This window comes from Castor canadensis, chromosome 6 (assembly GCF_047511655.1).
Source record: "Castor canadensis chromosome 6, mCasCan1.hap1v2, whole genome shotgun sequence".
Lineage (NCBI taxonomy): Eukaryota > Metazoa > Chordata > Mammalia > Rodentia > Castoridae > Castor > Castor canadensis.
The window spans coordinates 5609103-5681191 of record NC_133391.1 but is presented as its reverse complement, the minus strand read 5'-3'; the positions used below and the strand labels follow the sequence as shown (position 1 = coordinate 5681191).

At 39.5% G+C, this 72089-nt stretch overlaps 1 protein-coding gene across 2 annotated transcripts; it reads left to right on the top strand.

Moving 5' to 3' along the window:
- The first annotated feature begins 21700 nt into the window (after nt 1-21700).
- On the top strand, nt 21701-52774 carry LOC109677923 (cytochrome P450 3A41-like). 2 transcript variants are annotated; one of them, XM_020153660.2, is made up of 13 exons: nt 21701-21930; nt 24966-25059; nt 26076-26128; nt 29337-29436; nt 33296-33409; nt 34076-34164; nt 35462-35610; nt 38954-39081; nt 40142-40208; nt 42823-42983; nt 44448-44674; nt 46278-46440; nt 52239-52774. In XM_020153660.2, the coding sequence occupies exons 1-13, from the start codon at nt 21860-21862 to the stop codon at nt 52332-52334; spliced, it is 1512 nt and encodes a 503-aa protein (XP_020009249.2). In that variant the 5' UTR covers nt 21701-21859; the 3' UTR covers nt 52335-52774. The 2 variants fall into 2 exon arrangements, with proteins under 2 accessions (XP_020009249.2, XP_073931684.1); XM_074075583.1 differs by lacking the exons at nt 21701-21930; nt 24966-25059; nt 29337-29436 and having other exon boundaries at nt 26106-26128.
- Nucleotides 52775-72089: the final 19315 nt, after the last annotated feature.

Here is a 72089-nt window from a genome sequence, read left to right as displayed (position 1 = left end):
GGCAAGGGATGACAAAGACCTTTGTAGGTTCTTAATGGCAAGGCCTACCTGGTCTGAGGTGCCCTCTTCTACTTTGGTTAGGTTTTTTGCAGTTACATGATTGACAATCACCCCATAGCTGATTCCAGCTAGAGCTGCAATTAAGCTGTTATCCTTAAAACTATTAGAGTAATCTCCCCTTTATCTCTATGGGAAGTTGTTTTTGTTGTAGTTACCATTTCTCTTTTCTTCCATATGGCTGCATGAGTATGCAGGATCAGGAAGGCATACTTAGAATCTGTATAGATGTTGACTGTCTCTTCTTTTGACAGTTTTAGGGCTTCTGTAAGGGCCACTAATTCTGCCAATTGAGCACTTGCATTAGGAGAAACAGGACCTGATTTGAGGATTCCAAATTCTGCTACAACTGCAAACCCTGCACGTCTGACACAATTTTTGACAAAGGAACAGCCATCAGTGTATAATTCTATATCTGGGCTTTTAAAGAGCCAATCAGTTAAGTCAGGTCAGGCAGCATAATTTTCCATAAGTACCTTCTCACATGAGTGTTCAGAATTTCTCTCTGGCTCTGTTAGAAGGGATGCAGCATTTAGCTCTGATAGTTCCTTAAAGTTATTTCTGTCCATCCCAGTAGCTGGATCTGGTATTTAAGTAGATGGTTGTCAGATAGCCAAAGTTCTCCTTGACTTTAAAATTCCCCCTTGGTCTTGTGGGATATAAACTGTTAGGGGCCAGTTTAGGATAAGTTCCTGAAGTTCAGGTACTAATAGACTAACTGCAGCAACTGCCCAAAGACATCCTAGCCATCCTTTGGCTACCTGATCTTTTAAGTAGCCTACTGGCTGGGGAGTGATGCCCTGGATCTGAGTCACCACTCCCAAGGCCAGTCCTCCTTTTTCATAGACATATAATTCAAACTTGTCTTGTACTGGGAGATCCAGGGCCGGAGCTGTCATAAGGGCCTTTTTAAACTGACAGAATGCACTTTCTGACTTGTCATCCCATTAAATAAAAGGCTAGGCATCTTTCTGGCTTCTTTAAGGATTTGATATAAGGGTCTGGATAGGGTGCATATCCCAGGATCCAAATTCTACACTATCCTGTCACCCTCCAAAAGGCCCTCAATTGTTTCAGAGTTTTAGGTAGTGGAAACAACTGGATTGGATGGATTCTATCTTCTCCTAGAACCCTCATTTCCTTCTCCAGGACAAGACCTAAATGTGTAACCTTAGACTGACACAATTGGGCTTTTTCTTTAGAGATTTTATATCCTCTATTTGCTAGGAAGTTTAGTAAGGATTCAGCGGCTCATGAAATGACAGGCTCAGTAAGTCCACAGACCAGGTGGTCATCTACATATTGTAACAGAGTAGCTTGTGGATATTGCCACTCTGCCAAGTCTTGGGTTAGAGTCAACCCAAAGAGAAGGGAACTGTCCCTGAACCCTTGTGGCAAAACTGTCCAAGTTATTTGTTGTGAAGTGTTAGTGGAGACTTCAAAAGCAAACAGAGACTGTCTGTCAGGATGCAGAAGAACACAAAAGAAAGTGTCCTTTAGATCTAATACAGAGTTATATTAGGCTTTTGAGGGTATTTGAGCCAATAGAGTATAGGAATTGGGAACAAATGGGTGGAGGGGAATAACTGCTTCATTAATGAGCCAGAGGTCTTGAACTAATCTCCATTTGTTTGGCCCCTTGTAAATGGGAGTATTGTAGGGGCTGGACCAACTATTAGTAGCCCTTGTTTTTTAAAGGAATTTATGATAGGTAAGAGGCCTCTTCATCCAGGGGATACTATATTTGATGTGGAAACTCTGAGGAATCTTTGAGTTTTGTTTGAATTGGAGGTGCTGTTCTGGCTCACCCTACAGTCATTCCATCAGTCCACACTGTAGGATCTACTTTTTCCTGAAGAAGAGGGCAGCAGAGCTAGTCACCTGGGTGGGAGTAGAATTTGATCCTTTAGTTCAGATAGTAAATCCCTTCCCAGCAGGAGCACTGGAGTTTCAGGGACTATGAGGAAAGAGTGACAGATGTGGAGGTCTCCTCAAGAGCAGGACAGAGGCTGGGCAATATAGCACTCTAGGGGTTGGCCAGATATGCCTTGAATGATATCCTTGTTATTGGACCAGGGACCAGGAGAGAATGGTAAGACAGAGAAACAGACTCCACTCTCTAGTGGGGAAAATGACATTTTGCTTCTCTACCATTATGACTATCTGAGGCTCCTCAACATTGATGCTGAGAAGTGGAGCCTGGACCAGAGGCCCCTGGGCCCATTAATCCATAGGAGGTGGCTCCCTGCCTTCCATCTGGAGATGGGGGCACTTAGACCTCCAGTGGTTATCTTTGCAGAGAGGGCAGGGTCCCAGTGGAGGCCAGGGCTGTCTCCTGGACTGTCCCCTTTTTGGGCATTCTCTGCAGAAGTGCCCCTACTTGTCCACAATGGTGGCAGGCATGCCCCACCCAACTCATCACCTGAGAGCTGTGATGAGGTCATGGTGTCTTACCCTTTTCTTTCTTTTTAGTAATGCCCCAGTTATAGTATACAGACATGGCTAGCTGCATTAGTTGGTCCATTGATTTTCTCCTTCAGCCACAGACTTTTGGAGTTTTCTATGGATATCTGGGGTTGATTGAGTTAGAAATTTATCTTTGAGGAGAAACTCTTTCACCTGTGACTCTAGGTAAACAGTGGTATGCTTTCTGATAGCATCCTTAAGATGCTGTAGAATGGTAAGGGGGTTTTCTTCTGGGCTTTGTTGTACTACAGTCACCTGGGAATAGTTTAGAGCTTTGACTTTGGCCCTCTTTAGCCCTTCCACTATAAGATGGATGAAGTGGTGTTGACACCATTCCTCCTCCTCACCATTTTGATTCCAATGTAGATCTGCCAAGAGGACTGCCTGTGCCCCTTTGGGCATTGGCACACTCATCCCCTCATTTCCAAGTGCCATGGATATTGGGGTTCATTGTAGATGGACATCATCCCCAACCTTAATGGCCTGGGCCAGGACCTGTTGCTTTTCTAATGAGGAAAGATTCTGGACTAGTAGAAGCATAATATCATTCCATGCCAATTTAAAAGTTTGGATCACAGAGGTAAAGGCTTGGATGTATTGGTCAGGGGCTCAGTATAGCTACCCAGATATTTTTCTAATCTCCCTTAGATCTGACAACTGGAAGGGAACATTGAGTCGCCCTCTTTCTACCATCGCCTGTTGAAGGGGAAAGCATCCATTAGGAGGTTCTGAATATTGGGGTGGCTTAGAAGGTAGGTCAGAGAGCAGAGCACTAGGGACAGGGGTCTTGTCACTGGCAAGGGGTTTTTCTCTTCTTCCTTCCCCATGTTTATCCTGTGGCCTACAAAGAATGGCCAGTGTTTGAGTATCTAGATAGCAATTTTGGAGCCATTCTGGGTGGTCCTGAAGATAAAAGAGAAGCTGTATATAGGGAACCACAGTCTACTTTTCCTCCCTTTCACAGAAAAGGTCTAATTGGAGTATTGTATTTTAATTTAAGGAAGCCTGTGAAGGCCACTTCTCTTGGTCACCCAAGAGATACTGAGGTCAGGTGTCAGTACAAAGAAAGATGAGGTTTTTTTTTTCTTTAGACTCAGAGTCCTTCCAACCTTTCAATAGACAGGCGAGCAGAGATTGCTTGGGTTCTGAGGCCAGAATACTGGAAGGGGCATGTGCCATCTACATGAGCTTGTCAGATTCCCCTTTTATCAGCATCCTGCCTGGGTCTCAGACCTAACTCATGAGAGCAAGCATCCCTGTCTCGTGACTTCCTTCTTACCATCTGTGACTAGGGCCAAAGGAAGTGACCAGTTGGATTAGGTCCCCTGACTGATGCAGTGAGAGAAAAAAAGTACTCTATGATCCTGCTTTTTAGCTAACAGCAGGCAGCCTCTTTAACAAAGGGATACATAGCCTGTAAGGTTACAGAAGGGCATTCAGAGGGGGTCTAGGGCAATCACAGTGCCACAAGGGATGACCAGTGTTAATATTTGGAGGAAAAAATTTTTATGCTGAGGCCAAAAGTATAGGAAATTTTAAACAACAAGTTTAGAGACCACAATAACACCCATTTTTCTGTTCCCAGAAGGTTACATTGGTGCTTTTTGGGACCATACCTTAAGATAAGAATTGGCTTAGAAGAACTGGGTCAGCCAGGCCCCAGGCATGAGGTGGGGCTGTGAATGGGGCCTGCACAAAGTGCAGTCGCCCTCCATGTGCCCAGGATGAGTGATCCTTTTGCCCAGTCCTGACCATGCTGCCCATTGCCCCTTCCCCTGTGTACATGTGCCTGTGTGCATGTATTTTTCCTTTCATCCCTTTTTTGGGAGTGCTGATGGGTTGCAATCACCACCATATATGACTGGCAGCTTGCCAGGCTCTCTGTATGGATTGTCTTAGTTATGGCAAGTGTTACCACTGCGTCCAGGTGCTGTCATCCCTGTGCAGGAGTGTGCCTGTTTGTATTCCCTCCTCCCCTTGTAGGGGCAGAGTTAGGGCATGTGTGGCACTGCTGCAGTTTTCGGTAAGTTCCTAGCAGCTGATTTAAAGCTGCTTTGAATCAAAGGGGCTGACAAACTAGGTGTGGGAATAGCTTAGGAAAGTTATAAGGTACCATGGTAGAAGTTTTCCATGGGATGCCAGGGTCCCAGTAAGCCCAGGGAGGGGAGGGCAGACAGAGATGAAGGACAAGGCATGGGACAGGGAAGGGAGAAGAATGGGTGTCCTGACATCTTAGGTAAGGGAGGGGAAGGCCGATCCTGGAGGCAGGATGCAAAACTGGGGATTAATGATTAAGAGTGCTTCTGAGTCACTCCCACTAAGTGGTACTGGAACACTGTCAGCCACATGAAATCTCCACTCTCAGGTCACTGTCTCAAGCAGAAGGGGTATTTGACAGATGGGAAAAAGAAAAAAATTGTTGGGTGCCACAACCAATCAGGTCTCCTCCAATGTAGCATAAGGCATACCTGAATAAATCCCAGGTTCAGTCTTGGCCAGCAGGGAGAGAGCAAAAGCACCCCCAAGCTGGAATAACCATGAGGCCAAAGTTGTCTAGGAGGTGTTGGTTTGAAACCATGATGGGAAAGTCCCTCAGGAAGACAGGAACAGAGAGAGACACAGGGTAAGCAGCACAAGGAAGTCTAGTTTTGGCTAGTCCTCAGCAGGGGGTTTCCCCTAGCAGGAGCATCCAGCGGGGCACCAGACACTCACACTTGCACCATAGGGATGCTCCTGTTGGTTCGGCACTCAAGGCATAAGGACCATGTTCCAGTAAAAAGTCCCTTCATGGTCACCACAAATGTTATGTGCTGGTTTGAAGTGCTGCTGGCTGGTTCGAGGGTCCTTGCCTTTACAGGCCAGAGAACTGTCTTGTAAGGCATCTAACTGATGAGCCAAAGCCAGTATATAAAGTAGCATTTATTAGAGAGAAAGGAATCACTACAGCTAGAAAAGAGTAGCAGAGCCTAGAAACCAGTAGCTCTCTGCTCAGGTGAAGGCTGGGGCTTTTATGGACGTTTTAACTCTGGGTTTGGTGGGCTGTTTTCATTGGCCATGGATTCACGGGCTTTCTTAGGTGAACTGGTTTGTTTACCCCTTAGAGGGGAGGGTAAACAAACGAGAGCATTTTGCTCATCACTGTGGAAGATCTATCTCCTCTTCAAGGGGCAGGAATGCAGGTTTACAATTCTTTCTTAGAATACAGGAACCATAGTGCTCTCCATGGAGGGATGGAATACACACTCATCTGCTTTAAGTCTCCAGACCCAACAGTTCATATGGTGATTCCAACATGGTTAAAAATTCTATATTCATTCTTGTTTAGAAAGCACATCAACCACATTCACCTTCTTAACTTCCTTCTTTTACCTTCCCCTTCTGTATGTGACTTCCCTTTAGTGTGACCTGGTTTTCCTAATGTTGCTGCATTTGTAATAGGTATTTATTTCTCAGAGTAGAGAAAACATGCAGCCTCTGGCTTTCTGAGCTTGGTAACTTCACTTAGGATGATGTTCTCCAGTTCCATCCATTTACCTGCAAATGACAACGTTTCATTCTTCTTTATAGCTGAATAAAATCCACTGTACATAAATAACCACATTTTATTAATGCATTCATCAATAGAAGGGCATCTTGGCTATTTCCATAGTTTAGGTATTGTGAATAGTACATGCAATATTTTTTAAGCACCAAAACAAAAAGCAAAGACAGAAACAGGAGGAAATGAATTCTAACCACAGGGATATAAAATGTTTGCAATACAGTCCTGGCTGTGGTGTACCTGTTTTCTGTCACCACAATAATACCAGATAAGAAACATTTCCAGACCTCAGTCATTTGTTAGGTATAGGTGTGAATCACTGAATGTCTGGATAGCTAGTCCTGCTGACTTTCATAGAGGTGGTTTGGCTCTGGTGTCAGTGAGCTAGACTCTCCTTGCCTGGGCTGGACAGGGTAAGTTCGACCCCACATGTCCTCTTGTTCTAATCACAGAGGTAAATGTGAGGAAACTAGGGTAAGTGCCCTGGTATCTCCTCCTGAGCCAAACTTTCCACCTCTGTGTTACGTCCTCTCCTACGTCACACCAAGTGATGGCTACATAGGCCCATGTGGGCTTCACATCTCTGTCCTAACTGGAACTCTAATGAGAGCCTTGTAGCATCCAGGTGTAATCTTCTCTTGTCATTATTAGATAAGAATCATCTAATTTCTTCACAAATTATTCAGAGTATGAATTTATTATAGTATTTCTGTTCTACTTATACACATTACATGCACACAAACATACAGACACATGGGGTAAGCTAGAATTAAGCAGGAACTGTCAATTAAAAGGCTTGTTTTAAGCTGGGTGTGGTGATCCATGCCTGTAATCCCAGCTTCCTGGGAGGATGAGGCTAGCTGACCATGAGTTCAACCTCAGCCTGGGCAATGCAGAGAGAATCCCCTTAAAAGAAGCCTACCCTGGAATAGAAATAGGGGATTTTGTTAGTTTCTGCTGTATGAAAATTTGGCCTCAGTGTTCTAAAATGACAGCAATTTTAGCATATTTTTCTGGAGTATAATTCTCACATTAGTTTTATTTCATCACATGAGAAAGACAAACAATACATAATGCCCAGGTTAGGTCCTGAAATGTTCCAAATGTCTCCAATATTCAGACATACCCTGCACAAAACAGTGGTCTCTGAGGAAAAAATATGTGAGTTATAAAATACTTTGTAAATGCTAAGATCCTTGACGAACATGTGTTAAACCTGGAGTTCCTAACAATTTAATAGGACTACATAATCTGAGTTGGAAGTTAATTCCAAATTTCAATTTACCAAAATCTCTTTCTTCCCAGGCACCTGTCACCTACGGTGCCCTGGTGGAGTTGGAGTATCTGGAGATGGTGGTGAATGAGGCTCTCAGATTGTTCTTAATTGCTAGCAATCTCTAGAGAGTCTGTAACAAGGAGGATGAAGTCAGTGGGGTGTATATTCCCAAAGGGACAGTGGCGTTAATACCAATCTTTCCTCTTCACCTAGACCCAAAGTACTGAACAAATCCTGAGGAGTTCCACCCTGAAAGGTACTGGGAACCTGGGGAAAAGTAAGTGCCCTGAGCCAGCCTGGCCCAAGAATGTTAAGATGTCTCTTACTATAGAGGACATATGTGTGATGTTTACATTCCTCTACTTCTGCCTCCTTTCTGTTTTAGCATTACAAATGAATAATTGTTGTTGAAACCGGTACAAACATCATAAAAATGACATAAGCACATCCACCCAACTCTGAAAGAGAAGTCTCAATAATAAATTTATGTGCTTCTTTACAGACATTCCTGTGCATATCTAGATTTCCCAATAGCTAAAACTGAATCATATTTCACTTGTGTCTTGAACTTCTGCTCACTTTGCTTACCATGCACTCTATCTAGTATTTCATTAGATACACACAAACATATGCATGTTGATGACTACATGCAAATGTCCTAACTTAATTAGGCTCTCCCTTATTGTCAGTGTTTAGATTTTTTCTCCTTAATGTTTTCTGTCCTGTTTGCTTTACATGTCTGTTGTAAAACTTAATGGTGTTAGGAAGTGTTTCCACCTTCCATCTGAATAAGCATTCCTTCCTGGATCCTCCAGTGTGACTGTGAACGTGCAGGCTGTGGAACTAACAAGTCCTCCTCCTGATGGTTTCAGGCAGCCTCATTGAGGGCAAGAGTCCACAGGTCCTCCTGTTCCTGTGTCTGGTTTCTGTCCTAGGCAAGCTCCCTCACACTTCGTCTATTTGGTGACTCTCCCAAGGCTAAGCCATCTGCTCTTGAAACATCTGAGACTTTCCTTGGTGGATGTGTCTTAAACAGGTTCTTTGGGAATTTGGAGCCAAGGTCAGACATTGGGCAGGCAAGGTTTTCATTCAAAATAGTTAATGTTTTCCCATTGTTGCCTTGGCAAGCACAGTAGAGAATGACATTTTTAGAGTAGTGCCTTGTGATTCAGGTGGTCTGGGCCCCAGACTTTTTATGGCCCCTCACTGTCCCCACCTGATGGCAAGTACCTTGTCTTCTTGGCCACCGTGTCCCTTGTGCTACACTTCTATGACATTGTGAACTCCCAACATAGTATTGGCAATAGAGCTGGTAAGTGTAAGCAACAGAGAGTCGTCAGTCCACATCAAACCAACTCCCAACCTTACTCACCTTCCAATTAAAACTTAAGAACCACTTGATAAAAGAGAACACATTAAGCAATTTTAGGTTACTCTGTAACTTTTCCTCTCTATGAGACTCAACTGAACCCTTTCACCTTGATTGGCTATTTATGGAGGTACAGCCAAGAGTCAACCACTAGGCTGGCCCCTGTATCTGTAGAGAAAGGCAACACAAGCCAGGTTTGTGTGTCTAGATCCTGAGCCCTTGCAAGTCATAGGCCAGTTTTGGTGTCTCCAGCTTTGGTGGTGCACACCTTTAATTCCAGGCCTCAGAAGACTGAGGTAGGAGGATCAGGAGTTCAAGACCAGCTTGGACTACATAGTGAGATCCTGTCTCAAAAACACTAAAATTCAATGTATGTACATTTAAGTAAATGTAAAAAACGATAAAATAAAAAAAAGAAAAATAAATAAAATCCCATAAACAAAAAACACCAAAACCAAAACATTGACAACAACAAGCCAACAAACAAAAAACCACTTCAAAACCAACAAACCAAAACACCCTCGCAAATATTGCTGTGAGAATGCAAAATGGCAGAAATACCGTGGGAAACAGTTTGGCAAGTTCCCAAAAGGTTCTACATGTAAATAGGAAGGGTAAAGGAGGGTGAATATGGTTGATGCATTTTTCTACACATCTATGAGTATGGAACATTGAAACACATCAAAGTCATTTTGAGAAGGAAGAGGGCAAAGGAGAATAATGGAGAGGATGACCAAACCGGGGTTTGTGGTATGCATATATGGAAATGTCTCAATGAAACACCTCCCTGCACAACTATTATATCCTAATAAAAACATTAAAATAAGAAAGTAGTCATATTCCACACCTATGTGTGTAGCAATTCCACACCTATGTGTGTACGTGGACAACTGAGAATTATTACTTGGGCAAATACACTTACTCACATTCTAATAATGGCACAATTGACAGTAGCCAAACGACATTGGGGGAAACAAATTTCCATCAACCAATAAATGAATAGACAAACTGTGGGATAGAATATTATTCAGCCAATAAATAAAAAGAAACAATGCTACAACATAGACAAACCTTGACAGCAACATGGTAGGTTAAAATGCCAGACACAGAAGTCCACATGGTGTCTGCTCTCATTTCAAGGAAGGTTCCAGAATGAGTAAACCTCAGAGGAACATGGTGACTGCCAGTGGAAGAGATGAGGAGGAAGTGCTTATGGACACACAGGATTCTATGTTGGAGTGATGGAAATGTTGGAGTACAATGGAATTGGTGGTTGCATGGTGAGTATACTAAATTCCACTCATTTATGTCAACATGGCTAATTTAACTTTATGTCAAATTTACTTATGAGATTTTCTATAAATCTCAAAAATCTATGCTGACATTATGAGGCAGGTTACTATGGTGACTGCAAAGACCAGTGATGTATCCAGGGGCCTTGCCCAACATGGAGCCTCCTGATGACTGGTCCACAGCTGAGCCCAAATAGAGTCTAGCTATGTTAACTTTCTGTTCAGGTTGGCCTCAAACCAACATCCTCCTAATATGTGCCTCCTGAGTAGCTGGGATTATAAGAAAAATGTTTCGTTTTTGAAAAGTTATATAAGCAAATGGTTAAAACATGCATATTACATAAGATAACAGTGCTTTATGCTATCAAATGTGATTTTTTTTCCTTTAAGTTTTTGGGAAGATATTCTTATTAGATTGATGAAATCCCTACTATTAGTGGCTTAAATACCCCAGTACTTGTTGATGGACTTGCTAGCGCTCAACCTGTCAGTGCATAGGAGCAGAGCTCTGAGCTCTGGTGCTGGTCTCTTTACTAATCCAGTGTAGTCTTGGGCAAGACTGAGCCCCTGCCAAAAATTAAGTCCTTGAGGTCTAGAGCTTGATGTTCTAATTTAGAGTCCTTGTTAGTTCCAGTAACTAATGATGTAACCTTGGACTAATCAGTTACCATTTTCATGGCAGTGTTTGCTCATGTGTGATGGAGTGATCACAACAATATCTGGTAATCCAGTAGAAAACATTCTACATTTTAGATCTCAGAGCCACCATGACAGATGTCTTCCTCAGGTGCATCATTTTTTCTTCTTTGCACTCCATTCTGCCCTCAGAAGCTCTAGGTTCCTGGCTAGACTGGAGGACCTGGAAGATTCTACATGATAAACAAGATAAGGAGAAGGGTGAAGAAGAGATAGGTGTCTTAAAAACTCTTTGACGGAGACTTAGGGTAGCAAGCAGTCCTGAAAGATTCTTGTGTTTGGGATAAACACAATATGATCAATTCTTGTCATCTTCCCTCACAGACAGATGAGGAAACATGTATAGTCATGTCCAAACCCTCACACTTTCCATGCTCAAGTCCTTTTCAGTCTGTTGTCTTCATAGCTTTCAAAGGAAGAGAGAGTTAAAGAAAAGAAAGAACAATCACTTGTCTCAGATCCTTCCGGAAGATTCAGCAATGGGTTCTTTTACTTCATAGCATCTCTCTATTTGTAATCCAGTTGTTATTTGTGACTTTTGTTTAGTGTCTGTCTCCTGGCAAAGTGTAAGTTTCTTGAGGGCAAGGATTCTGACTCTCTTATAATCAGTGCTTGGCACATGTTCTGAACACAACAGTCATACAACCCATCCAACATACAATGACACTGAGGCGAGGTCCCTGAGATGGGGTAGACAGGCAGAATGGGAATAAGATAATGTGGCAACCTGGAACAGGTGCAACACCATATTCTGCTCCACTATATTCCTAGTGTTAAGATTGATCATCAGCAATCAACTTCTTGGTATAGCAACCAATGATCCCTAGCAATGGTCACCAATATAAACTTCCCCATCTCTGAAGATTAACCATTATGAAGCTAGACTTACATTATAGTTATGCCTTCATGCACCTTTCATATCACTCTCTTGGCTCTGAGGGAAGTTTATTGAGTAAACTAAACCCCGTTCATTCCCTGGATCATGGAAATGCCCTTCCATCTCTCAGAAATACCCACAATGTTGTAAATATCCTTAGCTAATCATTAAACCCTATCCATAAAAGTAGGACGGCCACCCATGAGCTCAGTGCTCTTGACCACTTGGTCAGATTGCCCTCCATCTTTGTTTTTAGAGGGTATACTCATGCCTTTTGCATTTTCTTTTTGCTTGGTTAAAACTCCTCTATTTGTCTACCCCTGAATTCTTTCTTCAGTGAGACTAAGAGCCTGACATTCATCTCTTCTGACAGCGCCCACCTTCAATGCCAATAGAGAAAGAGCCTGAAGCTGAAACTTTCTTCACCACCCTAGTCCATGAGGCTGAGAACAGTTTATTGTTCCCTTGTCCCATAAACCAAAGCTTTGAGACCACCTGGTTCCCCCAAATTTGCAAGATCAAGTTTGGTGTTATAAAGAATAGGCACTGGAGAGATGAGTTAGAAAAATAATCTTTTTTTAATGTTTAAGCAAGAATTTATTTTAGTAAAACAGGATAAAGTATAGACAAGGAGGTGGAGGGAGAGAAAAAGAGAAAGAAACACTTCCTGTTACCCACATAGGAAATGGGATCAGCAAAGATTCAAAATGGTGGCTCCCATCTCCTGCTTTTATACTGGAGAGCTGGTGGGGTTACATAGGGTCAAAGGTAATGCGTCTGGGTGGCTCAGATGGCTGTTAGAACAGGGAGGGATCATCCTGGCCCACCTAAACCACAGGGACAGTAGGTGTGCTTTAGAACTTCCCTTTGATTATTCTCCACCCATCCAAGTATTCTTGCAGTTTGATAGCATCTAAAAGAGGAAAGCAGAGCAGGTAGCTTCTCTATGTCTCCCTGTTCCTGTTAGTTGGCATCTAAAAGGAGGTGGTAAGGGCTAGCTGCTCTGGCTCTCTCTCATGTTACAATGTCATGTCTGGCTCTTTATTAAAATCATATAATTTCCTTGTCTCCTCATCTATCTCCTCTACCTCATTTCCCCCCTAAAGACTTTCATGCCTTCTACTCTTAAAAGGGGTGCAGAGAGGTGACAGTCTAAACTTATAGCTGCTTCTTACTGAGTTTGGTGGCTGGTTCTGATGCAACAGGGAGGAACAGAAGAGAAAAAGACAGGCTGTATTCTGATAATGAGGTAGGGGAAATGGATGGCAAAGCAGAGAGATAAAACTTAAAGATTTAAAACATAAAGAAGGTCACATAACACTGGAGGAATGGAATAGCCAATGAAGTCACATGCAGCCACATGTGGGTTGAGCTTTGCTTTTTGCTTCTGTAACCTGCTTGCAAGTGTATATAAGGTGAGACCCCTTTGTTCTTGGGGCTCAATCTTTGGACATGAGTCTGCTGAGTCTGTGCCAGCACAATAAAATGTTTCTTCCTGCTAAACTGCCTCAGTGTCCTGTATCTCAGCTTGAGATTCCAGCAACATTTCTTGGAATCTCTTTCAGGTTGTGGAGATGGTGATTTGTCACCTACCTTGTCCCCAGGGTGCATTCCCTGGACTGCTGGGAGAAGATACCGCCAGGCGCAACACACAGTTTAATCCACAGCAGATATTCATCCTCCCAGCAAGTCAGGGTTATAGCCTTGGATACACAACAGAAGCCGGTGAGGTGCAGGAACAAACGAGGGGAGGGAGGACTACTTGTTCTACTGGTAAGAACCCAGGTTCGAATTCAGGCCTGCCTCAGGAGGCAGAAGGGGAGATTGACCACCTCCCAGAGACTGCTAGTAACTGCCTTTTGGGGCTAAACCATGTCTCTCGGGTTCAGAGAGCAGGATGAAGTGCAGTGCTGTGTGAAAGTGTGTGACACACCTGGGAGAGTTGGGGAGGGGGTTGAGCTTTTCCCAGGAAATAGTCACAACTGAGATTAAGGGGTGGGTAACGAAAATTCAGTTCCAAAGAGGGAGACTCACAAGAGAACAGATGTATCATCCACCATGCCACCGGATAGCCTTGGGTATAATTTAAAAGTGTTTTTTTTTTCTTTTTTTGAGAGTGCACTCTAATTGTGTATATGTGTGTGTGTGTGTGTGTGTGTGTGTGTGTGTGTGCATGAATTTGTTTAAATCACTGGGCAAAATTTAATTTGCTCCTGGAATTCCAGCTTATCTTTTGTGAGCTTACATTGATATTTTTTCCTGACATACTTAATTTATAAAACTTTTATGTGTGTGTGTATATATATGTGTATGTGTAAACATCTTAAACTGCTGTTATAAGGTTAATGTGATATTCAAGGTGAAAAAATAAGGGTGTTTGTTTTAAAGATCTCTATTACAAACTGTTAATCTTTTTATATATGAATATGTGAACTTTTGAGGTTCTTATTATGCAGTCAATGTAAAAAATTATTACTCTGTTGTACTGGTACTTTTAAGAAAACAGGTTTTTAAGCTTATTTTAATCAGGCCTCACTAGGATGTAGGCATTAAGGGGTTAACACTCTGGCTTAGAGCAGAGAAAAAAAAGGGATGGGGAGCCACAGCCTGCAGCAGGAATATTAAAATTTGGGTAGTTAAAATGACCTTAGCATGTTTCATTCTGTCATAAATAACATCTGGGATTTAATTCTCTCTTATAATAAATGGGTCTATTAGCAAATGGGCTTTCTATAAATTGTTTTTATACAAAAGAATAATTTTTAGGTTGCTTTCTTTTTTTATACAAATATAAGACTCTAAGTTAAAAGGTTTTATGAGTTTCAACAAGTAACTATACCCTTATCAGGGTATAGTTTTTAAAAATAAAAGGTTAAAAAATACTTTTAAATAAAAAAGAAGCATAAAGACAAGCTCCCTCAAGGGGTACAAAATAACTTGTCATAAAGGTAGAGAGTAAGTTGTCATAAAAATCTGGAGTTTATAAATACTTATGTAAGGGTTGAGTTGACTAAAATCCAGTTACATTAAAGATTTTATAAGGTCAAAATATGATGTACTGATGGTAAACTAAAACTTAATTCCCTAAGCTCATAACAATAAGACTATCTAAAAAATATTATATTGTTCTTACAACATTTACCAAAACTGTCTTAAAATGATCTTTGTTTTTTCAAGATAACTGTCAGAAATTTTTGGCGCTACAGGTTATTCCACAAATTTGTCAAGACAAGAGTTTATTAAAACACAGAGAGGCAAGAGTCAGCTGAGCACAGGGAGCACAGCTGTACTGATATGAGGATTGAAACAGATATACTTATGTAAAGCAAAGTAAAAAGAAGACTGAAGTGCACCCTGCAGAAAGGATAAAAAATAAAAACTCAAGAAGGAACACTGCACACAAAGTCAAGACCTCCAGTTTTTATTAGCATCATCAGAGTGGAGATGTTAGTTCTACTCAATCCATATGGCAGGCATAGGGAATTTTTGACCTGGGATGGCCAGATTGGGCCTGTTATTGTAGGGGGTTCCATTGACTACAGGTTGATAGGATCCTGCTGTATGTCCTGAGCCATCTGTTAATGTCAACAATCTGGGATATGATACCTTATCAATATCTGAGCCATGGTTCTTGGCCATTAGGTTTCCTAACTCCACACTTAGTCCCCATAAATATTTACCTGTGTTTTCTGTTGGTATTAGTCAGGATTTTAACTACTAAGGTAACTGAGTCATGTTCACTTAAGAGTTGGATTATGTTGGGGTTAACAGTGAGGACAGCTATGTTGGGACCAGACCCACTTTCCTCCTTGTAGATGGATCACTAGAAACTCCTCACCCAAACCCAAAGACTGACAAAGGGACTATTGTTAACCTTTATCTCCCTGGATGGATGCCAAGGACAGTTGGGCAAACAGTGACCTAACTACAACTTATCTTTCTTGGTTGCCCAGCAACAATATCCCTTAGTGACCTTCCTGCCACTTTTCCACTAGCCCCCCATATCTAGCCCAAGCCTGTGTATGGCAGTAGGTTCTAGCTCTCTTGCTGGGGTCCCTTGCCACAGGGCTCCTGACTGAACAATAAACCCTGTACTGGTGTTTGAGCCATCTCTCTGCCTCTTCCATGCCTCTTATTTTCTAACAGTTTATATAAAATTTTCTTTATGACCTCATGGTTAACTGTTGTCTTGGGTGATTCTAATACAGTCTGTACCTTGTATTTGTATCTGATTGTGTTATTTGGGTTTACTAAAATTGTTCTCCACTCCAGCACACATTGATGAAAAAAATCTATGCTTTTACTTCAAGAACAACAACTAAACTAACATGTATGTACAGCCACTATAGAGCTATGATGCTATTGCTGATTCCTTATGCTAAATATATTTATAGTTTTCAAGTATATCAAGCCTTCTAAAGTACAACATTTAGATAAAAATGACAACAACAAGTTAATGGTACTGACATACTGGTCTGTTAGATGCTAAATTGTCCATCAAAATTTTAACCATGGCTCTTTTAAGTTTTTGTCATTGCAGTTCTGATCCTTCTGGGACATTTACAATCAAGTCCATAAAAGATGACTCTAATAAGTACTTATGTGTGTCATTTTCTTTTGTTGGATTTTGTTATGTATTACCCTTTTCTAGAAGCCCACTGCCTAAGAGCCACTCCTTCTAAGCTTCTGTGTTGCTTAAATATGGCCAAAAGGGTCTAGATGGCACCAACTCCCACCTGATCTGATCATTATTTTCCCCCACCCTGACATATGGCCAAAATCAACCAACCAAACAAAATCCAGGAAAGAGCAAATCCTCTTGAGGGGCAAAAATGATCAATCAAGAAAGATCTTCAGTCTATGGCCATATTACCCTAAACGTGCTCAATCTCTTCTGGTCTCAGAAGCTAAGGAGGGTCAGGAGTGACATTAATACTTGGGTGGGAGACAGATCTTAACAAGACACTGCTCAAAGACAAACAGTTTGGAGACAGGAGGGCAATGCCATCAATGTTCAAATTTAGTCACTCGTGCCAGACCTCTCAAAAATAACCAAGGGAGAGAGGATTGAGGAAGTTGTTCTTATACACGTATAGTCATCTGAAATTAAACCCCTTCCAGACACAAAGTCAGTTTTTGACAGGTTCTTCTACTTAAATAGAGACAAAACGACTATTTTTACTGGCTCTACACATGTATTTTGATACTTAACTTTTTTAAACAATGAGTTTTCTTAAACATATATACCGATAGTATATTGTTGCTATGGTAATTCTACTCAGTTACAAAAAAGAACACCAAAAGATATAGTATGGGTAAAAAAATATGTCCAACCATTAGAACCCCATTGAGGGGAGCCCTTTTGTTGTTGTCTTGTCTATCCACACTACAGTTAAAGTAACAAAATTGCTCCCTGGACCCACCACAGCCAGGTAAAGCCAGCCTCTCCCAAGCAGCAGTGCATCCCTGACTCAGCCTCACCATCTAAGATCATACTCCAAAACTCCTGCACCCTTCCTCAGCAGGACCCCACTTCCCAGGAGACAATAGGGGACCACAAACAACAGGATGACTAGTCACTCTGAATGCTGACTAGTCTACACACAAAAGAAGCTAGAACATGGGATTCACCCCTGCTCTTCTCTACACACCTGGACTCTTACCTTTTTGGGATGGCCATTGTAAGGTTTCCCCCATGTACTAAATGTTATAAAAGAGCCATTGTTGGGACCTCCACACAACCATGCTTTGTATCATACACCCACCAACAGGTCAGATGTTACATCGTCTCTTATACTCCCAGGTTAACGAGGTTGCTTGTAAGTGATGCTGAAAGTCCCAGGGTAAGAGGAACAATGCAGGCTACATTTGTCACAAAAAGCAGGGCAATGGGTCTTACCCTAGAAACTTGCTTAATATCACTCTGCCTGGTTCCCATGGTATTGCAGTCTATCATGACCACTATGGAGGCCACTATAAAAAGGAAAATGGCCATGCATGTAATGACGTTATGGAAATACAAACCCCTAGATCAAGATGATGCTCTTTGACCCTAGTTGGACTGGAGCATCAAAGGGGGAATGATGTAGCAGGGAGGTGAACCAGAAGAGAAACAGACAGGCTGTGTTCTGATAATGAGACAGGGGGAAGGGATGGCAATGCAAAGACATAAAACTTAAAGAATTGAAACATGAAGAAGGTCACATAGCACTAGGGGAATGAAATAGCCAATGAAGTCATATGCAGCCATAGGTGGGTTGAGATTTGCTTTTTGCTTCTGTAACCTGCTTGCAAAGGTATATAAGGTGAGACCCCCTTTGTTCTCAGGGCTCAGCCTTTGGACAGTTGTCCTCTGAGTCTGTGTCAGCACAATAAAGCATTGATTCCTGCTAAATTGCCTCAGTGTCCTGTTTCTCAGCATGAGATTCCCACAACAGTTCTATAGAAAGAAAGCCAAGAAGGCGTTTTCCTATCTTAAATTTAGTTAGTGACAAGGTAAATTTACTTGGCAGAAAATTTAGTTCACCAGCTGTCAGTATCAGGACCAGAAGACAACAAATTATTCTTTTGCTAAAAGAGAAATTAGTGAAAATCATCCTTAAGGTAGAGATATCTTTATGTGAATAATGCTAACAGGATTTTTAAGAAGAGTCATAAAATATTAAGGAAATATATAAAGTCTATAGATTTAACATACTGAAAACACCTGCCATCCATTGAAGCAGTATGACTTTTACAAAGATGGCAACTGGTATCCATTTGTTAGACAAATCATCTTGCTTTCTTTTCTTTTCCTTTTGCATAGTAAAAACTGCGAGCAGTGAAACTCGAATTTAATACTCTAAAATTTTTAGGTCAGGACAGGCTTCCCACTTGAGCTTACAATGTAAATATATGGAAATATCAAAACATGAGATTCCTTGCATCACTGGGTTCTCACACAGCTTGGCCATTTGTACTGATATCTGAGCTTCATGCCTCTCTGAATGTTATTGGCGATTCAAACTTGATCCATTGTAAAGGGCAGTAGTAAAGAAACTCAGATATTCAATGTTGATGAAGCACTTATCATACCTTTGTCTTTACTGTATCTTTACTGTACTATAGTTATTTATTTGCCTCTGTATTTAACCAGAATAATTATGTGGGTCTTAGTATCTTTGTAATCTAAGCAGAACTTTAGAAGTGAATGGTAAGTGCTTCAATAGAAAGATGAGCAGATGAGAGACTCCTGGTTTGGAGGGTTCTTCTAACACACAGTGTCTTCCAGGAGATTTTCATCATAACTCTTACAAAGGAAGTTTTTTCATGTGGGAAGATTTTTGCCCTCTATGGAATTTAGTGACACAAAGAGCATGTCTTCTATTTTTTCCTCTTGCAAAGCAAGAACGTACACTGATCAGGACACAGTGCTGGCTACATGTGAGTCCCAAGCAATGATTCACCAATGGCTGTTGGTTTTGATCCCAGGTGAATAGTGTAGGTTGAAGGTCACATTAGACCTAGTTGTAGCAGAATCTTAGCAAATAGGTGTTTTGGAGAAAGATGAAAACATGGTAGTTTGGCTTCCTAAAAGAATCAGGAAGGCATTGGGTTGAGGTGGGCTAATTATATCATTGACAGTTATGATGTGTTCCCTCTTTTTTCCTCGTCTGAATGCATTGTGTGAACCTCTATGGTTGGGAAGGTAGCCTCAGGTCCTTCAAATCAAAACCTTTAATATCTTCATGTTTTGCATCCTCCTTTCTCCCTGATGAGATGAATTGGTCTGTAGTTCTGGAAGACCCCTAGAGGGGAGTCTTCAGAAGTAACCATAGAGAGAGGAACCAGAATCCCAGCCACTCGCTGTTGCAGTCTGGAGTCTCACTGTTTCTCACCGTGACACTTGTAAGGGAAAGGCAGGTGTTGACTACTGGCAGAAGTAGTAGAGAGATTTTTAAACTCCCTTTATATTCAATACTGTTTGTGATCTACAGCGGTTGAGAAGCCACTTGAGTCTTCAAACCTCATTTTCTACTTCTGTGATAGTAGCATTACACAGCAAAGCCAACAAAGAGACTGAAATGCATTAGAATTTCCTGAGTTGTCAATCTTGGTTTTCCTGGGTATAGTGTCTAAATTTCCCATGTCTGTCTTTTATTGAATTATATCTCTGTAGGGCTCCATTATTCCAGAGATTTCATAGGTATGCTGCAGGTAAACCTCCATCCAAGCCATGTAAATTGTCTCATGCTTTACCTGAAACAACTCCTGGACAGGGAGACTATGTTCAAGTAACCCAATATCTGGTGCCATTTGTATACAGGAACTTCCCCCACTTGGTCTTGAGTCAGTGCATGGATGAATATGTGTATTTGCTTATTATTTTTTACAGGAACAACTATGGATTTTGTCTGGTGCCACCTGGAGAAAGCCTTCAGCCACAGGTGACATATCCAATGGTAGGTATTTCCAGATTCTCATCAACTCCCAAATAAAGAAAGGAGACATGTGAGATGTTGTGAATGAATACATTTTACATGGGAGATGCCCAACACTCAGGCCAGTGTCCAGCAGCTCCAAAATTTACAAGACAGAGCCATAGGAAATGTTGGTGTACAGTGATTGGTAACCTTTGGATTTTTTTTAAAGTGCCAATTGAGTTGTTTACTTATTTCCCCAGAATGTGAACTCTGAGATCAAAGTAGAGGTCAACTGCCAACGGGGGGGAGAGTCCATGACTCCTCCAACTACAGGTAATTCACAGCCTCTTAATTTCTGCAGAGGGCTGACATTGAGGAACGATAAAGAGAAAATGGTGTCAACCGGTATAGATTAAATATCTTCTGCTTTTGGTGAGTTTTAAGGTCACTGAGGGGATTTTTTCCATGTATTCCTGGAGTCACCAGGCTATGAGTAAACAGAACATGGGTCAGAGTGACCATAATGATCCTGTATGACTTCTGAACCCTCAGTCATGGGATCATTCCCATCAGAAGTGTGTTGGGGGATCACAGGTGACAGGCACAGCTCTCCCCTAGACAAGCTTTTAAAATACCTTCTTCATCTATTTGTGAAATCAGTCATTCATCAAAAGCCAGATCTTATCTGCCATACCCTATACCTCTCCAAATAAAAGACTGGGACGGTCTTTCTGGAGTCTTACATGCTGTGTGTGCTGGGTGTTGTGACATCTGTCATGTCATTTATGGACAAGATGTTTGGGGTCCACTTGGCCATGTGGCCTTTTATTTTCCTATTCTGTCATTTCATGCCCATTGATCTTAGACCTGCAGTATTCCAGAGAGACGTGACCATTTTGTGAACCACAGTTTGTCTAATTCATACTTCTTTGAGGGGCTGCCCAGAGAGCAGCATAAATTTGATATGCCTCACGTCAGCACAAATTTAGTCATTCAAGCCTAGTCTCTTATTTAGGGATCCACTGGCAAAAGAATCCTGGCAGATGAACCTGAACCTGCAGTGATGGTGATGGAGGAACAGGTGAATCTTCTTATTATAGTAACAATCCAGGAAGATGGAGTCGTCAGCAAAAACTCTCAGGGAAAGGACCTACAGAGGTCCAATAATCTCTCTCAACTCAGCCAGTCTAATGGGACATATTGAGACATAATGGTGAGAAATACACAGACTGTTCCTTTATTAATCTCACAACCTGATAAGAGAAATATGCATGGAAACCACCAATGGTGGTAGAAAGTGAAAAGGTCAATAGAAGGAGGAAGAAATTTTATTTATTGGAAGGGGTTGGTGGGGAAAACCACCACCATATTGATTCTTTGCTGAGCTGAGTTTTGAAGGATGTTAGACATCTCTAGGGGGACACAGAGATTCTAGGAGGGGAACCTGCAGAAGTAAATTTCAGTATATGTAGTTTGTTGGGAATAATACCATGGATTTTGTAATGAGAACTGCCAAGGAGATAAGGGTGAGTTAGATCAAATTTAATGCTGATGTCTTCACTTGAGTTACTGATAAGAATAACCTTTGGTTATTCCAAAAACATTAGCTGAGTTGCTCATTGATTTTTGAAAGAAAATAAACTCAAAAGTGGTCGAAGAAGGGTTGAGCACAATACTGTGCTAACTCCTCCTTGTCCTGATGCCCAAACTCTGCTATTGCTGCCCTGCCCCTGCCTCCTTTCCCAGTATGTAAACACTGCAGGCTGGACTCCCTGAATTACAGCAGCACTGGAAGAGGAGGCCAGTAGGTCCAGATTTGCAAAAGGCAGGAGAATCAGCTGGAAGAAAAACTCAAAAGAGAGAATTGCTGAAGGAGATTGGCCATGGACCTGTTCCCCAACTTTTCCATAGAGACCTGGGTCCTCCTGGCTACCACCTTTGTAGTCCTCTATCTGTGAGTAACCACCAGGCTCCTCTCCTCTGTATGCACAAAGTTGGGGTGCCAATCAGGCCCCTATTTCTCTTATCTGTTTAGAAGATCAAAAGGTACTGGGGGGCATAGTTGATATAAACACCAGTGCTCTTCTGGGTCTTTTCTGATCCCTTGAGGTCCTAAGTCCATATTCCTGTGGCAAGGAAGACTATTGACAAGGTTTGTTCCTGGTGATGAGCTGAATGACTCTCAGTTTTGTCCTAGACTAATCAACCAGATTTTAGCTGACACAGATCACAAATGTATGGCCCAGTGCAGTGGGAAACTCGTCTCCTTCCCAAGCCTTGTAAATCCTGGGGGCAGCCAGGTTGTTTGGCTTTCTGTCTCATTATTTGTTTTATCTGCTGCAGAAATATGGGGGAAGTCTTGATCCTTCTAGATGTGGTTTTTCCTGCTGCTTTTCCTTCCACACTCTTGCATGGTTTACCTAAAGTTCCAAAGTACACCACAGACTTCATGGAAGGATCAGAATGATACTCTCCAATTTTTGTGACATCCTTAAACTATGAGTCACTCCTAAAGAACAATTTCTCCATCCTTCAACATGAAGAGTTATTCACTTGTAAACAATGAGTATTTAGAGCAGAGAACAGCTGGTGTTAAGTCATGGAGAGTTACCCCAACCCCTAATAGGCCCTTTCTAGTGAAACCTTCAAGCATACTTTATTTCATTTTAATGCCATTTTACAGGATTTACATGATTTTTACAGAATGTTAAAACCAATACTACCTTAACACTCACCTATAGAGAAGAAGAAACAAGGTATTAATTTAACTATCTGAACTATATTATGTGTTTTTGGCAGTACTAGAACTCAGGAAATTGGTATGCAGGGTCTCCACCACTTGATCCACACTTCCAGTCCTTTGTGCTTTCGTTTATTTTTCAGACAGGATCTCATTCTCTTGCCCAGGTCCAGCCATGGACCTCAATCCCCTCACCTTCACCTTTGGCACAGCTGTGATGACAGTTGTGATGTAGCTGTCCAGGGCATACAAGGTTAAATGTGAAGACTGGCAGGGAAGAGAAGATCCAAACCATCCCCCAGACTGCCCCAAAATGCCCCTGTCAAGGTTAGCACTGGACTTCTTGTGGTCCCCTGCATCCTGCAAAGTGGGGAAAGGGCAATTACCAGTTCTAACCAGTTCTGAAGACCTGTGCAGTGTAGCACACCTGTCACTGTAGTAACTTTTCAGGTGTGTTTTTCCCTACTTAGGGCTTCATAGATAGTACTTGCCTCTCACACATACAACTATAGCAGAGCGAATTATGGAAAGGAACATGTGTAGTCAGAGATCAGATATATAATATCTACCTCTCAATCAAATTTGCTAATTTACCCTACCTGTAGGAATGTCCAACTTTCTCTTGCCAACCTGATTCAAGCCACATAAAAGCCAGGGAGACCCCAGACCAAGGGGCTCTTGCGTTGCAGGGCTGGAGTACACATTCTCCTTTGATGATATTACTTTCATTTTCTGCTTTCAATACATTTTGCTACTTTGCCACACACTCCTGTCTCTCGCATCTCCAGACAAGAGCCTGAGGCACTCACCCAGTCTCCAATAACAGGTGAGCACCACAGGCAGCTTGCTTTCTGAGGTTGCATCTCACCACGTTTTACCCAGGCTAGCCTTGAACCCCAGTGTCCAAATAACCACCTACTGCACTCTTGGGATTACAGGTCTGAACCACCACACCTGGCCATGGTTTCTTATATAATTTTGCATAATACATCCATTGCTAGTAATGGGAGGTTACCTGAATTTTGGGAAACTTTCTCTGTTGTAGCTGAAAGCATTCCTCAGTGATAATAACATTTATATATACCATACGCTTCAGCCATGTTTTCTCAATTTGCTGCTATAAGGTCGACCTTGTGAGACCAACAGCAGCAGCAAGTTTAAAATAGTTACTGGCAGTCTCTTTCCTCAGTCTGTCTTCTTTCCCTAGTCTGACATCTGTCAGTCACACTGAGTGGGAAAATTTTCAAGATCCAGAACCCCCAGCTGTCAGAGTCCAGATAATCTCACATCAGTGATCAGTTGTTGGCAGCCCTGCCCCAGGGAAGACCAGACCCAGTGGGCTTTTGCATAGAGATAGTTGGTGCACAGGGGCAGTAAACTGACTTCTTTGTAACTGATAGTCTTGGTCAATATTACCATGGCTGTCACTGTTCTTACCAATAGGCTATCACCAGTTGGAGGTCCAGATTTTATGAGGAGAAGAATGGTCTGAAAATTGAACTTTGGCCATTTATTCAACTGCACAGTGTCCTTCAGGAAACACATCGGATATCAGCCTTAGCTATAGCTCAAGACAACCACATTCTCTGACACCACAGGTTTAGGAGTCTCCAGAATGTGTTCAAATTTTTTGGAAGCCATGAATACAGTTGTCATTCTATAGAACTGAGAACACTGTGACTGTGTTCATGTGTTCTGGGATTTAATAAGGTCTAGGTTCTAAAATATGAATATGGCTTACAGGAAGGGAAAAATAAAAATATTTTAAAAATAAGAAAAAAATGTTACCATAGACTCTTTACAAACCTATGTTATTGAGTAGGTGTATTATGTAAAATGTTATCAGAACACAAGACAAAATTTCACCCTTTCTAGAAGAATGACAATCACCACTTCATGGAAAAAGCAATTACCTAAAATTGAACATAACCAAATAAAATGCCCTGGAAATTTTCTAACCTGAATCTCTCAGGGACCCTGAAGTTTGGGGATGTTTACCAAGTATAGATTAAAGCATAAAGACATCAGCTAGTTTTAGATAATCATTGTGAATTTAGGTGTCTCACAGTGGAGGTGGGAAAGGAAATAGTGAGTGAAGTAATTATTGCTGTTTGACTTTTTGCTGTTATTTATTGCCTGTATGTTACCTCCCTGGTTTTATTGTTTCAAATCCTATGTTGGTGAGTGGTGAATCCCCATATTCCTAAAATCAAACTCCTTGTGACCTTGCATTCTCTTTCACTTCATAGATATGGGACCCATGGATATGGACTTTTTAAGAAGCTGGGGATTCCTGGGCCAAAACCTCTCCCTCTTTTGGGAACTTCTTTGTCATACATCAAGGTGAGTGCAGTTTGAACTCACATTTTTTTTTCCAAATAAAGGCTTAGTTTTATCAGTAAAAGGGAGGAAGTTCTGGGGTTTCAGACTTTCAGAAACTGTTTGTGGGTACCACCCAAAGCATGGGCAGCTTTCCCTAGGGCTCTGTGGTCAATTTTGGAGGGACTCATATTTACCTCAGTGGAACAGCTCACATCTCTGGCACACCAGCATTTAATGTTAAGGACATGATTCTCAGTGACTATGAAAAAAGGGTTTTGTTTTTGTCTAGTGCAGATTTTGGAAAGCTATAGTGTTTAATTAGTACTAGGAGAAATGTATGAAGGGGTTCCCCAGTAGCACCTCATCCACCTGTGTGCACCAGATCCAAATTTTCCTGTTTGTACCAGAACTCATAAAGAGCTTTTTCTCCCCTTCCTGATAAATAGCTCTGAAACATCAGTTTATGAGGAAGTCGGTGCATTTTCTTTTGGGGGATTTGCATATACTTAATTTTCTCAACGACTACTGAATCTCCTGTAGTTATTTCCACTGCTCCATCCAAGCTTTTGCCACTCACGACATCTGTTTGATATTTAAGAGACAGAACAAGAGAATTCCACGAGATTCTAGAGGGATGTCATGAGTTAAGTGAAAAGCACACTGAATGAGAAGATGAGAGTGTGCACAGCCCCAGAAAACTTACTTCCCCACAGTTCAGTTTATCTCAGGATTTTAGACACAACTTATGTACAAGCAAACATCACTCTAGATAAACAGCTACATAACCTGTGCAGACAATAATTCCTTCAATATTGTTGATACACTGAGAAAATTAAAGAATGACTTTAAATAACCCATTTCAAGTATCTCCTGCCTTTTCTCTGCATTCTCCTCTGACATGGAATAAGGGCCCCCCTCTAACTGCCAGGGAGGGACAATCAACTTGATTTAATGGATTACAGTCATTTGTGCCCCAGTTAGACATGAATCGGTACATTCAGTAAAATAATGGATTCTCATTTTATTTTTCTTTCGAGGGTCTGTGGAAATTTGATACAGAGTGCTACAAAAAGTATGGAAAAATGTGGGGGTGAGTATTCTGGAAACTTGCATTGGGTAGACTTGTTAGGATGAGGATGACATTAACCCACACTCTTGGACTACAGCTCTCTACTGTAAAGCTATTGGAAGCTTTTGCTACCCAGGGTTCCACATGTCACCAGCTGTTTATGTCTGAATTAGGTTAAGAGTGTTGTCCATTAAAAGTTTTGTCCTTGCTGTGATGACTCACAGACTCCTTGCCTCACATTGTTCCAGTTGGGCTATTGCCCTCTTTTCCTTTTTCTTTACTTAGCTCTTTTTAGTTGCATAAAATGCATTATTTCAAGTACATGATCATAACTGCACGATGGTGTCTCCTTCCCATAATCATCTGTTCTTAGTTAAAAGCCCAGACTCCTGTAAGTCAACGTTGAATGCAATACATGACTTTCAAATACCAGCTGGAAAATATAGAAAGCAGATTGGGAAATAATTTATGCTCAGCCTTTTTAGCTTTCTGTACAAACATAGAGTTTTCCTTTTGTTCTGTAAGCCTAGAATTTTTTTTTTTTTTTTTTTTTTTTCATTTTTCTTTTATTATTCATATGTGCATACAAGGCTTGGTTCATTTCTCCCCCCTGCCCCCACCCCCTCCCTTACCACCCACTCCGCCCCCTCCCGCTCCCCCCCTCAATACCCAGCAGAAACTATTTTGCCCTTATCTCTAATTTTGTTGTAGAGAGAGTATAAGCAATAATAGGAAGGAACAAGGGGTTTTGCTGGTTGAGATAAGGATAGCTATACAGGGCATTGACTCACATTGATTTCCTGTGTGTGGGTGTTACCTTCTAGGTTAATTCTTTTTGATCTAACCTTTTCTCTAGTTCCTGGTCCCCTTTTCCTATTGGCCTCAGTTGCTTTAAGGTATCTGCTTTAGTTTCTCTGCGTTAAGGGCAACAAATGCTAGCTAGTTTTTTAGGTGTCTTACCTATCCTCACCCCTCCCTTGTGTGCTCTCGCTTTTATCATGTGCTCATAGTCCAATCCCCTTGTTGTGTTTGCCCTTGATCTAATGTCCACATATGAGGGAGAACATACGATTTTTGGTCTTTTGAGCCAGGCTAACCTCACTCAGAATGATGTTCTCCAATTCCATCCATTTACCAGCGAATGATAACATTTCGTTCTTCTTCATGGCTGCATAAAATTCCATTGTGTATAGATACCACATTTTCTTAATCCATTCGTCAGTGCTGGGACATCTTGGCTGTTTCCATAACTTGGCTATTGTGAATAGTGCCGCAATAAACATGGATGTGCAGGTGCCTCTGGAGTAACAGTCTTTTGGGTATATCCCCAAGAGTGGTATTGCTGGATCAAATGGTAGATCGATGTCCATCTTTTTAAGTAGCCTCCAAATTTTTTTCCAGAGTGGTTGTACTAGTCTACATTCCCACCAACAGTGTAAAAGGGTTCCTTTTTCCCCGCATCCTCGCCAACACCTGTTGTTGGTGGTGTTGCTGATGATGGCTATTCTAACAGGGGTGAGGTGGAATCTTAGTGTGGTTTTAATTTGCATTTCCTTTATTGCTAGAGATGGTGAGCATTTTTTCATGTGTTTTCTGGCCATTTGAATTTCTTCTTTTGAGAAAGTTCTGTTTAGTTCACATGCCCATTTCTTTATTGGTTCATTAGTTTTGGGAGAATTTAATTTTTTAAGTTCCCTGTATATTCTGGTTATCAGTCCTTTGTCTGATGTATAATTGGCAAATATTTTCTCCCACTCTGTGGGTGTTCTCTTCAGTTTAGAGACCATTTCTTTTGATGAACAGAAGCTTTTTAGTTTTATGAGGTCCCATTTATCTATGCTATCTCTTAGTTGCTGTGCTGCTGGGGTTTCATTGAGAAAGTTTTTACCTATACCTACTAACTCCAGAGTATTTCCTACTCTTTCTTGTATCAACTTAAGAGTTTGGGGTCTGATATTAAGATCCTTGATCCATTTTGAGTTAATCTTGGTATAGGGTGATATACATGGATCTAGTTTCAGTTTTTTGCAGACTGCTAACCAGTTTTCCCAGCAGTTTTTGTTGAAGAGGCTGCTATTTCTCCATCGTATATTTTTAGCTCCTTTGTCAAAGATAAGTTGCTCATAGTTGTGTGGCTTCATATCTGGATCCTCTATTCTGTTCCACTGGTCTTCATGTCTGTTTTTGTGCCAGTACCATGCTGTTTTTATTGTTATTGCTTTGTAATATAGTTTGAAGTCAGGTATTGTGATACCTCCTGCATTGTTCTTTTGACTGAGTATTGCCTTAAGCCTAGAATTTTTAATGGTAGCTTTATTGGCATCTCCTTGTTTAATGCATTCTACTGACTTTGAAGGACAGATGTAGGTATTTTTAAAGCAACGCATTTCCTGGAGAGCTGAAATGTTTAATGGGGTTTTTATAAAAAGTGCTCTGAGCCAATAGCAGCAGATGTTCCCTTTCAGAGCTGCTGGAGGTTTGGTGAGAGCCTTGGAAGAGGTGTAATCATTGTGCTCTTCTGCTACAAGCAGGTGGGAGGAGGCTCAGACACTTCCATCCTCTTCATCTTCTCTTTTCTATCCTTAGAAACCACAGGGCTGGCCACAGTCTCTGATGGCTGACATAATCCATAAAGACCACGTGACCCAATGACAAGAGCACTCACCACTGCACCTCTAAGGACCCAAGTGCAACTGCTCCTTGCAGCCTTAACACTTGTGCTTACTTAACAGTTTAACTTTTCACTGATCTAATATCTTTTTTTGGTATGAAATTTAATTTTTTTTCTGGTGCTTGGAATTGAACCCAGTGCTTAATGTATCTTAGGCAAGCAGTCTACCACTGAGCTACATCCCTGGCCCAGATATTGAAATATCTTAAACATAAAGAGATTATGGTGAGTGGTATAGACAATCCCCATGCATGCAACATTTCAGCTTGCCAAAGCTTGCATGTTATTTCCAATTATGCACTGTTTGAAGAGCTATTTTGCTTTTAACGATCTCTTCCATGCTTAAGCCACATCACCCTTTATTTCCTGAGAACTCCAATGACTTCTGTGAGCAGAATCCTTCATATGAGCAAGGAGTAGGTGCTTTCATCTATTGTACATCTAACTAGGGGCATGGATGATGTAATGATAGGATAAAAGTCTGATTTCTCTGTATGACTCCAGTTGCAAAATCCTGCTTACTAGGTAGGATTTGCCAGCTCTGTTTTCCCAATACAGGTTGTATGATGGTAAGAGTCCTGTGTTGGCTATCATGGATGCAGAAATGATTAAAACAGTGCTTGTGAAAGAATTTTATTCTACCTTCACAAACAGACGGGTGAGCATCCGAAATTTAAAAACATGAGATCTTTATTAAGTTTTTATTTTGAAATAATTACTGATTGACAATACCTTGCTGAAACAATGTACAGGAAGGTCTATGTACCCCTAATGTTGTTTGTCCTAATTGTATAACATTACCTAAGTTTCTTGGATCCTCATTGTGTATGTGTGTTTGTGTTTGTCCATAGCTTTTGGCAAATTTAAGAATGTACAGATTTGTACAAAGACCAGCATATTCATGAGACAGAACTCTTCCTTCATCACAAAACTCCCTCTCACCAGTCTTTTTTCTCCAGTAATTTTTATTAGGATATTTTTGTTGTACAGGGGGGATTCATTATGATAATTCCAAATAGGCTTATATTGTACATTGGTTAGATCACTCCTACTGTCTCTCCCTCTTGACCCCTTGCCAACCCTTCTTAAAACTATTGCAAGAGGTTTCTTTGTACTAGTTCATAAAAGTACAAGAAGTCCATAAACCATATTCCCTCCCCTTAATCTCCTTTGTCCACTCTCCCCCGGCCCCAAACATCCCCCCACTCTTCCTTTTTTTTATAGCACTTGCAAGCACTACAAGAAGGTGAAATACTTAGGTTTTAGCTCACAAAATATGTGATTCCTTACATATGAATCTTTCATAATATGAAAGATGTATCTTTCAAGATGTGTCTTTCATAACATGAATATGTGTCTTTTAATATTTAAGTTGATATTCAAAGGGGTTTGTAATGTGTCCAGCTATGGAGATACTTTGGTCAATTCAACTTGTTCCATTTCCCTTATCCCTTTACCTCCCACCTCCCTTCTTCAACAGCTTTCAGTACACATCCTTATATCCTCTACCTTCACAGATGGTATGTTTTATAATATTACTGATGCTCTGTTAGTCTCTTTTCCTTTTCCTCCTTCCCAGAGTTTGATAGAGTAGTTCCATTGTCACAAAGATGTTTTGCATGTGATTTTGTATATGATCTTTTTTGTTTTTGTGTATATGTTTATCTTTGTATCTATCTTCCACATGTGGGAGAAAACATGGGCCTTTTGTGTTTCTGATCCTGGCTAACTTCAATCAACATGTCCTCCAATTGCATCCTTTCACCTTCAAACCACATGGTGTCATTCTTCCTCATCTCTTGCCAATCTTTTAAAGTCACCAAGTGTAGCTTGTCTTTTTCTATCAAGATGGTCTTATCCATCTTTCTTTTCATGGATGGTGATTTTGGTGCCTTGTCTGATAATTATTAATCTAGCTCTCCTATGTGGGGTTTTTTTTGTAAAAAATGTATTTTTTGTATTTTAATTTTTTGTATTTTAATGCTTATCATTGTATCTATAGTCTAATTGTGCTGATTTTTTAAGAGGTATACGGTTTGGGTCAAGGACCATGCTTGTCCACTTGATCCCGCACCATTCTGGTGAAGGCTTGCCCTCCTTGGAATTCCGCTTGCATTACTATTAAGAGCCAGTTCTATTTGTATGGGTCTGGTTTTCATTGTCTACTTTCTTTCATTGATGACTACGTCTTGTCCTTTCCCATACTGTCTTGATTTTTGTAACAAAAATTCTAATGTCATAGAGAGTGGTTCTTCCCAAATATTTTTGAAAATGGTATGAGCTATTCATGGCCCTGTGCTTTCTCATCCTTTGCCTTACATAGAAAAAAACTTGTTTATCACTAAAAAATTCTTGGTGAGATCTAGATACAAGCTGAATTAAACTTATAAATTCATATAGGAACACTCTTTATATTTAATATATTATGGCAGCTTCCATCCCATGAAGACAATGTGCCTGTGCACTTCTTTTGGTTTCCTTTGATTACTCTCATCGACAGTGTGTAAGTCTCAGCTTAGAGACTCACACATATCTTGTGAACTTTATACCTAAGTATTTCACCTTCTTGTAGTGTTTGCATATGGTATTGTGTTCTTCATATTTTTACAGATTATTATTAGTACATACAAATGGAATTGACTTTGGTGTTCATCTTTTATCCTACAACATTACCAAACTCACTTATTAGTTGCAAATTTTTTGTGTGTTGTCTGAGATCTACCTTGATAATGATGGCACTTGAAACCAGAGAAACATCTACACTCCCTTCTGTAATCTACATAATTTGTATTTCATTTTCTTGCCGTATTGCACTAGCAAGGACACCCAAAATGATGTTGAATAAGAGGGATGAGAGCAGAGTCCTTTAATTTTTTTCCTGGTCTTAAAAGAAACATTCAGCCTCCCACCATGAAGTATGAAGTTAGCTGAAGATTTTATTTGTAAGTGCTTTTTATAAAGTTGAGGATGTTTACATCTGTTCCTACTCTGCCGAGTTTTTATCATAAAAGGGTGTTGGAAGATTCTATTTTAGAAGAAAATGTCACTATGGAGAAAGCTTTCAGCCTGAAGTAGAATTTTCTTTCTTTCTCCTGTGTCTCTGACTAAAGAATGAGTGGGAATGAAATTCTATGTGGTTGCCTTTTTCCTTTAGAATGATAAATAAATTGCTATCACTTTAAGTATTAAAGTCCTTTGCGCCTGGAAGAACAGTTTCCCCCACACAAAAGCAGTTGGCATTCAAATGCAGACAAGAATACAAAGGCTTAAAACCATATCAGGTGGTTGGGTGCTCTTTCATTCTTATAGGTAACAGGGAAACTGAAAAATGTTTACTGAGCATCTGGCATGGGACCTGCCACCTAAGAGACAATTGTTAAATATTTGGTAAACAAGTGGTATCTCTTTAACAGATTTTCTTTTTAAAAAAATTCATTTATTCACATTTATTGAAAATTTTTGAATCGATTATACAATATAATCTTATGATTTTTAATTTCTTCTGTTGTGATGATTATATTTTCCTTATCCATTCTATATTTAGCTATATGCAGTTTTACTCCCTCTTGCCCCCAGTAAGGTTAGCTAGTGGTTTGTATGTTTTCTTGATTTTTTAAAATTTTGTTATTCATTTATTTATATGCACATACATTGTTTGGGTCATCTCTCCCCGCAGCCCCTTGCTTCCAGGAAGAACCTGTTCTGCCCTCTTCTCCAATTTTGTTGAAGAGAGGACATAAGAGATAACAAGCAAGGCATAGCATTTTTGCTAGTTTGAGATAGAGCTAGATATACAGAGAAATTCCTAGCATTACTTCCATGCACATGTGTATTACAACACACATTGGTTCATCTCTACCAGATCTCTTCACTACTTCCCAGTCATCTTCTCATAGTGGCCTCTATCAGTTCAAAATTACTTTATTAGCTCCTCTGCAATGGGTACATCAAACACTTTCAGGTTTTTGGTTTCCTTCCCTTTCCCTAGTCTTCCTGTATGTATTCTCTCCTTAGCGTGTGACCCATGTCCAATAATATTAGTTCATTTGTTTTAGGTCTAAAGTCTGCATATGAGGGAGAACATATGATTTTTGGCCTTCTGAGCCGGGCTGACTTCACTTAAGAAGATTTTCTCCAGTTCCTTCCATTTACTTGAAAATGACAAAATTTCATTCTTCTTTGTGGCTGAGTAAAATTCCATTGTTTATAAATACCACATTTTCTTAATCCATTCATCAGTAGTGGAACATCTTGGCTGTTTCCATAACTTGGCTATTGTGGAAAGTGCTGCGGTTAACATGGGTGTGCAGGTGCCTCTGGAGTAACCTGAGTTGCATTCCTTAGGGTATATCCCTAGGAGAGGTATTGCTGGATCATATGGCAAATCTATGTTTAGTTTTAAAGAATTCTCCATATTGGTTTTCCAAGTGGTTGTACTAGCTTATCTTTAACAGATTTTCTATCACTGTGGAGATATCCACAATTAATATAAGCAAAATGTATTTTTTGGAGTATAGGACATTGGTCCATTTGGATTTATGGGAAAAGCTATCTCTATAGCTAAGGATGAGGAGTGGAAGAGGATACGAGCATTGCTGTCTCCAGCATTCACCAGTGGAAAACTGAAGGAGGTAAGAAAATAAAGATATTTCACTAGAGACTTACAGAACAAACCTGGAGACAGGCAGAAACTAAGGTTATTGTCCCTTTCCAAGAGGTACTTCTCAGAGTTTGAACTTCCTAAAAATGGTCTTTTTTTGTATGGGGGGAGTATTACTGGGGTTGGCACTTTCTGGACAGGTGCTCTATTAGTTAAGCCACACCTTTCTGCTGTATTATTTTGGAGATAACGTGATCTAGCACATTGTGCTATTTGTGCTTCCCGCTCTATCTGAGACGACAAGTGTGCAGCACCACAGTTTTACTGTTGATATGAGGTCTTGTGATCTTTTTGCCCAGGCTGCCTTAGCTCCAACTGTGATCCTCCGGATCCCAAGTAGGTAGGATGACAGTCATGTGCCACCACACCCAGCTATTAGTTAAGATGGGGTTCTCACAAACACTTTTTTCCTGGGCTGACATTGAATTGCAATCCTCCAGATCTATCTCAGTCTCCTACTTAGCCAGGATTGCAGGTATAAGCCACCATCCCTCAACTAGGAATGACCTTTTGTTTTTATGTCCTAGATGACCCACTATAAAATTGATTGTGAAATGTCACTTATTGCTTCATAATTGGGAATTTCTAGGACTTGAGTCTGCACATTGAACTCCAAGTGGTATTGTTTTGTGTTTAGATGTTCCCCATCATTACACAGTATGGAGATGTGTTGGTGAAAAACCTGAAGCAGGAGGCAGAGAAAGACAAACCTGTCACCATGAAAGAGTGAGTAGTGGTGGAGTTTCTGGGGTTTTGGGATCTGTCAGGAGACCTCCAACTACCTGCCAGGGAGCTGAAATTCCCACTGTTGAGTTCTCCACGGACAAGGCAAAAGCAGGAGTATGGTGTTACAGCTGCAATGGGTCACCACAAATGGGAGGTTAGCAGAAGACAGGGTTCCTGAGTATTGGAGCCAAAATTAACTTAGCTGCGTATTTGTTCCTTGAACATTCTAGACAAAATACATAATTTAGAAAGAAGAAACATAATCATACCAACATTATGAGTGCAGAGCATAGGGATATGTGAGTGTCCTCAACATGATACATATTGAAGCTGTGGGTGGGACAAGAAAATTGTAATGTGGGACTGGGAAAAACTTCAAAAAAATCTTCATTCTTTGCTGAGGATATGAACAGAATACTGATTATTAAATATTTCCTCCACTTCTATTTCCTCCAAATTCAAAAGAGAGAAGGCTCTGAAAATCGTATGGGTAGTATAACCCTATCACTTTTATTGGATAATCTGGGGCATTTGAGTTAGGCAGAAACCACTAGAGTACATTGAGACTGAAATTGGCAAGCTGGTGAGGTTGTGGTCACTTAGCTCTGGGATTCAGCCAAGTCAATTTTGGAGAGTTATTACTATATTTTATCCAGGAACATTTCTGGTTCTTACATTTTGTAGAAATATCTCTGCCTTCAGAGCAGCCTCAGATCCCCAGAGTTGAGGAAGAGAGGGTCTATCAGGAGACTGAGCAGATGGTGTGGAGAAGGAGGGTGATGTTCTAGCCTACTCAGAACAGGGTGTCACTGTTCTGTAATGAGATGAAGAGGAATCAAGTCTGGACACAGAGTTTGTGCTGAGACAAAACCAAAATCAATGTCCCCTTTCTTGAGTTCCCTAGGATGATTCAATTACTTAACCCTTGTCCTTTGAAAGCACAGTGTTGACACTGCTATCATCCACACTCTGCTCACACTGCTGTCATTTGTCTGGTTCTGGATCTCTGTCTCACTATGACTTGGTTGCCTGAGCTCAGAGGTGAGTGTAACTCACCTTCGAGTCCCTGCCAGCCCAGCACAGGAAAACTGTACCACTGGAATGTGACCATCACCTCAAGAGTGAGTCTAGTGGGAGCATGCACTAGTTAAGTGATCCTGCAGGTACTTCTGGCACCATGTGACTCTCCGTCTGTCTTGAGCTGGCATATGAATTACCTTGCACTTCTTTCTGTGTGTATAGCAGAAGAAGGTGGAAATGGCACAGGTATTAATTTTCAAGGTCTTTCTCTACTCAGCATCTTCGGAGCCTACAGCATGGATGTGATCACTGGAACTTCATTCGGAGTGAATGTAGACTCCCTCAACAACCCCCAGGACCCCTTTGTGGAAAAAACCAAGAATTTCCTAAAAGTTGATTTATTCAAGCCATTGATATTCTCTGTAGGTAGGTAGGCTATTTCATCTCTATTTCTTCTTCCTTCTCACTCTCCCTTCTAAATGACATCTTTATTGAAATTCACATGTCATACATTACTGGCTGTCATGAAAGTTGTTGAACAAACCAAGGTATATTCACAGGCAAGATACATCAGAAAACCCTTTGAACCCTTAGAAACTATAATGAAAGACAGGACTGTAATATAGGTACAGTGTGTATGCAGGGTACTTGTGGGAGGGGGAGAGGGAATGGAAATTAAGGTGAGGGAATATGGTGAATGGACTTCATATACTTTTATGAAATAGAGCAATGAAATCTCTTGCAATTACTTTTAGTGGGGAGGGAGTGGGTGGCGGGGAGAGATGGTAGGGATGATCTAACCAATGTACAATGTAAGCCTATTGGGAATTGTCACAATAAATCCCCCTCTTCCTGTACAACAAATTTATCCTAATAAAAAATGTACCTGCTTAAAATGTACAATTCACTGCTTTTCAAACATTTATAGATATATGGATCCATCATCTTTGCAGTGTTTGTCCACTGAGAAACTTTGAGACTTTTCATGATCCCCTGCAATCCCCCTCCATTCACTAAGTGACTTTTTTGTGATTTAGCCACTAATTCACTTTGTGTTTCTTAGATTTGCCTACTCTGTATACCTCACACAAATGAAATCATAGAATATGTGGTCTTTTTTTGAGTTGCTTGTTTTATTTAGTGCTATATTTTCACATGGAGACGTGTGTCATTACTTCCCTTTTATATGGACAACTAATATTCCATATCAGTTGATGGATAGTCAAGTTATTTTCACATTTTAGGGATTGTGAATTGTGTTCTTGCAAACATTTGCTTAGATAGCTCACTCGTTTTCAGCTTTTCTAATTGTATACTTAGGAGAGGCATTGTTAAGTTATGAAGTAATTCTCTGCTGAACTTATTAAAGAACTGATAAAATGTTTCCTATAACCGTTGCCAGGAATGCATGAGGGTTCCAGTTTCTCTACATCCTACCCAACATCTGGTTTTAAATTTTGATTATAGCCACTGTGTGGGTGTGAAGTGGTCTAGCACTGTGGTTTTGATTTGCTCTTCCTGAGTATTAATAATATTGAAAAATGATGGAGAGGCTAATATTTTCTTTATATAGCTGATCAATTCCTTTGCTTTTCTATCACTGGATTGTTTTATTGTTGATATTGTTGAGATGTAAGACTTCTTTATATATTTGGGATACAATTGCATTATCGATAACTATCTTGTAGGTTTTTCTCCTATTCTGTGTCTTTTCATGTTCTTTCCTTAATTTTATTTTTGACTTGGTGTACATTAACAACACAAGGGGGCATCATTGCGATAGTTCATATATACCCACTGTACTTTGAATAAGTTCACTCCATCCATTTTATCCCATCTCTCCCCCCTCTCTTCACCACTTTTTCGAATGTTGTTTGCTGAGTTTCATAAATTTCTTTGAAGTAGAAAATGTTTCATTCTCATTATGTACAATTTATGTATTTTCCTTTTATTATTGGTGTTTTTGTTTGAACTCTAAGAATCATTGCCAAATCTAGGGTCATGAAAGTTTGTTTCCTTGGCTTTCTTCTAAGAGTTTTATAGTTGTAACTCTTATGTTTAGGTCTTTGATGCATGTTCAATAAAGATTGCATATCGTGTGAGGCAAGGGTCTCCTTCATTCCTTTTTGCATGTGGTTATCCAAATATCCTTGTATCATTTCTTGAAACAGTTATTCTTGGTGGTCCCAAAATTCTCTGAGGACAATGGACATGTGGATTTATTTTTGTTCTGTAGGTAATAGAAGTTGTGGAGAGGTGTTCTTGCCTTGTTCCTCATCTTTTGAGATGATGTACTCTATCAGACTTGGAGCTAACTCTATGTTTTCATAGATGCCTTTCTTTGGGGTGAGGAATTTTCCTTCTATGCCTAGTTTCTGGAGAATTTAATCTGGAAAGGATGTTCAATTTTTTCCAAATGAGTTTTTTTTTTGCAGCTCTTGATACCTGTGTGGCAATTATTCTTCATCCTATTGATATGTTGTATTACACTTCCTGGCATCCTTGGGTAACCCTATGAGGTTATTGTGTGATTCTTTTCGTATGTTTCCTGAATCAGTTTGCCTAGTATTTCTTGAGGGTGTGTGTGGGTGTGTGTGTGTGTGTGTGTGTGTGTGTGTGTGTGTGTGTGTGTGTCTTACTTGTGAGTAGTTTTTTTTTCATATGCTCATCTGGTTTCAGTATCAGGATAGTTTTGGTCTTATGGAATGAGTTTGGGAGTTATTGCTACTCTTCTCGTGTTTGGATGTGTTTATGAGGAATTGGTACTAGGTGTTCTTCAAGTGGTAGAATGCACCATTGAAGTTATCTGTAATTGAGTGTTTCCTTGTGGATGTTTTTTAATTCCAAATTTGATCTGTTTATGTGTTACAAGTCTATTTATATTTACTATTTATTTTTTAGTCAGTTTCTATAATTTGTATCTCTCTACAAATGTGTCCAATCCAAGTTATCTACTTGGTGCAATTGTTCTAGTGATACAATTGTTAATGGAATTTCTTTGTAATAATTTTATTTTTCATTTGGGAAATCTCTCCACTTTCTTTATGAATTCTCTTTTTCTGTTGAGCCTAAATCTCTAAATCTATGCAGAGATTTACCATTTTCACGATATTTCAATATTTGCATGATATTTGGTTATATTTATTTGCTAGTGTTTATTCTACATTTCCCTAGTTCCTGTTTGTCCTTCTTACCTTTTTCTTCTTCTTGCTTGAGGCTTAATTTACTGTCCATTTCTTTGGTGATAGGTGGTGTGAAGTTTGATTATCCACTTGAGATTTTTAAAAACAGTTTACAGTTATACATTTGCCTCTAACTACTGCCTTTTCTCCACCTCACACCTTTGGTTTATTGTGTCTTCATTTTGATTCTTCTCACCAAAATTCTTAAATATCCTTTGAAGTTGCTTGCCACCTGGTAGTTGAGGAATATTGTGTAATTTCTATTCACTGCTTTTCTTGAACTGCACAATCCAAGAAAAGACTAGTCTAATACTCAAAAGGGTAAGAGACCAGAGAATGTAATACTGCTCCTTTGACCACTCCAAAGATGTGGAAGGGAACACTGATGTCACTACTGTGGTCATGGCTCTAGGTGTGATGGGCCCAGACTCAGGCAGTGACCTGCAACCCAAAAAAGGTCACAGAGCAAATGTCTTCAGGTTGACGTTCTGATGACTTCTACTCTTAGGATTGTTTCAGACAATTGTAATTGCTCCATGTATGTAAAATTTGTATTTTCATTGTTTTATTATTTCTTTTCTCTCTAGCACTTTTCCCTTTCCTTCTCCCATTATATGAGCTGTTCAATATCACCATATTTCCAAGTGATTCTATAAAGTTTTTCAAAAAATTTGTAAAAAAGACAAAAGAAAATCGCCTGGATTCAAACCAGAAGGTAAAATGTGGTGGTGGTGGTATCATGAGTAAGTTCATGTATGATAAAGTACTGGATATATTCATGGGATGTGTGTGTTTCTCTCTATATTTTGTTAAAGGTACAGAGAATGTTGGGTTCAGAGCAGGAAAATGTTTAAATTTGTGGGGCATCAAGAAGTTGGAAGTGGGGAAGGTCACCGAGAATGAGTCAGAGCCTACCACTTACAACAGGAGTGAAAATTACTGTGCCGTGACACCTGTATCATTGAGATTAAAACCTCTGCCTTTTTCCTTACCTTTAAAACGTCACCAAAGAATAAAAATTACTGTTTAAAAATTATATTTACTGCTATTATCATGTCCCCAGGCTTATACTGTCAAAGAATCGTGTCAGTTCCAAGCCTCTTATTTGATACATTCTCCCAGGCAAGGCCACATCAGAGTACCTGGCAGAGATTCATTGATATAAAACTTGAGCCTCTTCTGGTGTATAATAAGCAGTGGTGTTTCTGGCCATGGTGGCTGCAATGTCTCCTGGAACCTGATGGCAGGAAAAAGGATGTCCACAGATCGGAGAAGCAGGATGGTTATCTCCATGGTCACCAAGAATTTTGTAGTGTTCTGAAAGTATAGAGTATTTGAAGATGCTCACACAAAAGTTGGTACTGAGCTCTGTAAATGACAGTAGACTACCAAACGGGCCATTGCTGAATGATTAAGGCAGGAGAACAAAAGATTGAATTCCAGAACTTCATCCTGAGCAAGCAGGTGTGACAGGAGAAAGATCCGGCCACTATCTGGCCAGAGTCCTTGTCAAAAGGCAGTGAAACTCAGGTTCAGATTCAGCAAACACCAAAATCTGTTGGACATAACAGTTGTGTTTCTCTCAGAGAAACTTTCTGTTTCCTCAAAATTTACTGATTGGTGTTTTTGTTCATTCAGGACTCAGGCAACCCCATTCTCATTTGTGGACATAAAGGAATGATATTCTCAGAAGTGTGGTTAAATTCTGCCGTCTTGATTCACTTCTAAGCTAACAATTGACCTTCTGTCTTGGAAATTTCTCTCTCCTCTTCCAGCAACGAGTGGATTTTCTTCAGTTGATGCTGAACTCCCAGAACTCCAAAGACACAGGGTCCCTTAAAGGTAACTCAGGATGCTTCGTGGTCTATGAACCAGGGAAGCTCAGAGAGAAAAGATTTTTCTAGAACTGTGCAGGAGGATTTTCAGGCAGAGGAGTATTTCTGCCAAGTTGCAGAAAGACACACAGTGGATATTACATACAGCGGCCCGAGGGACATTCTAAAGCACATGGATAGCTTGAAGGGGAATTGTAAATACCTATTTCATGCCTGGCAGTCCTCAGTGGTCTTGGATCACCTACATCAGAACAAATGCTGATGCTTAATCTCATCCAGACCCACTGAGTCAGAACCTCTGGGTGGAAATTCGCATCCAGACCAGTCAGGAGGACCACTGTCCAAAGAGTGAGGATGCTCACTGGGAGCCCTTGGTGAAAGTGTGTGTACCAGCTTAATCTGATGTATTTTTCTTTTCATAATGAATTAGTAGGTTCTGGGGAAAACCTCTGTAATTTTGTAAATACCCTGCTCCTCTTCATTCTCTTTTCCATTGCTTTCATCATCCATAGATGTTTTTTGACTCAAATCATTATGCTTATTTTAACATATGCATTTACTTACATTAGTGTGATCTTATGTATTCCCAATTGACTCTCAAAAATGAGAATATTTGTTTTGCATTGAAAATTATCTCCAGTATTTATTTTTGAAGCCATTTCTTGTAGCCTCCTGGGCCCCATCTTCTTTTATTTACTGCCTTTTAAAATCATTATTTCTTTGTTGGTTGAGGGCAGGTGGTACTGGGGTATTGCTCACACCTATAATCCCAGCTACTTGGCAGGCAGAGTAGGAGCAGCATGGTTCCAAGGCTAGCCCATGCACTGGCCCAAGACCCTGTGTGAAAAAATAACTAAAACAAAAGGTGTGGAGACAGGACTCAACTGACAGAACACTTGCCTAGCAAGCAGAAGGCCCTGAAGTCAAACCAGAGTGTTGCCAATAAAAAAGTAAATATTCACACGTGGTTGCGGGTCACCATACTGGACAGCAAAGTGGTAAGCTTTGACTTTGTAGTCCAGTTTTTCTTCAGTGGCCTGGGATTCGAGGTAACTGGAAGAAAGAATTTAATAGTTGATTTTACTCACAGCCGCATCACAGAATTCATGATGGGTAGATCAGAAATCTGTAGACCTTTCTCACAGCCATTTGCATTGCTTTTCACTTTGAATTATGTGCATGGGTGATGAATTTGACTGATCCAGCATTCTAATACCCAAAAAGACCATTGAAGTCCTGATGCCTGAGCCCCACTTTCCTTTATTTCTTGCCCAAGGCCTTTCTATGAATGACATTCTTTCTTCTGCTACTTCAATGGCATTCATTATTCAAGGATCAGGCACTACTCTGCTAGAGTTTTGTCTTTCCCTATAGTTTCCTTACATCTGGATATCACTCTCTGTGAAGACAGGTGTCCAAGTCTCATACCTGATGTCTTTCAAAAGCATAATCCCCGATTCTCAAGAAAGGTTGTATGCACAAATCTCCACGTGTGGTGAAGGTTCAGGTTGTGACTCAGTAGGTCTGAATGGGTTTGATATTTTGCATTTCTATGAAGATGCTACCAAGTACATGGACCACACTTTGAGTAGTTTCTTTGACCCCCAACATTATTCCCTTAAATTTAGACTAAAGTCCATTAATAATGTATGCAATGAAGCTTTAGTATGACAAGCTATCTCAATCATTTGTATTTTAGCTAGAAATGTTCAGACTTTTTTCTGAGGGACAAAGTCACTCCAGTTTTAACATGTAGTTAAATTGCTCTTTTTTATTAGGATATATTTGTTACACGGGGGAACTTCACAGTGACATTTCCCCCAATTAGACTTATATTGTACCATTGTCTCTCCTCTTTAGCCCCCTCCCTGCTCCACTTAAAGCAATCGCAAGAGGTTTCTTTGTTCTCTTTCATATAGGTATATGAAGCCCATCAACCAAATTCCAGCACCTTCATCTTCTTCAGTCCCCCACTTCCCCCATCAGTTCTGTTTTTCATCATTAATATTTAAGGTGGTGTTCAAAGGGGTTTCTCAATGCATCCCCATGTCCCTTACATTGGTCTTTCAACCCCTTCCATTGCTCTCCCTTACCCTCTTTACCTCCTGCCCACTTATTTTTTAAAAGCTTTCAATACACATCCTTATATCCTCTACCTTCACAGATCTTCTGTTTCCTGATATTACCGATGCTCTGTCATTCTCTTTTCTTTTCCCTCTTTCCCCGAGTTCCATAGGGTAGTTCCACTTTTGCAAACATGTTCAACTTCTGAATTTGTATGTGGTCATATTTGTTTTTGTGTATGTGTTTATCTTGCCAAATTTCTGTTATGCTATCCTAGGTGTAGTGATCACACTGTGTGTATTAGGCAGAAAAACTATCTCTTGAAATTCCTAGCTGTGGTGGTGAGGATGGTAGAATCAGGTTCAGATGAAAACGATTTTCCTTTTTGTGGCTGTGTCAGATAGACGTTAGGGAGAAACCCAGGCTCAGTGTTTCTCTGAATTGTTTTCTGCGTTCCTTCCTAGGTATTTGTTAGCTACATTTAGAGTCCTCCTCATGGAAACCTAAATGATGGTATACATTCTCCTGCTCTTCTGAAATATTTCCTTCCTTTTTAGCTCTATCTGATCAGGAAATTGTGGCTCAATCAGCTATCTTCATTGTTGCTGGCTATGATGCGACTAGCAGTACCCTCTCTGTTCTCATGCATGTCTTGGCCACTCACTCTGATGTACAGAAGAAACTGCAGAAGGAGATTGACACAACTTTTCCCAATAAAGTGAGTGCATGGAACCTGGAGAGGGAGCGAGGATGTGAAACCTTAATAAAAATACCCCCTTAGCAATTGCAATAAAAATATTTCTAAGGAAAGTAAGCATTGATTCTTTCACTAGTGACATTTATGATGGGAATAAATAGAGATACAGAGGGAAAGACATAGGAAATATATTCTGTCCACAGAAGAATAAAATCTTTGTGATACAGGCTGGTCCTGGTGAATCTGTAACTATTACCACAGTAATACAAACTAAGAAACACCCAAAAAGCATTAGTCACATGTAAACATACCTATTAATCACTCACGTGTCTGGATTGTGCTGACATGCTAGATGTACTATGGTCTTACTGTTGGCTGATTGAGGTTGACTTTGGTTGGGCTGTGTGGGTTGACTTGGATCTGCCCCACACATCCTCACACTTTAGAGCCAGAAGTGAAGAAGCAAAGCTATGAGCCAGGGTTTGTGGGTCCTGAGCCAAACTCTTAGCCTCTACATAATGGTCTTTCTCCAATGTCACACCTAGTGATAGCCACACTTTGCTCACATGGTCTTAATATTGCTCTCCAACTGGAATGCTTTAGGATGAAAAATTAATGGAACACTGGGCTGTTGTGGCTGGCTCTGCAGTGATGTGAGCACAGATCAAGTCAAGCCCTAAAGTAACAAGCTGGAGATTGGTCCAGCAACCTTGATGGGGCTTATTGTGGATTCCTTTTCTCATTGGACCCTTTACTAGAATGAAATTATGTGACCTGGTAACAGCCAACCATAACCTTCATTTGTCATAATGGCACAGAAAAGGAGTAATTTCTCCACAAATTATTCATAGAGAATCATTTTAATATACTATTTCTTTCCTAATTATATATACATACATAATACATATACATATATACACATGTATAATCTAAGAAATTATTAAGCAATATCTGTCAATTGAAAAGCTTATATTCTGGGCATGGTAACATATGCCTATAATCCCAGCTTCCCAGGAGGTTGAGGCTGGAGGATCATGAGTTCCCACCAAGCTGGGGCAACACAGTGAGATCCTATTCTTAAAAAAACTGATGTGGATTAAGAATAGGGGATTTTGTTTCCTTCCATGTGCTATTTCTTTGGTATAGACTTGTGGCCTGTCTGTTGTAAGGTGACAGCAACTTTCCCTATTTTTCTTGAGTGTGATTGTCAAAATGTATCAGTTACATTCCCTCATGTGAGCAAGTGAAGCAACATATGGTGATGCTGAGGGTTTCTGACACTGAGCAGTGGATTTTCCAAAATGTCTCTCATATTCACAGCTATACCAAACATCTCAATGGACCATTCAGCAGGTTATGATAACACATGGTAAATGTCAAGGTCCTTGATGAATTCGAGTTCAACTTTGGAGTTTAGACTGAGTTGACCATGTTGAAAGTAAATTCCTGACCTCAATGTACCAAAATCTATGTCTTTCTTCCCAGGCACCTGTCACCTACGATGCCCTGATGGAGATGGAGTATCTGGACATGGTGGTGAATGAGACTCTCAGATTGTATCCAGTTTCTTCAAGGGTTGAGAGACTGTGTAAAAAAGATGTTGAAATCAGAGGTTTATATATTCCTAAAGGGGTAGTGATGATGGTACCAGTCTTTGTTCTTCATCGGGACCCAGAGCACTGGCCAGAGCCTGAGGAGTTCCGTCCCGAAAGGTATGAGAACCCTGAGAGAAGGAGTTGCTTACTAAGTCAAACTGGCCCAAGACCATTAGGAGAGGACATACCTGTGATTTTGCATTCATTTGCAACTATGTATTTTTTAGAAATTTTAAATTATAAATTGATAGTTTTAGAATGTGCACAAACGTTAGAACAAAAATAAAAAGCATATGCCCAGTCAGAGTTCCATCTCTTACGAAAAAACCCAGCAACAGGTTGTTGTTTGTCTTCCTGTACATATTCCTATTCATAAATAGATTTTTAAGCTAATTTGATATTTCTCTTTACTTGTGTTTTAAAGTTCAGCTTACTTACAGTAAACTATGTCCACCATTTTATTATACATATGGACATATGCATGTATGTTTCTATATACACAATTTAATACATACAAAGATATATGTATATGTATATATATATATAGTTAATTAATTAGTAATATACATCCCCATGCCCAATTTTTCCATTGAGTTGAGGTCTTGTGAACTTTTATTTCCTGGGCTGATCTGGGACCACGATCCTCCTGTGTATCTGGGATGACAGGCTTGTGCCATTATGTCCAGCTATTTCTTCAGAAGGGGTCTACCACACTTTTTTGTACAGGATAGCTTCAAACCATCATTGCTCCAATCTCAGCCTCCCAAATAGCCAGAAGAATGAGCTTGAATGTTTCAGTGTTTTTCAATGTGTCAATTATATGTCCCAACATCTATCTGACTACTTCAGGAGTCCAATACACAAACCACCACAACTCTCTCCTGATTTTGTATTGCTCTATCACTTGTGTGTAATTCTGAATGTTCTCCATTGTATGATGATTCCTATAAATATATACAATTTTGACACCCTTATCACTTCCCCAAATCAACATTTTTCCTTAATAATGAGGAATCTAATTTGAATTGAACACAGAGCTAAACTGTCAGTAACTTTAAGCCTATTGGCAGAGATAAACAAGGATTCAGTAATGATACTGCCATAGAGAAGTATCCTGTGCCCTTGTAAATTATCTGACTTTGACAATTCTTTGGAGCTTTTAGAGAAAGAGAAAGAGAGAATTAGAGACAGGAGTAGAAGGAGGAGGAGGAAGAACAAGAGGAAGAGGAGGACAAGACAGAGGATGAGGAGCATGACAAAAAGGGGAAGAAAGACAGGAGAGGGACAGAGGGAAGGAGAGAGAGAGAGAAAGAGAGAGAGGCAAGTAAACCATGACAGCTTCAACAATGACAGAGATTTTCTCCTGGTCCCCCTTCAATAACCATATGAATAACATAGGTGTAAGGCACAAAACTTCTTTTATTCTAATCAGTCTGATTCCTATGTGCCTTTCAGAAGGTGAACACACCATCACCCAAAATCAAATTGTAGTGGTAAAGATATATTTTCTTTCACATAGCAGTCACCTTGTCTCACCTCAACCATACTGGAAGGGTATTGGAAGAAGAAAGGATCTTTAGCATGCAATTCTCAGAGCCTAATCTTGGTGACAGGGATTTCAGTGACCAGCCCACAAAAGGACCATGTGGACTACAGTTTATGTGACTCTTGGGGGAGTTGTATTTCATTGACTTGTTTTTATTAACTATTGTGGAGGCAGGTTCAGCAAGGAGAACAAGGAGAGAATTGATCCTTACACATATATGCCCTTTGGAGCTGGACCCCGAAACTGTATTGGAATGAGATTTGCTCTCATGAACGTGAAACTTGCTCTTGTCAGAGTTCTGCAGAACTTCTCCTTCCAACCTTGTAAAGAAACCCAGGTGAGACAGAACACCTTCTGTATAAATAATGATTTATTAAGAGGTCATCATTTCAGCTGAGGGGTCTCTGTACCAAATTCTTTTAGTAACTCGCTCTATGACCAAAAGATGTATTTGCAGCTAGGCATTAGCCTTAAGGGTCCTTCCCTTCTGGAGCTATAAATCTGTGTCTGTGTAATACACAACTATAATGATCGTGTAGAGGATGACCTGATTATAGTGGTCTCTTTGAAATTGAGTAATATTTTTAATTTATTTTCAAGTCAACTGGAGAAAAGACATGTTGTGGGAACATGAAAAACAACTATCACCTTGTAATGTTTTTGGAGTAGTGCTCTCGTGCACTGGAAGTTACAGATGCCCTTCTGTGACAGTTTCTCAACCTCTGCCTATTCATTGAAATCATTGAGGAGCATTAAAAACTTATGAGACCTGGTCATCTCAGTGATTCTACAATAATCTTGCAGAGTGTGGCTTTAATAGTTTCTCCATGGTTATCACGCGTAGTTAAGTTTGGAGATACATGGTGTAAAGCATTACTTCTGGATATGAAGAACCATTCAGGTCCATTTTGAGTATTTGACCTCAACTTTTAGGAGTTCTTCTCCAGACAAACTGGTTCCTATTCCATTTTCATAAGGCATGTGTCTTCTTCTGTCTGCCTGATTCTATTCTCATCCTTCAAGTTCAAGTGAATCTCTACATTCCTGCAAGGAACATTCTCCTTCTGTTCCAGGACCCAATTTCTCTTCTGCTCTATTATTGGTTAATTCCCAGCCATTACCATCACCTATGTTAAGACTTTGTCATTCAGTGATTCAGTTTGGTTCTCAGTGTTTTCTCTGTATTTAATACCTTCCCCTTCCTTCTAATAACACCTCATTTCATTCTTCCATAAACTCTCAATGGTAACTTGCAGTGTGGTTTGATTGAAAGGAACTGGTAAATGTTTAAAGTTGGACTTATAGTTATAGTCAAATTCTTATATACATATCACAAAGTATTTTAAGTTATAGTAATTGAGTCAACCCTTAGTACTGCCAAAAACAATTTTGTATATGTGCACGTGTGTATCTTTCTATGTATCTGTCTCTGAAAATCTATGCCTACTCATTGATATTTTAAAAGAATAACATGGTGCAGTGAGGGAAAAGAACTGAAATCTCTCCCTTGAAGAGTCTGAACAATATTTTTCTCTGCATCCCTGGGATTAAGCTGACTTGGTCATGGTGAATGATGTGTTGTTGGATTTTGTTTGCCATTATTTTATTCACAATATTTGTGTCGATGTTCATTAAGGAGATTGGCCTATAGTTCTCCTTTTTTGATGTGTCTGTGTCTGGTTTGGGGATGACTGTAATACTGGCTTCATAAAACAGTTAGTCAGTGTTCCTTCCCTTTCTATTTCAGAGACAAGTTTAAGGAGGGTTGGTATGAGTTCTCCCTTAAAGGTCTGATAGAATTCAGCAGAGAATCCATCAGGTCTTGGACTTTTCTTTTTTGGGAGACTCTTTATTGCTGCTTCAATTTCATTTTGTGTTTAGATCTATTTAGATGATTAATGTCCTCTTGGTTCAATTTTGGATAGTCACAAGTATTTAGAAATTTGTCCATTTCTTCAAGATTTTCAAATTTATTAGAATACAGGTTCTCAAAGCATTCTCTGATTATTTCCTGGATTTCCATGGTGTTTGTCCTTATCTCCCCTTTTGCATTTCTGATTCCACTGATTTGAGCTTTTTCTCTCCTCATTTTAGTCAGATTTGCCAGGAGTCTGTTAATCTTGTTTATTTTTTTCAAAGAATCAGTTTTTTGTTTCATTGATTCTTTGTATGGTTTTTTTGTATGTATTTCATTATTTTCAGCCCTTGTTTTTATTATTTCTCTCCTTCTCCTTGTTTTGGGATTTGCTTGTTCTTGTTTTTCTAGGGATTTGAAATGTAGCTTTAAGTCATTGATTTGAGATCTTTATGCCCTTTTAATATATGCACTCAAGGCTATAAACTTTCCTCTTATGACTGCCTTTGCTGTGTCCCATAGGTTATGATAGGTCATGTTTCCATTTTCATTAACTTCCAGGAAACTTTTAATTTCCTCTTTTATTTCATCAATGACCTATTCATCATTAAGCAATGTGTTGTTCAGCTTCCAATTATTTACATATTTTCTACTATTTTTTTGGTTGTTGAGTTCTAGTTTTAATGCATTGTGATCAGATAGAATTCATGGGATTATTTCTATTTTCTTATATTTGCTGAGGCTTGCTTTGTGCCCTAAGATATGACTAATTTTAGAGAATCTTCTGTGGACTGCTGAGAGGAATATATATTGTGCAGAGGTTGGATGAAATACTCTGTAGACATCATCTAGGTCCATTTGACCTATGGTGTGATTTGGGTCTAGAATTTCTTTATTGATTTTTTGTTTGGATGATTTCTCTATTGGTGACAGGTGGTATTTAAGTCTCCCCCTACCATTGTGTTGGAGTCTATATATGGTTTTAGGTCGTTCAGTGTATGTTTGATAAAGTGGGTTGCACTGACATTGGGTGCATATCAGTTGATAAATGTTATTTCCTTTCGGTGTATTTCACCTTTTATTAGTATGGAGTGTCCTTTATCTCATTTGATCAATGTAATTTTGAAGTCTACTTTGTCTGAGGTAAGCATTGCTACTCCTGCCTGTTTTCAGGGGCCATTGGCTTGGAAAATCTTCTTCCATCCTTTTACCCTTAGCCAGTGCTTGTTTCTGTCAATGAGATGGGTCTCCTGTAAGCACAGATTATTGGTTTTTCCTTTTTAATCCAGTTGGCCAAACAGTGTCTTTTGATGGAGAGTTAAGTGTGTTAATATTCAGTGTAATATTGATAGGTATGTGGTGATTCCTGTCATTTAGTTGTCTTTGTTGTTTAAGGGTTTGATTGTGTGCAGCTGAATCAATGTTGATCTCTACTTTCTTGTCTTTTCTTCTCCTGTGGTTTGGTACTGCCTGTCCTTTCATGGTTTTGTTTGGTTTCATTTTCTTGTGCATAATTCCTTGAAGAATATTTTGTAGTGGTGGCTTGGTGGTCATATACAGTTTTAGTTTCTGCTTATCATGAAGACTTTTATTGCTGCATCTATTTTGAATGATCATTTTGCTGGGTAGAGTATCTTAGGGTTGAAGTTATTTTCAATCAGTGCCCGGAAGGCCTCACTCCATGCTCTTCTTGTTTTTAAGATTTCCATTGAGAAATTTGCTATGATTTTGATGGGTTTACCTTTATATGTTATTTGCTTTTTCTTTCTTACTGCCTTCAATATTCTTTTTCTATTCTCTGTGCTTGTTGTTTTAATGATAATATGTTGTGAGGTAGTTCTGTTTTGGTCAAGTTTGTTTGGTGTCCTGGAGGCTTCCTGTACCTGAATGTGCATAGCTTTCTCTAGATCTGGGAAATTTTCTGTTGTTATTTTGTTGAATATATTATGAATACCTTTTGCTAGTACCTCTTCTCCTTCAGTACCCATGATTTTCAGGTTTGATCTTTTGATGGAGTCAGTGAGTTCTTGCAAATTCCTTTCACAGGTCTTGAGTTGTTTGTGTAATAGCTCTTCAGTTTCTCCTTTAATTTCCATTTTATTTTCAAGTTCTAAGATTCTGTCTTCTGCTTGTTGAAGTCTGCTGGAGTGGCCTTCCATTGTGTTTTGTATTTCTGTTTCATTCTTTTTTCTGAGGTTTTCCATATCATGGGTCACTTCTTTATTATTCTCAATTATCATCTTTAGTTCATTTATCTCTGTATTTATAGTGTTCTCTGTTTCACTTTGGTGTTTATTTAGGACTCCTATGAGTTCATTTACTTGTTTCTGTGTCTTCTCATAGTCTTTATTTTTGGTGTCTTGGAATTTCTTGAGTACTTCTTATATATTTTGATTGACCATGTCTAGTAACATCTCCATGAAATTTTCAGAGATTACTTGCAGGATTTCTTCTATAAAGAAGTTATTGTGGGCATTGTGGGGTCCTTTATGTCATTTATCTTTGTTTTTTTTTGGAGTCCGGAACAGGGCATCTGTTTTCTTCATTTTCCTTTGAATCCTGTATTAAATTATTTTTGGGGAGAGAATGGCTTCCATCCCTTTTTCATCTTCCCATTGCTCCACTTGGTACTGGGTATATATGTTGTTAATAGCTTGTTGGTTTCCATCATCTGTTTTCTTTCCCTTGGTTTAATTTTGCTTTGTTTGTATTTTTCTCTTGATTTAATTTTGGTTTGTTTGTGTATTGGATTTTTAACTTAGGGTATGAATGCTTTTTCTGTCCCTGGTCTGGGTGTAATTTTGTATTACACCCAGTAATACAAAATTATTAGTTTCACAATAGTAAAACTAACAAAACACAACAGAACAACAACAAGAAACCCAAAACAAATCAATGTGGAGAGATGAACAAACAAACACAGACAAAGAAGAAACAAAACAAACAAACAAACATATAAGAAAACTCCAGGTTCAGGAACAATAGAATTTCAGTCTTAGTATTTCTGGTGTTACTCCTTCAGCATCCAGTCCTGGTGTTGGTATTTAAGCAGAAGCTCGTCCTAGTTTCAACAGGTGGTTAGGTAGTGTTTTTTATTTCTGTCTTTCAGTGGCAGCTGCTTGGTCAGCTCCTCCCTCAGTGAGGTGTGGCAGTTTAAGTTGGTATGTTATCTTCAGGTTCTGGAGATCAGCTCTGTAGCTCACCAGCTGTCCTGCCTTTTGAGTTGGGTTTTCTCAGTGTTGGTTAACTGGGAGTTTGTTTCTTTGCCTTGCCCCCTTTCTCTGGAGCAAGGTCAGTGAGCTGTCAGTTGGCCCCCTGTTGTCAGCATGTTGTGATGGTTTGCTGATTATTTTTCAATTTTTCAGTGTTGTTTGACTTTGGCTGTTGCTCACTGGCTCAGAAGATGAGCTTTGTGGGCTACTACCTGCCCTTTTTCAAGCAGTGGCTTATCATCCACCCACTGTCAGCCCTCCTGCGTTTCCAGCCATTTGTTTACTGAAGTTTGTGAGGAGCTCAGCTCCTTGCCTTTCCCCCCTTCTCCAGTGCACTTTCAGAGCTCCTGCCCTCCTTGCTGTGTGCCAGTTTTCAGTTCATTGTTTATTCAGGCTTTTTTTTGTGGGGTGGGCAGTCTTCCCAGGGGGATATGCAGGTTTATCCTAGGGGTGGATGGGGGCATACTGCCTGACACTCAGTGCTCACTTTTTGTTCTACTGAATGTCTCCTAGGCAGGTTTGGAGCTGGCATCCGGCAACTCAGGAGCCCTCCTGTTTTCTCAGTGTAATGTGTTGTGAGAAGATTTACACAGGCTAGTGGTCCAGGATGTTGAAGTTTTGATTCTTCTTGATGCTTTATTCTGCCTAGGGTGGCTCCAGCATCTCAGCAATATTTTTCATATGGACCTCATGCTGTCTGCTTTTGTGCCCTAGTCGCCATCTTAGATCCTCTCTGGTTTAAAATTTTTAAGCTCATTTTTACTGAAAATTTAAATCAATAGAAAATGTAAAGCAAACAAGACAACCTTATTTTTTCTACTCAGACGTGGTACACAGCAGGTGCTCAGTAAATATTTTACTATAAGAACATTGGGGTGAATTATTTCACTATCCATTCTTGACACAGCTTAGAGAACAAAAAAAGGGACTCAAGATCTATAGGCTTGCAAAAAGTAGTTTTTATGTGTTCGTAAAGCATTACTGTCCTAATGTATCTTTTCTACTTTCCTTCTGTGTTTGTTGATGTTTCACTGGTTGCTTCTCATTGTGCTTCCTCAACCATTGCAGATTCCCCTGAGATTGAGCCGCAATCAGATTCTTCTCCCAGAAAAGCCCATTGTTCTGAAGGTGATGTCAAGAGATGGGACCATAAGTAGAGCATAAATTTCCCTCAGGACTTCTGCTATGACCTTCAAGGAGTCTGCTTCCCAGAACACCAGAAAATTTAATTTAGTTTGTGAGTAATAACAAGATGAACATGACTTAATCTGTAGCTTGTGATAGATAATTAGGGAATTTGGGAATTCATTGAGCTTACTCACTGTGTGTGGATTGTCATCGATTTTGTAATGTGAAGGAAATGACTGAGTGCTCAATATATAGACTGATAGATTCAGGTTCTCTGGTTCTCATGGGATTATCTCCATTCACCTTCATCAATTCCTTCTGATGATGATCACAGTGAATATTTCTCTGTCATTTTTAACTAAACTGGTAATGATTATGGTGACTACAGCAGTGAATTTACATCAAATATTGTCTTTGCAATATACTACAATAAGTGTTATATTGAGAATACAAATAAATACCTCTTTTGAAAAACATCTGATGTCTTTGTACACATTGGAAGGGAAGTTAGAGAGCTATCAGGAGAAGCGAGTGTAAATGCTTTTGGTCATCATAGTCTCTGGTTGTGTGGGCCTTTTTCAAACTCCCAACCTGATTATGTAGGTAAGTGACAGTGAATTCACTATGACTTTGCCCATTTCTTGGAGAGTTTAATTGTGCCATTTAAAAAACACATAATTGTTGACAAATCCTATGGGAGTCAATATTTTATTTTTTTTCAGTTTTTCTTTATACCTTGATATTCTGAAAGGCAGGAAACACGTTTTTTAAATACCTGTTTCTATTACATCTCTAACTCTAAACTGTTGTAGTAGTGTAAACAGTAAATAAAAATGGTTGGTTGGATAACTGATAAGGCAGCAAGGCTGAAAGAATTTGTCAGTTTCTTCTGATTTCAGAAGCTTCGCAAGGTTCTTCCTTTTCCTTTTCTGCATTTTTAATTCTCTTCCTGAGCAATTCAGTCCTAAAACCACACCTGGATGCCAGGAAGATAGCCACATACTGGGGTGGAGGACAGAGTCATGGTGGTCCAAGTCAGGCATCAAGTAGGGTGGGGAAAGCAGAATGTGAAGGAAAGCTTGATCTGGGTGTGGGAGTCCAAAGAAGGTGGGGAAGTTTCCAGACTAAGCATGTCCTGACATGACCAGCCATTGCTGAAATATGTGTGGAAAACCCAGGTAAATTCAGGAAGGTATCCATTGAAAAGATGGGATGGATGAAAGTTTGCTATATTAAAAAGAATTGATTAAGTAACTAAATATGTCAAGGATAGTGGAAATATTTTTGTCAATATTGGAGAAGGCAGTTAGAAAAATCACAAAGTAGATATATGGAATAAATGCAATAAGGTCAGACTGGAATGGGATGTTTCATACTTTTCTAGAAGATAAGAGAATAGGTGTAAAAGTGTGTGTGTATATTCCCTAATATCCTCACTGACAGGGCTAGATAGAATGATGGTGTAGCAGCTATGAGCAGACCTCCTACCCTGATCCTGGCTAATAAATACTAGTTTCTACAGTAGGAAAGCAGAGCTATTTTAGAGAAGTAATGATTGTTCTGTGAAAGCTGGGAAGGTCAAGATGATCTTGGAATCTTGTTGTGCCAGAAAGGAAGAAAGTGCCCCCAAAGAATTGGGATACATCCAAAAGGCAAAGATGGGGAGACCAAGATGGTGGATAGTCAATAGACCCTGGAACCCTGAGCTTTCATGAGTCTAAAGGAATTCTTCAGCTTCATGGTAGAGAGGATCTGGTAACCTGGCTTTATGCCAACTAGGATACTGACAGTACATAGGGGGAACATAATGTACAAGGACCAGCCTTTAAATTAGCTTTTTGTGGTACTAGGGTTTGAACTCAGAGCCTCACACTAGTTAAGAAGGTGCTGTAACACTTGTGCCACTCCATTATCCCCAACTCAGCTTCTTATAGCACATTACAGCCCTAAAAGGCTGGGTGGTATGGACTGGCAGCTCTGCTGGCCCACCTGCTTGAAAACTTTCTCTCCAGGTCTTTTGTTGTGATTGATTTTTTGTTTTTCCTCTCTCCAAAGAGTAAAATCTCAATGCAGAGAACTGTAGAATGAGTTCTGTAAGCATCTGGAATGTCCTGGACCCACCAAAATTCATGGTTGTGGAACTTCTGTCTGTTGCCTACATGTGACCAAGGCTGCTGGCCCTTGATAGCACCAAAAAGAACTACAAAGCTTTGTGATGAGTGTGCTGCACCATCTGCTCTGGAGAAAAACCACATCCTTTGAAATGAAACCAAGGACATTATTTTAACAAAGATAAATGAAATAAAGAAGACGTGAAAAGGAGTTTAAGAACAATATAAAGGCTCAAAAAATGAAACAGAAACCTTCAAAACAAAATTTTCTTAAGTCAAAAGATATAGTTGAAAGCCACTCCAACAGACTGGGACAAGTGGAAGACAGAATTTCATGACTTGAAGCAAAATAGACGTTAAAGAAAAACAGAATGCTTGGACAAAAGACTGAAGAGCTGCAAAAGCAATATGCAAGAACTCTACAATTCTACCAGAACATCAAACCTGCAAATCATGGACATCAAGGAAAGAGAATAGGGGCAAGACAAAGTAATAGGTAATATATTCAACAAAATAATAGCAGGAAACTTCTAAAATCTCAAAGAGAGATGCCTATCCACATACAGGAAGCCTGAAGGACTCCAAACAGACATGACCAAAAATAGAACCTCTCATTGCATGTTATCATTAAAAATAATTAGCACAGAGAGCAAGGAAAGATTATTGAAAGAGGAAAAATCAAATAACATGTAAAAGTAAATCCTTCAAAATAACAGCAGAATTCTCAACAGAAACCTTAAGTGCAAGAATGGCATGGAGTGAAGTACCTTGAGTGCTGAAAGAAAACAATTCAAATCTTAAAGTATCATTTAAAATTGAAGGAGGAATAAAACATTTCATAATAAATAGAAACTTAAACAATAAATGACCACTAAACCAGCACTTCAGAAGATTCTGTGAGGAATGATATACACAAAAGATAAAAATAAAGAGCCATGAAAGGTTGGAAATTATTAAATCTCCAAAAATGTAATAGAAGAGCAAGCAAGTAACTGGAGACTAGTACAGAAGTAGTTACATACATAAACCCTACACAACAAAACAGTTAAATGGCAGGAATCACACAGACCTCTTAATATTAACACTAAATATTAATGGCCTCAACTTCCCCAACAAAATCATTAATTTGGCAAGTGGATTAAAAAGGAAGATCCAACGATTCATTGTTTACAAGAAACTCACCTTACTGACAAAAAAAAAATTGGCTTATGCTGAAAAGCTAGAAAATGACTTAACAAGCTAACCACCCCAAAAGCATCCTGGAGTAGTTCTGCTTATGTAAATTATACTTCAGTCCTCAATTAGTTGGAAGAGACAAAGAAAGTCACTTCATACTAATAAAGAAACAGTGCATCTATAGGAACTAACAAATGATAATTTTTACACACCCAACTTCATTTAATGTATATTACTGGACTTAAAATAACAAATAGACACCCAACACAGTGGTAGTGGGTGATGTCAATACTTCTCTATCACCAATATATAAGTCATACAGACAAAAAATCAGAAAATGTAGCATTAAATGACACCATAGACCAAATGGAATTGACACGTCTACAGAGTATTCCATTCTGCAACAGCACAATATACATTTTCATAGCAGCCTGCAGAATTTTCCCAAAAATAAATCATGTTTTAGGTCACAAAGTAAGTCTTAACCAATATAAGAAAATAAAAATAACTCCCTGCATACTGTCTGACCACAACACAATAAAACAAGAAAAGAAACAGCAGAAAACTACTAAAATGCCTGGAGATTGAACATCATGCTGCTCTATGATCAGTGTATCATTACAGATATACAGGAGGAAATCAAAAAGTTCTTGGGATTTAATGAAAATGTAAGTACAACCAATCAGAATCTATGGGAAACAGCAAAGGCAATCCAAAGAGAAAAATTTATAGCCATGAGTTCATATACTAAAAACACTCAAAGATCTAAATAAATTACCTAAGTCTGCATCTCAAACTCATAGAAAAACAAGAACAAAGTAAACCTAAAACTAGCAGGAGAGACATAATAAAAATAAACCCTCGAATCAACAAAATTAGAGGCCAAAAAAATAGAAAGAATCAACAAAACAAAGAGCTGATTCTTTGAAAAGATAAACAAGATTGATAAACTTCAAGAAAATCTGGCTAAGATAAGGAAGTGAAAGACCAACTTGATAAAATTAGAAACTAAAAGGGAGATCACAGCAAACATCAAGGAAATACAGAGATCTATTAGGGACCACTTTGAAAATTATATTTAAATAAATTGGAAAATCTAGAAAAAGTGGACACATTTCTAGATACTTAAAACCATCCAATACTGAGCAAAAAAGGATATGAATCACCTAAATAGATCTATAACACACAATGAAATGAAGCAAAAATAAAGAATACTCCAAAAAAGAAAAGTCCAGGAATTGAAGGATTCACTGCTGAATTCTATAAGACCTCCAAAGAACAACTAATACCAACACTACTCAAACTTTTCCATGATCTATAAAGGGAAGGGACACTGGCAAACTCATTCTATGAAGCAAGTATTACCCTCATCCTCAAACCAGAAAAGAACACAACATAAAAAAGACAATTACAGGCCAAACTCTTTAATGAACTTAAATGCAAAAATTCTGAATAAAATACTGGCAAACGAAATTCAACAACATACCAAAAAGATCATACAGCATGATCAATTCAGATTCATCCCAGGGATACTTTTTGAAGGCTGCACTTCCATATGATCACTGAAGGACACATTACAGGACAATGAATAACTAAGACATAATTTCCGCCCCACTCCTTTCCATGTGGAAACTGGACCTCCACCTGGTAATCCTAATGTACAAAGCACAATTACAACCATGCTTGTATAGCTCAAGTTGTTCAGTTACCAAGCAGTTAGCTTACTGCCTCTGCACATCAACTATCTCTGTGTAAAGCCCCACTGAGTGTGCTTCTCCCTGGAAGAGTACTGGGGATTGTGGTTCCTGAACACGTTCCCACTCCAGTGTGGCTGACAGATGGCAGACTAGAGAAAGAAGACAGACTTAGGAAAGAGACTTCCAAAGAACAGTTTTAGCTAGTTGCTATAGCAGCATATTGAGAAAAATATGGCTAAAGAGCATGGTATTAGAATAAATGGTCTAATGTGCCCCAAGAATAGTTTTTCAGGTACAACAGGGGAGGCTCGCCAATTTTCAGGTACCTACCTGTCCATAGCCAGACACACATCATGCAACATAAATTAAGAAGTGATAATATGTTCTGGACACCTTGAACCCTTGTTTCTTATACTCTGGAGGTGTATATGGGTGCTGATATACTGTACAAATCTGGTAATTGTCAATTTTCATGAAATGAATTTTTAAAATTTCAATGAAACAGCATGTGTTTGAAAGCTCCGCCACAGGCATCTCAGCAATGACCCTCCTACTCAGCAGGAGTAGGATCATGCTACTTGATTTAAGAAAGGTGTCCTCCATTCTAAATGCTCATGATTCAGAGTGAAACCCTCTGCATATTGATGGAAGAAGAAATGAACTTCTAATAGAGGATGGTAATTCCAGGAAGTTACAGCAAATAGGGAAGATGATGTCTGACCCTTCCATTAAGTCCAGAGTATACTGTGGACCTTATGCAGGAGGTAGGAGGAAGGAAACATAAAATGTCTATGTCCACTAGGGACAAACTTTCCACACACATCTGTGCTAGCAAGCAGAAGAGAGAAGGCAAAGATACTGCTATTACAGCCCAAGCAACCTCCTGACTTTAAGATTACCAAAATATGGAGATGGATTGTGGTTCCCACTCACTTGGTGATCCAGATGTGCTAAATTCTAGTTGATTGCTATAGAACCAGATTGAAGGTTACCATCTCCAGTAACCTTCATAGTCACAGGAACAGAGAGTAGGGGGTGGACACTGAAAAAATCTTCATACAATCCAAAAAATCATAACTTTCTATCAACTGCTCCTCCATTACCTCTGTTGATATTCCAAACAGATAAGGGAAAGAGGGGTCTGATTAGCACCTTGGCTCCAGGGAAACAGAGGACAGGAGCCTGATGGTTACTTACAGATGGAGGAGCATCAAGCTGGTAGCCAGGAGCACCCAGATTTCCATGGAAAAATTCAGGATCACATCCATCATCACTGTCTTTTTTTTGAAGCAAAGTTTGGAGTTTAATTAATGTCAAAATGGAATACATTAAACAAGCATATAAAAAAAACCTCTAATTATCAACTCTGAGTCTCACAGCATCCCCAAAACTTTAGGGATGCAGTTTATTTCTGAGATACAACAACCATCACAAAATTTTCACTCTGAACTATTAACATGTCATAGCAGAAAATAGGACAAGTTCTGTAGTCATCTTTCCTCTTTATGTCTTCACAAGTAGGGTCATTTTATAGTTCAAAAATCAAAGCAATGGAGTTGGTGTGTTTTGTGCTCTGCCCTTGGTAGGCTGCACTCACCCCACATTTCTTTGTGGATTCAGATGACAGGCAAGGATTATGTGTGGCAGAAATGGTGCTGGAGGTGTAGAGGAAGATCCAGAGTTCTGCCACAGAGCTCATGAACTTCATGCTGTGGGGAGGAACAACTTGGCAGCATCAGCCAGTGTCTCAGTGCCCTGAGTCAGTGACAGTGGCATACCTTCTCCTCCCCATCCTTCCAGGCCCCTCTACCTGCTACTTTGTGGACAGCACCAGAAGGCCAAATGTGCACAGAAGAAAAGTGCTTCACACTGCATATCCCTGCAGAAGAGTCCCATCTCTTCTGTCCAAGAGCTGGGAACCCAGCTCTTCCACTGAGTGACAATATGCTACTCTGCAAGTGCTATGAGGCCTGCCTCCCACAATGCACAGAGACCCAGTGCTCCCCACTGTGACTTCAGGGAAGTCTCTGTGCCTCCATCAGAGTGTGGGAACTCCACCACCCTTTGCTGAGAGTAGAAAAGAGGTAGTTGGCACTACAACAAGAACCCTGCAAAGGGCAACATATCCAGCATACCCCTCTCTGAGGAACACTGCTGGAGCTCCAGGAGAAAAAACCCCCTCAAATCCCAAACTACAGGGCTACAAAAGATTAAAACCCTAACCCAAAACAACTCCAGATGTTTAAATCTCAATACAGAATGAACAGCAAGACAACTGTTTTCCATTAAGAACCAATGCCACCTACATAGAGGAAGAGACTGTAAATAGTGTATTCAAAAAACAATAGTAAAAATTATTAAGGACTCCAAAGAAGAAACACAAAAGTTAGCATTTGACCTCAAAATGGGCATGAATAAGCTAATGGGCATAAAGAGAATACACATAAACAGATGAATGAAATTAAGAAGGGTATCCAGTATATGAAAGAGGAAATCAATAAAGATGCAGAAACCCTGAAAAATAATCAATCCAAAATAAACAACTCAACATCCCAAATAAAAACATCAATTGAAACTTGGCAAACAGAGTAGAAGTTGAAAAGAGTATCAGGAAGGGAAGACAGAGTTTTAGACCATACAGTAAAGGATCATGAAAGAATGCTAAGAGAATATGAATGGAACATTCCAGATATCTGGGAGGCCATGAAAAGACCAAACCTACAAATCATCAGTGTAGAAGAAGGAGAAGAGATAAAAACAAAAGGCACTGATCATCTACTTCTTACAATAATAGCTGAAAACTTCCCTAACCTTGAGAAAGAGAGAGTCACCCAAGTGCAGGAAGCTTGCAGAACACCACTGTCAGAACCAAAAGAGAAACACCCACAGACACAGCATAATCAAAACACTCAGCACACAGAACAAAGAAAGATTTCAGAAAGCTGCAAAGGTGTAAAAACAAGTCACATATAAAGGCAAACCCATTAGAATAACAGAAGATTTCTCAAGTCAAACTGTACACATAAGAAGGTCATGGAAAGACACGATTCAGGCCCTGAAAGAAAGCAACTGTCAACTTAGACTAATTTATCCACCAAAACTATCCTTCTTAATTTTTTTTGCAGTACTGAAGTTTGAACTTTGGGCCTTCACTTTGAGCCATTCCACCAACCCTATTTTTGTGAAGGGTTTTTCGAGATAGGGTCTTGCAAACTATTTTCCCAGGCTGGCTTCAAACCATGATCCTCCTGATCTCTGCCTCCTGAGTAGCTAGAATTACAGGTGTGAGCCACCAGTTCCTTGGTTATCCTTCACAATTGAAGGATAAATTAAAACCTTCCATAACAGGGAAAAACCAAAGGAATTTGTGACTACCAAGCCAGCACTACAGAAGATACTTAAAGGACTTTTACATTTAGAATAAGAAACTGGAGTGATACAGGAAGACTCAAGAAATTATTAATACTTTTTAGCAAGCAGACCAGTAAACAAGGAATAGGTAAAGCTAAACAACAGAGGAATAAAAATAACTGGAAACAACAGGCACCTCTCAATCTTAACACTGAATGTAAATGGCCTCAGTGCCCCTATCAAAAGACACAGAATAGCAAGTTGGGTTAAAAAACAAGACCCAACCATATGTTGCTTACAAGAGACTCATCTCACTGAAAAATTAAACACTGGATTAAAGTCAAAAGGTGGAAAATATTTTCCAAAAAAATGGACTCCATAAACAGGCAAAGTAGACTTTGGATTATAATCAATTAGAAGACACAATGATGGTCACTTCATGTTACTTCAAGGCACAATTCATCAAGAGGAAATATCAATCCTTAACATACATGCACCAAACACAGGGGCCTGCATCTACATTAAAAAAAAACTCTAATGGCCCCAAAAGCACAGATAGAGGCTAACACAGTGATAGTGGGAGCCTGGAATACCCCACTGTGACCAATAGATAGGTCATCCAGGCAAAAGATCAACAAAGAGACTTCAGAGCTACTCCACACATTAGACCAAATAGTCATAGTGAATAGCTACAAAGTATTTCACCCAAAAAACAGGCAACACACAATATTTTCTGCAGCTCTTGGAACTTTCTCCAAATTAGATCATATTTTAAGACACAAAGCAAGAGTCAACAAATTCAAGAAAATTAAAATAACCCCCTGCATCATACCAGATCACAATGGAACACAACTAGACCTCAACAACAAAAGAAACCAAGAAAATCTCCAAACACATGGACACTGAACAGTACACTGCTGAAAAACCAGTGAGTGACTGAAGAAATAAGGGAAAAAATTTAGAAATTCTTAGAATCCAATGAAAATGAAAATACACAGGAGATCCAAGATGGTGATTATGGTGCAGAAGCAGATAGCTTGAGCTCAGGCTCAAAAATCTGGCTGAGACACTGGAGCCAAACTTGGAGAAAGCAAAGCACCACCCAGAATAGAGCCTTTGACACCCTGTGCTTGTAGCCTCTGGAAGGCATCCCCACACATTACCTTGAGAAAACTTGAGGGCTGCCACCACCACTGCAGCTGCCACCACTGGTTCCAAACCTGCCTGTGAGACATTCTACAGACTATACAGGTGAGTGCCACATGTCATATGGGATTCCACCAGCCACACCCAGGATAACCCAGTACAGCTCCTGAGCAGACTGACCAACCCCCCTCAAAAAACCCTGAGCAATATACAGTGAACTGTAATGTAGCACAACAGAAGCAGGGGCTGGAAAGCCGAAAGTGCACTGGAGAAGGGGGGAGGGACAGGAGCTAATCTTGGCATGAACTATCAGTAAATAAATGCCAGAAAAGCAGAAAGGCCAAGAGTGGGCAGGCAATAAGATGCTCCCCAAAGCAGGGCAGGTAGTGGATCACAGAGCTCATCTCCTGAGTAAGTGAACAGCACCCAAAGTCAAACTGCCCCATAAAATTGAAAAACAGGGAACCATCATAACACACTGACAACAGGGCAGGTGGGGGGAGGCTGATGGAACACTGGCCCTGCCCCAGAGAAAGGATGAGGGGCAAAGAAATAAGCCCCCAGCCTACAAGTCTCAATAAACAAGCACAGCAAAAAGCACCTCCAAAGAAGGACAACTATGGACTACAGATATGATCTCCTGAACCTGAGGGCAAATTTCAAACAAAGAACCACATCTCGCTGTGGGAGGAGGTGTCTAAGCAGCTGCTACTGAAAGGTAGCACCACTATCAGCTGAGGAGATTAATATCCTGGACCACCCTGCATGATCTGGCAAAGATACCTCACCTCAAAATTTGAATTCAACTGGTAGACAGAAAAGAAGAACACTACTCACAAGCCAAACACCTGGCAAGACCACATCAGAACTTCTGCTTATATGCCAATACCAGGATTGGATGCTGAAGGAATAACTCCAGAACTTAAACTAAGGCTGAAGTTCCTGAACCTGGTGTTATTCCTTTTTTGTTTTGTCTTTTGTTTGTTTGTTTTTATTTGTTTGGTTATTTGGGGTTTTTTTCCTGTAGATTTCTTTGTGTTATTGGTTTGTTTTCTTATTGTTGGTTTTCTATTTTTAATTTTATTCCTATTATCTTCTTTTTATTTCTCTTACTAACAACTTTACCATCATCATGTTCTTCTCATCCCTACTCTCATCCCCTTTATTCTCCCTCCTTCTCCTGTGCTTAAATCCATTCCTCCCCTCACCAACAATTCATTCTGCCCCTTCTCAGCCACTCTCTTCCCCCAGCTCACCTTCTCCTCCCATTCTCCCCGAACCTGTTACAGGACTACCCCTCCCTCCTACACACTCATCACCCACTGACCAACATACTATACTAACTTTACACAACCCCAAACACCTGCAATCCCTAATGCAAGCAACCTCTACTACAACAACAGAAATACACCCAAACACACACAAGGACCACAAAAATCAACAGCCCTCACACTGCTACCCCCACTCACTTACTCCAATTCCCACCTACCCCTTAAGTGCCACCCTATCTAACTCCCCAAATTTCTATAGCTAGCCTTACAAACATTAACCCTGCAACTCCCACTGCTTATACATATTACCACCAAGGGGTCTCCTATATAACATTTAAAGTATTGGTCAGGTAAAAACCTGTGAATTAGCTATTACTAAATTATACCCAGACCAGGGACAGAAATAGCATACCACCTTAGCTAAAACCCAAGACAGCCACAAAACAAAAATTAAATCAAGGGAAAGATAATAGGTGACTGAAAACACCAACTAGCCTATCAAGAACATAGTTGCACAGTATCAAGTGAAGCAATGGGAAGAAGAAAAAGGGAAGAAAACCATTCTCCCACCAAAAATAATTTAATATAGGACTCAGAGGGAAATGAAGAAAATGTATATCCAGTTCCTGTCTCCAACAAAACAAAGATAGGTGAACCAAGGATCCCAAGGATGTTCACAAAAACATCCTTAAAGAAGAAATATTGCTAGTAATCACTGAAATTTCATGAAGATGATACTAGATACAGTTAACCAAAACATACAAGATGCACTCAAGAAATTTCAATACACCAAAAATAAAAAAAATATGAGCAGACACAGAAACAAATAAATGAACTCATAGGAGCAAACACCAAAGTGAAACAGAGAATACCATAAATAGAGAGATAAATGAATTGAAGTTGAAAGTAGACAATATTAATGAGGAAGTGACCCATTACATGGAAAAACCTCAGAAAAAAGAATGAAGCAGAAACACAAAACACAGTGGAAGTCCACTCCAGCAGACGAGAACAAGCAGAAAACAGAATCTCAGAACTCGAAGAATGAATGTCAATGGACTCAACTCCCCCATCAAAAGACATCATTTGGCAAACTGAAATAAAAATGAAGATCCAATAATCTGTGTTTACAGGAGAACCATCTCATTGACAGAAACAAACACTGGCTTAAGGTGAAAGGTTGGAAGAAGATTTACCAAGCCAATGGACCCACAAACATGCATGTGCAGCAACACTTATATCTCACAAAGTAGATTTCAAACTTACATTGATCAAGCAAGATAAAGAAAGACACCTCATATTAATAAAAGGGAAAATACAACAAAATAAATACCAATTATCAACCTATATGCACTAAACATCAGTGCACCCAATTTCATCAAGCATACTCTAAAGGACTTAAAAGCACATATAGACTCCAACACATGGTAGTGGGAGACTTTAATACCCCTTATTACCAATAGATAGGTTATCCAAACAAAAAATTACTAAAGAAATTCTAGAAATAAATCACACCATAGATCTAATGGCCCTCACTGATGTCTACAGAATATTTCATCCAATATCCACACAATATACACTCTTCTCAGTAGCCGATGAAACTTTTTCCAAAATAGATACCTTAGGGCACAAAGCAAGCTTCAGAAAATATAAGAAAATAGAAATAATCCAGTGCATTCTATGTGATCACCATGCATTAAAAATAGAACTCAATAACAAAAAGAACAGCAAAAAATATGCAAATAATTGGAAGCTGAACAACACATTGCTCAATATTCAGTGGGTCATTGATGAAATAAAAAAGGAAATTAAAGGTTCCTGGAAGTTAATGAAAATGAAGACATGACCTACCAAAACCTTCCAGAACCTATGGGACACAGCAAAGGTAGTTCTAAGAGAAAAGTTTATACCCATAAATGCATATATTAAAAGGACAGAAATATCTCAAATAAGTGATCTAATGCTACATATCAAACTTTTAGAACAAAAACAAGGAAAACCCAAGAAAGTCAGAAGGAAAGAAATAATAAAAATAAGAGCCAAAATTAATGAAATAGAGACCAAAAAAAAAAATACAGAGTGTCAACAAAACAAAAAGCTGATTCTTTGAAAAAATAAACAAGATTGACAGGCCCCTGGCAAATCTGACTAAAATGAGGAGAGAAAAAACCCAAATCAGTAAAATCAGAAAAGGGGAGATAACGACAAACACCATGGAAATCCAGGGTATCATCAGAGACTACTTTGGGAACCTATATTCTAATAAATTTAAAAATTGTGAAGAAATGGACAAATTTCTGGATATTTATGACCATCCAAAATTGAACCAAGGGGATATTAACCACCTACATACATCTATATCATGAAAAGAAATTGAAGCAATAATAAAGAGTCTCCCAAAAAAGAAAAGTCTAGAACCTGACAGATTCTCTGCTGAATTCTATAAGACTTTTAATGAATAACCAATACCAACTCTTCTTAAAATTTTCCATGAAATAAAAAATGAAGGAATACTGTCTAACTCATTCTATGAAGCCAGTATTACACTCATCCCCAAACCAGACAAAGACACATCCAAAAAGGAGAACTATAGGCCAATCTCCTTAATAAACATCAATGCAAAAATCCTCAATAAAATAATGGCAAACTGAATCCAACAACATATCAGAAAGATCACTCACCACGACTAAGTCAGCTTCATCCCAGAAATGCAGGGATAGCTCAACATACACAAATCTATAAATGTAATACTGCACATTCATAGAAGCAAAGACAAAACCCACTTGATCATCTCAATAGATGCAGAAAAAATCCTTTAATAAGATTCAACACCACTTCATGATAAAAGCTTTAAGAAAACTAGGAATACAAGGAGTGTACCTCAACATTATAAAGGCTATATATGACAAACCTATACCCAACATCATACTTAATGGAGAAAAACTGAAACCATTTCCCCTAAAATCAGGAATGAGACAACAGTGCCCAGTATCCCCATTCCTACTCACTATAGTCCTGGAATTCCTAGCTAGAGCAATTAGGCAAGAAGAAGAAATAAAAGAAATACAAATAGGTAAAGAAACTGTCAAAATATCCCTATTTGCAGATGGCATGATCCTATACCTCAAAGACCAAAGAAATGCTACCCAAAATCTCCTAGACACCATAAGCCACTTCAACAATATGGCAGGATAGAAAATCAACTTACAAAAATCAGTAGCTTTTCTATACATCAACAATAAACAAATTGAGAAAGAATATATGAAAACAATTTCATTCACAATAGCCTAAGAAAAAAACCAAATACCTAGGAATAAACTTAACAAAAGATGTGAATGACCTCTACAAGGAGAACTATAAACCTCTGAAGAAAGAGATTGAGGAAGAGTACAGAAGGTGGAAAGATCTTCCATGATCATGAATTGGTAGAATCAACATAATAAAAATGGCTATACTACCAAAGCAACCTATATGTTCAATGCAATTCCCATCAAAATCCCAATGACATTCATCGCAGAGATTGAAAAATCTACCCTAAAGTTCATTTGGAAACACAAGAGACTGCAAATAGCCATGGCAATACCCAACTTCAAACTATATTACAGAGCAATGGCAATAAAAACAACGTGGTAAGGGTACAAAAACAGAAATGAAGACCAATGGAACAGAATACAAGTCCCAGACATGAATCCACACATCTATGCCCACCTTATTTTTGACAAGGCACCAAAAACATATGATGGAAAATAGCTTCTTCTACAAATGTTTCTGAGAAAAGTGGTTATCTGCCTGCAGAAAACTGAAACTTTATCCATGTTTACCACCCTGTACTAGTATTAACTCAAAATGCATCAAGGACCATAATATCATACCCAAAACTGTGAGTCTAGTGCAGAAAAGGGCAGGGAATACTCTGGAAGCAATAGGTATAGGCAAAGAATTCCTCAGTAGAACCCCAGCAGCCCAGCAACTAAGAGAAAGGATGGACAAATAGAAATATATGTAATTAAAAAGCTTCTGCACAACAAAAGAAATGGTCTCTAAACTGAAGAGACCACCCACAGACTGGGAGAAAATATTTGCTAGCTATACATCAGACAAAGGGATGGTAAGCTAAATATAGAGGGAGCTCAGAAAACTAAACCCCCAAAATCAATGAACCAACACAGAAAGGGGCAACTGAACAGAACTTTTTCAAAGGAAGAAATCCAAATAGCCAGAAAACACATGAAAAAATGGTCACCTTCTCTTACCATAAAGGAAATGCAAATCAAAACCATACTGAGATCCCTCCTCACCCCTGTTAGAATATCTATCAATAAAAACACCACTAAAAAAGAATGTTGGTGAGGATGTGGGGATTAAGGAACCGTCATACACTGCTGGTGGGAATGCAAGCTAGTATGACCACTCCGGAAGACAATATGGAAGCTTTAAAAATTAAACATAGATCTGCCATATGATCCCAGCAATCCGACTTTAAGGCATATTCCCAAAGGAATGTGACTCAGATTACTTCATAGGCACCTGCACATCCGCATTTATTACAGCAGTATTCACAATAGCCAAGTTATGGAAACAGCCAAGATGCCCCACTACTGATGAATGGATTAAGAAATGCGGTATTTATACACAATGGAATTTTACTCAGCTGTGAAGAAGAATGAAATCTTATCATTTGCAAGTAAATGGATAGAACTGGAGAACATCATCTTAAGCAAAGTTAGCCAAGCTCAGAAGGTAAAAAAGTATATGTTCTCCCTCATATGTGGACTTTAGACCTAAAACAAATGCAGTAATATTATTGGACATGGGTCATATGCTAAGGGGATAACACATACATGAGGAATAGGGAAAGGTGGTAAGCCCAAAGCTTGAAAGTGTTTGATGTGTCCACTGTAGAGTAGTTAATATACTATCCTTAAAACAATAGAGGTCACTATGGGAACATAACAAGGAAGTAGTGAAGAGGTCTTTTAAGGATGAATCAGTTCAGGTTGTAATACATGTGTGCCTGGAAGCAATGCTAGGCATCTCTCTGTATAAAATAAATTTTTAAAAAATGAAAATGCATCCTACCAGAATCTGTGGGACATAGCAAAGGCCATGCTGAGGAAGAAAGTTTATAGAGATAAATGCCTATGTTAAAAATGCAGAGACCTATCAAATAAACAATCTAATCATGCACCATAAGCTCCTAGAGAAACAAGAACAAAGCAAATCCCAAACCAGCAGAGAGAGAGAGAAATAATAAAGATCAGGGCTGATATGAATGAGATCAAAACCAAAAAGAGAAAATTATACAAAGAATCAATGAAACAAAAAGTTTGTTCTTTGAAAAGATTAACAAAATCAAAAAACCCTTAGCCAACATGACAAAATGGAGAAAGTAGAAGATCCAAATTAATAAAATAAGAGATTAAAAAAGGGACAAAATCCCAAAAACAAATGGAACCCAGAGAATCATACAAGAGTACTTTGAAAACTTATATTCAAGTAAACTGGAAAATCCAGATGAAATGGACAAATTACTAGATACATATAACCAAACAAAATTGAACCATGAAGATATTAACCACCTAAATAGACCAACACAAATGAAACTGAAGCAGTAATAAAGAGTCCCTACAAAAAATGCCCAGGACCTGATGAATTCAAGGCTGAATTTTACCAAACCTTTAAAGAAGAACTAACACCAATGCTTCTCAAATTTTCCAGGAAATAGAAAGGGAAGGAACACTACCACACTCATTCTAGGAAGCCAGCATTACATGCATTCCAAACACAAAAAAGAGGTAACCAAGAAAGAGAATTATAGACCAATATGTTTAATGAATACAGATGCCAAGATTCTTAACAAAATACTGGCAAACAGAATTCAACAACATGTCAAAAAGATCACACACCATGACCAAGTTGGTTTCATTCTAGGGATGCAAGGATGGTTCAACATATGTAAATCCATAAATATAATATGGCATATGAACAGAAGCAAGGACAAAGACCACATGATTCTCTCAATAGATGCAGAACAAGACTTTGACAAAATACAATCCCCTTTATGATAAAAGCTCTAAAGTAACTAGGAATAGATGGAATGTACCACAACATAATTAAGGGTATAAATCACAAACCTAGAGCAAACATCATACTAAATGAAGAACAACTGAAGCCATTCCTGTTAAAATCAGGAATTACGGTGCTATTCACTTTTTCCACTCCTATTCAACATAAGTTTGGAGATCCTAGCCAGATCAATAAGACAAGAGCAAGAAATGAAATGGATTCAAATAGAGAAGGTAGCAGTCAAACTATTCCTTTTTTGCAGATGACATGATCCTAATAACTAAGTGACCCCATTAAATTTACAAAAAAAAAAGATTAGAAATCATAAATTCTTTTGGCAAAGTAGCAGGACACAAAATTAACATACAAAAATCAGTAGCTTTTCTAAAGACCAACAAAACACAGACTGAGAAAGAAATCAGGGGAAAATCCCACTTACAATAGCCTCAAAAGCAATAAAGTACCTTGAAATAAATTTAATGAAAGAAACCAAAGACATTTTTAATGCCAACTGTCAACCACTGAAGAAAGAAATCAAAGAAGACTTCAGAAGATGGAAAAACCTTCCATGCTCATGGATCGGTAGAACCTACATTGTGAAAATGGCCATGCTACCAAAAGCAATCTACATGTTCAACACAATCCCTATCAAAATTCCAATGACATTCTGCACAGGAATAGAAAAATCAACTGTGAAACACATATAGAAACACAAAAGCTCTTGAATAGCCAAAGCAATTCTGAGCAAAAACTCCAATGCTAGAAGCATCACAGTACTAGACTTCAAACTATACTACAGAGCCATAACAATAAAAACTACGTATCATTGGCACAAAAACAGACAGGAAGACCAATGGATTAGAATTGAATATCCAGACAGAAACTTATGCATCTGTAGCCAACAGCTCTTCAACAAAGGAGCCCAAAAGACATGATGGAGAAAAGACAGCCTCTTCAACAAATGATGCTGGGAAAACTGGATATTCACATGCAAAATACTGAAATGCAATCCCTATCTTTTACCCTGTACCAAAATCAACTCAAAGTGCATCAAAGACCTTAATATAAGGCCAAAAACTTTGAAACAATTCCAAGGAACAGATGGGTATAGTGAACAACTTCCTAATTAGAACTCAAAAGGCTCAGCATATAAGAGAAACAATGAACAAATGGGACTGCATCAAACTAAAGGGCTTCTGCTCAGCAAAGGAAATGGACAGCCCATAGAATGGGAGAAAATATTTTCTATCTACTTATCTAATACAGAACTAATATCCAGAATCTACAGGGAACTCAAAAAACTCAGCCCCCAAATAATCAACACCCCAATGAAGAAATTGGCACGTGAATTAAACAGGGACTTCTCAAAGGAACATGTACCATGGCCAGTAAAAACACGAAGAAATGTTCCACTTTCATGGTTATAAAAGAGTTGCAAATAAAAACTTTACTAGAATTCATCTCATCCCTGTTGGGGTTAACTGTGAGGACAGCCATGTTAGGACCAGATACCCTCCCCTTGCAGATGGCTTACTAGAAACTCCCCACCCCAAAGACTGACAAAGGGATAGTCGTTAACCTTTATGTCCTGATCAGTGCCAAGGACAATTGACAAGTGACCTAACCACAGCATATCTTTCTTGGTTGCTCAGCAGTGATATCCCCTAGTTACCTTCCTGATATTTTTCCACTAGCACCTGTATCTAGTCCAAGCCTGTGTGTGGCAGTGGGCTCTAGCTCTCTTGATGGGGTCCCCCTCTACAGGGCTCCTGCCTGAACAATAAACCCTGTGCTGGTGTTTGAGCTCTCTGCCCCATCCACGTCCCTTTTTAAAAAAATTTTATTATTGATATGTGCATACAAGGCTTGGGTCATTTCTCCCCCCTGCCCCCACCCCCTCCCTTACCACCCACTCCGCCCCCTCCCTCTCCCCCCACCCCCTCAATACCCAGCAGAAACTATTTTGCCCTTATTTCTAATTTTGTTGTAGAGAGAGTATAAGCAATAATAGGAAGGAACAAGGGTTTTTGCTGGTTGAGATAAGGTTAGCTATACAGGGCATTGACTCACATTGATTTCCTGTGTGTGTGTGTTACCTTCTAGGTTAATTCTTTTTGATCTAACCTTTTCTCTAGTTCCTGGTCCCCTTTTCCTATTGGCCTCAGTTACAACCACTCTGGAAAAAAATTTGGAGGCTACTTAAAAAGCTAGACATTGATCTACCATTTGATCCAGCAATACCACTCTTGGGGATATACCCAAAAGACTGTGACACAGGTTACTCCAGAGGCACCTGCACATCCATGTTTATTGCGGCACTATTCACAATAGCCAAGTTATGGAAACAGCCAAGATGCCCCACCACTGACGAATGGATTAAGAAAATGTGGTATCTATACACAATGCAATTTTATGCAGCCATGAAGAAGAACGAAATGTTATCATTCGCTGGTAAATGGATGGAATTGGAGAACATCATTCTGAGTGAGGTTAGCCTGGCCCAAAAAACCAAAAATCATATGTTCTCCCTCATATGTGGACATTAGATCAAGGGCAAACACACAATGGGATTGGACTATGATCACATGATAAAAGCGAGAGCACACAAGGGAGGGGTGAGGATAGGTAAGACCCCTAAAAAACTAGCTAGCATTTGTTGTCCATGTCCCTTTAATTTCCTAACATTTGGTGCCAAAACCCAGGAGAGAGTTTCAAGCAAGGAAGAACATCCTTCATCTCAAAACCACCTGCACTGTTCTCTCTCTCCCTCCTCACTACCCTCTATATGATTCTAACACTACTATTATTCCCATTCCTCCGTGACCTCCTGCAGGCCCCTTTGCAGATTCCACTCTGCACACTCAACACTGGCTCCAGTTTCTACAGTGATGGGTAAGACCTGGCCTCTCTATCTGGCACTCTGTGGCACCTTGGTGTTTTGGTCTTTGGCCATTCTCACTTTTGGTGTTCCTT

Bases quoted from the DNA above. Each gene is read 5' to 3' on its own strand.
- LOC109677923 (XM_020153660.2), top strand. From the start codon at position 21,860: ATGGACCTGTTCCCCAACTTTTCCATAGAGACCTGGGTCCTCCTGGCT. The intron at 25,060-26,075 runs GTGAGTGCAGTT...TTTTCTTTCGAG, and splicing joins CTTCTTTGTCATACATCAAG to GGTCTGTGGAAATTTGATAC. The intron at 29,437-33,295 runs GTGAGCATCCGA...TTTGGAGTATAG, and splicing joins CTACCTTCACAAACAGACGG to GACATTGGTCCATTTGGATT.